A 72089-nucleotide genomic window follows, 5' to 3' on the forward strand; every position below is an offset into this window, starting at 1 on the left:
TTTTGTTTAAAGCCATTATAGTCAGTTTTTTTGTTTAAAGCCATATAGCAGCATCTCATTTTAATGCACATTTTCCTAATGACTAATTTTTTTGAGCAAGGGTTTATTAGTCCATGATCTTTTTGATGAAATGTCTGTGCAGATCTGTTGCCCACTCTATTAGCTTTTTATTGCTGCCATAACAAATTACCCCAAATGTGGCTGCTTAAAGTAATACACTTTTATTATCTCAGTTTCTGTGGGTGAGAAGTGCAGTTGGGCTCAGCTGGGTTTTCTGCTTAGGGTTTCACAAGACTGAAATTAAGGTATCAGCAAGACAGGTTTCTTCCTGGATGCTCTGGGAAAGAAGACTCTTTCAAACTCACTCAAGTGTTTGGCTAAATTCAGGTCCTTGTGGTTGTAGGACCAAGGTCTCTGTTTCCTTGCTAGCTGTCACTCAAGCACTATACTAGTCTTTGCTTCTAAATGTTACCTGAATCCCTTTTCTTTCTAAGAGTATGTGGCCCCCTCCAGCAAGAGGGAGTTGCTTCCTTCTCACACTTCAAATCTCTTTATTTTCTTTTTCTATCTCATCTCTTTGATTAGCTTTTAAGGGGTAGTGTGATTAGATTGGGACCACTCAGATACTCTAGGATAATATTCCTATATTAAAATCTGTTGTCTTAATTACATCAGCAAAATCCCTTATGCCACATAGCACAACATATTCACAGATTAAGGGGATTAGGGCATGTGTGGGTAGGTGGGTGGGGGTATGTTGCCTAAAAAACACATTTTTAAGCAGATCTTGTTTTCTTATTACTGAGTTATGTAAGTGCTTTATATATTGCTTTATATATTCTGAATACAAGTCCTCTAGCAGAGGTTAGCAAACTTTTTTTGCAAATGAACAGATAAATATTTTATGTTTTGGGGGTCTCATAGAATCTCTTTTGCATTTCTTCCTTTTTAAACAACCCTTTAAAAATATAAAAGCCATTCTTAGCTCATGAATCTTACAAAATAGGCCACAGGCCATAGTTGCTGACCCCTTGAAACATGTGACTTGTAGATATTTCCTCCAAGTTGGTGGCTTGCTTTTTATATTTTCTTGCTGATGTCTTTGGAAGAGAGTGATGGACAGAATGTAAGATCACTCTCATAACCCCTGCCTCCTAGTATTGGTACCTTGATTATGATGGGATCTTTCACTTGCTTTTAACCAATGGGATGTGGCCAAGTTCATTCCATGTACACAGTTAAAGAGCATAGCACCCTCCTTGGTAGACTCTCTATCTCTTGCTAGAATCTTTCTCTTTCTCCTTCCTGGCTTTGAAGAAGCAAGCTGCCATGAATCCTATAAACCCCAGGTACCAAATATTGTCAACAGCCCTGCAAGTGGGAAATGGGTCTTCTTTAGTTGAATCTCACAGAGACCTCAACCCTGGCAGATATGTTGATTGCAGCCTCATAAAACCCTAATCTGACAACTCAACTGAGCTATGCCCTGATTTCTGGCTCACAGAAATTGTGGAATAAAATGTATGTGCTGTTTTAAGTCACTAATTGCTATGCAGCGTGGAAAAGCAATACAAAGAGCAAACGTCTCTAAGTACATTTTATTGCTCTTTTTCTTTTGATATCACACGGAAGAAATCTCTGCCTAACTTAAAGTCACAGAGATTTTCTTCAGTGTTTTCTCCCAGATGTTCTACAATTTTAGTTTCTACATTTAGATGTATCATTATTTTGAGTTCATCTCATATTGTGTGAGATAAAGGTCTAAGTTCATTTTTTTTGTTTTTAACATATGTATATCTAACTGTCCCAGCATCATTTGTTGGAAAGACTGTCCTTTTCCCCCATAGGACTGCTTTGGCACCTTTGCTGAAAATCAATTGACCATAAATGTAAGGGTTTATTCCTGGAGTCTACATTCTGTTTCATTGATCCATGTGTCTATCCTTGCCTAAATACTCCACTCTTTTGAGTACCATAGATTTATAGTAAATTTTATCATTGGGTATTCCAAGTCCTCCAGATTTGTTCTTCTTTTTCAAAATTACATTGGCTAGTCTAGGTTCTTTGCATTTCCATATAATTTTAGGAGCAGCTTGTCAACTTCTACAAAACAACAACAACAACAACAACAATAATAATAATAATAATAATAATAATAATAATAATAAAGCCTCCTGGGATAGAGATTATACTGAATTTACAGAGAATTGCCACCTTAACAATATTGAATCTTTCAGGCTAGAACATAAAATGTCTCTCCATTTGTTTCAATCTTAATTTTTCTCAGCTGTGTTTTGTAGTTTTCTGTGAATAAGACTTATATTCCTTCTGTTACATTTATTCTCAGTATTTCATTTTTTTCGATGCTATCAGGAATGAAATTTCATTTTCTGATTGTTCATTGCTAGAATATTAAAAAATAATTTAGTTTTACATAGTTATCTTGTATCCTGTGACCTTGAACTCATTTATTAGGTCTAGTATTTTTAAAGATTTCTTAGGAGTTTCTATACTTAGGATCATGTTGTCTTTAAAAAAGGCAGTTTTACGTCTTCCTTTTCGATCTCTATGCTTTTAATTGCTTCATCTGGTCTTCTTGTACTGGTCAGAGTCTCCAGTCCAATGATGAACAGATGGTGATAGTGGATATCTTTGCTTTATTCTTGACCTTAGGGACAAAGCACTAAGTCTTTCACAATTAAGTATAATGATAGCTGTAGATTTCTGTAGATGGCCTTTATCGCACTAAGAAAGTTCTCTGCTATTCCCAATTTGTTGAGAGTTTTTATCATTCATGGGTACTGAATGTTTTTTCAAATGTTTTTGTTCTTGTGTCTCTTGAGATGATCACATGGTTTTAATATTTTTTCTATTAATATGGTATATTAGATTGATTTATTTTCAGAAGTTAAAATAAGCTTGCATTTTTGTGATGAATCCCACTTGGTCATGGTGTACCTTTTATATATGTTGCTGGATTTCATTTGCTCGTTTTTTTTAGGACTTTTGCATCTATATTAAAAAGGGAGAGACTGATCTGTAGTTGTTTCCTCCACCCCCACCCCAGGCTTTGGCAACCATTAGCTTAATCGGGTTCTTTCTTGTTTTGTTTGCAGTTTTCTTTTCTTGAGATAACTTTATGTGTCTTTGGTGTCAGGATATTACTAGGTTCATACCATTGGGAAGTATCTTCTTTTCCTCTATTTTCTGGCAAAATTTGTGAAAGGTTGGCATTATTTCTTACTTAAATGTTTGATAGAATTCACTAGTGAAGATATCTGGGCCTGGGCTTTTCTTTGTGGATTTTTAATTATTAATTTAATTTCTTTACTTGTTGCTCTATCAAGATTTTCTATTCTGAGTAAGTTTCAGTAGTTTTTGACATTCTGGGAAATTGTCTGCTTCATCTAAGCTTTCTATTTTTTTTTACATAGTATTGTTGATAATATTTTCTTATACTTCTTTTAATTTCTTAGAGTTGGTAGTGATGTCCCCTCTTTTATTCTTCAATTTACTCATTTGCATTTTCTCTCTTTTTTCTTGGTCATATCAGATCAAGTCAACATAGTATGTATAGCTTAGTGGTCAGCCAGTTGTTTTACTCAAACATCTGAAGTCAGTAAACATCCTGCAAATAGATCTGTTTGTTGGTTGGGAGCACATCCAAATTTCAGGCAGTTTGACTCCTTGACCCTGCTTTCTACTCTTTCATGCTCTTTCAGGTCTCCTCTGTGTAGGCCCAACAAAATCAATTTTTATTTACATCTGTATGTACATACATGTGGACTCCCTGAGTCAGCCAGTGATGCGTGAAGACCTGAGTTAGCTCTTTTATGACTCATTTTTTGGGAATCTACCTGCTAAATTTCTGGTTAGTCTACAGGTCTGCCATTCACCCCAACCAGGATTACCTCAGGCGCGCATCACAGGGCTATGGATTTCACTACTCTTTTCCTACTAAGATTGCTACTATTTCAGGCAATACTTCTGGGTGTGGGGGGTGTTTTTGGTCACCACTCCAAATCAAGTCAGTCCCGTTAACAGCAAAGCTGATGGCTTCAAGGCTAGCCTCACCTTGTACAAACACCAAGCCTTTTGAGCTCAAGGACTGGATGGGAACAGCCCCAAGCAAGAATGGCACAGACTTCCACTGTTCTTACTTAAAATTCAGCAATGCTTTTTTTTTCTTTTTTAAGTAATACATGCTTTTCAATTTGCTGTTTGCCTCTGTTTGATTTCCAGAGCCCTGAAGAAAAGAATTTTTTTTAATATGTCAAGTTTTATACTTACTTTTACAGGGAGAGGATTTGCCAAACTTTTCACTTTGCCATAGTTGGAAATCCTTGCTTAGGCCACCTGGCTCCTCAGATACCTGTCTGTTTTAATTTACTTAGTTTTCCCTTATATTTATTGCTAAATGTCCCCACCCATGCCAATAGTCCAAGTAAGTTTTCACCAGAAAGAAATCTCTCTCTTTCTATGTTTTGTTTTTGGAGTCTTAACCTCCTGAGAACTTCTATCCTGCTTTTATCTAAAGTAGAAATTAATTGCACCATTGTCTTAGGATATCACTTCCTAATTATCCTAGGAATTCCTTTCCCCTATCTCCTGATTTAGATTATCTGTCTCTTGAATCTCAAAACTTTCACTTTTTTGGTTTATTCCTTTATTTTGGTGGAGCACAGTCTGCAGCAGAGCTTTCCATTATTTTTTTTTTCATGTTAAAGATAGTGCTATTTCAGAGAGAATGTGATGGTAATCCTCAACATGATTGCTTCTGTAGTTACACTGCTCTGATCTATGCGTCCCTCAAAGTGGATGGTTGTGTAGAGTTTCATTGTTTTGTGAGGCATACAATGAAATTTGAAATAACCTAATTGCTATGGAAAATAGAGAGAGGAAAGAGAAGTAAAACACCCAGAAATACAGTTTTCTTTGTCAATGATTTTAAAATTAGATTTACTTCTTTTGGATAGGACAAGTGACTGTTTCTGGCCTCAATATCGTTTCAAAGCCAAAGTAAAGAGTACCCTCTCATTACAGAAATATGAGGATTATAAGTCTGATGCAAAAGTTAACAATTGTCCATCCTCACAACACATCAGTACAGATCTTTGCCTAAAAAAGGAGATTCAATGTGCAAAGACTAAAATTTTAACAAAACTTGGATTGGAGTTCTAACACACAACCTTAGTCAAATACATCTTCCAGATTTGCTTATCTCAAATCCAATCAAAAGCAAAGAAGATTTTCACAGCTATGGGGACCATGGTAGAGCCCTGTGCCCTGGTAATGATGGGACTGGCTGTGTGTTGCAGAAGAGAGAAAAAAATGAGGCAGTGCCTTTGGCAAATGATTTTATCCACTCCATAATTTCGAACTTAATGTTTTGAAACAGGATATGGATGAATTGACCATTATTCTGTTTATATTCAAGAAGCAATTTTGTCCTTACATCTCTCTTCAGCCAGCTCCTGGCTTTTATCCAGCATATTCACACAGATGTCACCCAAGAAAATTTCTATTTATGAACACGTTTTGAAAACTCTAAAGGCTACCAGGACCTTTGAAATGGTAAAAAAAAAAAAAAGAAAAAAAAAAGAAAAGAAAAGACAAGGAAAAGAAAAAAATGGTAAAAAAAATCTTTATTTGCTGAGCAAAACTTTAATTCAACAAAACATCTGGGTACCTCAGGTACAGATGGAGTGCCTGCAGTGATTAGCCATGCATTTAGTTTTGCTTCTATGGTGAAGATGGAAGCTGCACACATAGTACTGAGGCTTGTTATGTTCTCCACTGAACTACTCTGGCACAAAGAAACTGTCCTACATCCTATATGAATATTGTCTTCTGCAGTGAAAGTTATATTATCAATGCCTGGGATAAATTTATTACCTTTTCAAGAAGTTGTATCAAGAACTGAAGGTATAATATTAAGTTCTGAATTACATTAAAGTCCATTAGATTTCAGAAAATCTTAAAATGCTTTTTGGAAGGCTGGAAAAATTTTTTGTTGTTGATGATAGAATATATATTTGCCTATGTTTACATTAAAGCAAAGAACATTCTCAGACCCATTTAAAAGGGAGATTTATTTTGGCCTGGTTCACTTGGAAGATAACTTGGGTCCATATAAACAAAGTAAATAATTCCCTTTAAGGTAACGGTCAAGAGTGTGCAACCATGAAGTCTTAGCCAATCTACAAAGTCACCCATGCCCATAACTCCCCATACAAAGAACTGGGCCAAGCAATAAACGGACAACAAAGAAGCCAAGGCCTGCTCGGCCTCCATGTTTAAGTCAAGTTTTTCCCCTCTTATTCAATCTTATAATACTATGTGCTTTTTCCTCAGAATACTTTCCATGATTGTAATTTTATATTTGTAATGGTCTTTTTGATGTGTCAACTTGGCTACAATCCCCATTATTCATTCAAACACTAACCTAGGTGTTGCTATAAAGATATTTTGTAGATACAATTCAAGTCCATAATCAGTTGAATTTAAATCAGGGAAATTCTCCTACATAGATAATCTGGGTTGCACCTGATTCATTTAGTTGAAATGCTTTAGAAGCCAAGCTGAGGTTTCTCTAAAGAAGAAGAAATGTTTGTGTGTAGACAGCAGCTTCAGCATGTCTGAGATTTTAGCCACAAGGCTCTGACAGTCTGCCCTACAAATTTCAGACTTGCCTAGCTAGCCACCATAATTGAGTAAGTTAGCTCCTTGCAATAAAGTTCTGAATGTATATCTTCTGCTTGTTCTACTTCTTTGGGTGAACTCTGACTTTTATAAATATTGCTGTGTGATTCTTGGGTAAATGTGTTTTTTACCCTCACACAAACTTCATGAAGGTAGAGATTGTACCATTTTTATTTATGTATTTATTTAGATACATGGTACCTAGATACATTATTTAAATACACCATGGTATTCTATGGTGTATCTAGTGCCTAGCTTATAAAACTTACTCAAAATATCCTTGCTGAATGAGTAATTAAAGACCTCTGTATTTTTAACTGAAAAATAACCCCTAAATAGAATTGTCTTGGAAGTCCAATGGAAGTCTGGAACAAGAAGTCAAAAAGGCTCCTTTCCACCTTGACTGTGGTTATATCATTATTCTTATACACAAGACTAGATTCTGATCAAGTAAGGACAATAACTAAAAATAGTAATTATTTACCGAGTACTTGTTCTGTGCCAGACGCCATGCTAAATACTATACATACATCATCTCTTTAATCCTTAAGACAACCTCGTATGGTAAGGATTATTATTCCCACTTATAACCAGAAAATTGAGAGACACAGAAATTAGGAAATGTGTCCAAGATCACAGATACAGTAAATGATAAACTAGGATGTGAACCAGGCGTGTACCTCCAAAGCCAATGTTTTGCTATATCACCTTCTTCTTAAAATCCTTTTACTATGACAGTTGGATATATCCAAATGAATATATCTGAAATTTTTATACATAAATAATGTCATTTATATACAAAGCAGCTCAAATTGTTATTATTAAATGCATAAAATAGTCAAAATTTCAACTTTTGCTTTTTTGTGGATTTCTGATACATTTTGGAAAAAAAAAACCAACTTGAAATCAATTAACACAGTGAAAGACTTAAATCTGGAAAGCCAGGGTCTTTGAGAGCCCATTAATAAAAACTTGGATGGTGTTCATTCTTAATATTCCCCATTAATCCATTAAATAAATGCCCCTAGTATACACCTGTTTTCTTCTGAAATTGTTAATGCCATTTCTTTTCTCTATCAGAAGTGTTCTACTTTGGATGTTAAATAATATGGTCCCACTACATACAGAAGACTGTGTTGTGTGTGTGTAAGCAGGAACTGAGGCAAGCCTCGTCTCTGCCATGATTCCATAGGGCCCAAGATTGCAGCAGTACAAAACCAGCATCTCTGTTCTTCTCCTCCCTTGTTAGATTGAGTCTGCACAGCCACATCTCCAGGGAACCAACACATTCATGTGCATGTGTAAAGGGGGAAAATGGAATTTTCCAAACACAATTCCAATAACTAGAATATGGGGCCTTGACCTTTGACCTCTGAAATTATCTCACTGAATTCCACTACCTAAACATCATCATCCTGAATGAATGATTCCTTCAGACCCAACTTCCTGTGAAGACCTAATCCTGCCAGTCCTGGATGCATTTCAGAGCAACTTTCTCCAAGCCAAGCAGGAAAAGCATGAGTTTTCTCTCCCAGGAAACACAGCAGATGCCTGAAAAAGGGGCAGCCCCTCAAAATGACCAAGATTATCTAATGTTTTGGGGATTTGAGGTCAAGTATGCTTACTTTACAGTGAATTTCACAAGCCAGTACATGGTGCTTTAAGATTATTAAAATTAACTCAGAGAAGAAAAAAGACATGGAAATAAAATAAAACTTGTAAAACATTCAGTGGTCACACAGAAAAAAATGTTGTGGGGTACCAAAGCAAAAATAATGATATTTTAATTGATTATTTGTAGATTACCTGTTTATTCTTAAAATACATGTAAATTAAAGGCCCTCTTCTTATGAACGTATCAAGCAAAACCTAAGATTGAAAAGATGTAAACACTGATAACCTACTTTTAAATCTTGGTTATTATATAATACCTTTCTCTGTAAATGAACAATGGCTTAAGAAAAATTATTTATTATATTAATAGTAAATGTTTTCACAACTTTATGTATGTTCTGAGTAGCCTTAATTAAATTCAGATCTTCAAACATAGTCCTGTTCTTTTGATACCAATGAAAGAAACAATCTGGAGGATATATAACAGTAATGTTTTTTGGTCTTTCCTACCAGGAAAACCACATTTTTTTCTGGTCTTAAAAGAAGCTTATGACTGGTTTTCTTATAAGGGTCAAAAAAAAATTCCACAAAATATCAGCCTAAACAGAAAACACATTTCTCTCCCTGACATAGCCTGGAGCAGTAACACAGGTCAGCATGCGTGTGTGTGTGTGTATATATGGTACATGTGTTATGTTGCTGCTTTTGCTAGAAGGTTTTTTTTGTTCCTCTCTAGCTACACTGTTTTATTTCTCTAAATATTAATAAAATTTGGGAACTAATCCTCAACATGTACCTTAAGCACAAGGAAAGGCTCATAATGATATTAAGTTGCAATCTAATAAGCAATTAGAGACTAAAGACTAATACTATGGTCAAGTCACAAAAGAGATGCTATAATAAATAAACTTAAACTTACTACTGTGGCATATTGCTTTTATTCTTTTTGCTATTTATGTACTCATATTGGGTTGGAATAAATATTAACATTTCTTTAGGAAAATGGTCTTAATAAAAAATTAAGGATTATGACTATACTCTTGCTAAGTGGGAACTCAGGGTTTACCTTTATGTCTTTGCATCCATAAGAGAAGAAAAACTATATATGATGTTATTTGAAATCTTCCGTTCTTATTAATAGCTTCTTTCTGAAGTATGTAAATATTTCTTTTTATTAATACTAGGAAAATTTTTCATAGCTTTTCCTAAATCTTACCTCAAAATGTTTTGGAACATGAGGCAGAAGGGAATATGAAATAACTAACAAACCACTGAATAGCTAAGCATTGATTGTAAACCTCCATAATAGTTAGCATTATACAATACCAACAGCCCAGCATATGACACTGGCCCTGCCGTCTAGGGCTAAGGTGGGCAAACGAGTGCCCACAGACCAAATGCAGCCTGGGGTCTGCTATTGTACAGCTCTCTACTTAAATGGCTTTTACATTTTTAAAAAGTAAACAAGTCAAAAGATAATATGCAACAGAGACAGTATGTGGCCTGCAAAGCCTAACATATTTACAATGTGGCCTTCTACAGAATTTTGCCAACCTCTCATCTAGGAGGTCACAATAATGTTAGGGACAGGAGATTTGTGTATGATCGATATTAATTGATGAGAGAGACACAGGACTATATAGTCAGGTTCTATAGCGTATTGAATGGACTGAAGGTAAAGTAGGGTTTCAGAGAAAAGAGGCACTAATCATTGTGAGCCAAAATTATTAGGGAAAGTCCCCGCAGAGGACTGCCTCTGGAATGTTCCTGTGCCCACGAATGAACTGGGGATCTTGTAACCGTGCAGGTTCTGATTCAGCACATCTAGGACAGGCTCCAGGTTCTGCATTTCTAACAAGTGCCCAGGCGATCGATACCAAGGTTGTCCTCCACACGCGACACCTTGAATAGCAAGGACTTAGAGGACAGGGAGGATTTGAAAATGTGATGAGTAGTAAAGGGTCTGCCTTTGATGCACGTATAAGCCATGGTAACAAGCTTAGGAAAATAGTTCAACAGCAGAATAAAGATACCTGTGTTTTTCATGTTTCTTGCCAATGAGATGACAACTCCCAGGGCCCAGTTTTTCCCAACACTGTTACCCAGATTATTGATACCAGACCAAAGCCAAAAGAGTTCTTTACCTTTATATGAAATACACCAATCATTTTTTCCAATAGTCTGAAAGACATGAAAAACCCTGTTGAAAGGAAAATATTCTTATGCTAGGAACTAAATTAATATGAGCAGAGTTAGTTTCGTAATATAGATTTTACAATTTCCCTCCTATACATTTTTTACATTCAAATTGATCTAAAATGTTATTTAAAACTTTAATATGTTTTAAATGCTGTAATTTCATTCCTAAACAATCAAAAGCCATTTTCAGCTCTGGCCAGAGTAGTCTGTATGAATAACCACTCACCAAAAGAGCCATTTGTATCTAGGACACTTCAAGCATCCCTAAGCATGCGTTTGGCTAAGCTAACCTAAATACAATTAACAGTTGTAAAAATTTTAAGACTCTATTTTACTGCAAAATAAAGAAATTTTTGATAGCCTCAGGTACAGTGGAGCAGTGCTTTAAGTTAAAATTGTGGTGACCTAAAAGTAAATGATACGGATATGGCTGCTTGAAGAAGGGTGAAGGGTAATCTTTAAAAACAGTCCATCTTCCTGGCATTCATAAAAGCAAAAACACACAGATGATGACTAGATTCCATTACAGCCAGTGAAAAGAAAGTTCTTAACCCTAAATCATACATTTTGGGGCTGCTCAGAGATTTTTTCCCCCAAAGTTCCATTTAAAGCAGTAGAGAAAAATGTCTTTGCAAATTACTTTCATGACACCCACAGCCATTATTTCTGGGTAGATATAGGCCTAATAGAGGTTGATACATGAAATAATTAGTGGAGTTGAATTCAATTAATGGTACTGCTAAGTGGTACCTGCAAAAAGCACAGTGTGCCAAAAACCTGCCCCACTTCAGAATTGAGTTAATCTGCTTTTCTTCCCTCTTCCTACCAACATCTGCTCAAATCATCTACAATTAAGTATGACTTTGCCAAAATTTACAATACTCATCCTTAAAAATGGCTTTGGCATCATGCTTTGTAAACAGCACTTAAAATAAAAGCATTTTGCAGCTGACTTTCTCTGTTCCCAATTTGTGGCTTCCAATAAAAACTGAGAAACAATTAGACGATAATCATATATGGTGATGGAAGGAGAACTAGCTCTGGGTGGTGAGCACACAATGTGATATATAGATGATGTATTATAGAAATGCACACTTGAAGCCTATGTAATTTTATTAACCATTGTCACCCCAATAAATTTAATTAAAATATATATAATTCTTGATTTGTTTTAGTTCAGCTTTTGTGGATATAAGGAATACAGACTAACTGGCATTAGCCAGCACAAGGAAAGGAAGTTGCCTGCAAAGGGTTTGCGTTGAACAAGAAAAGGAAATGACTGGAATTAAGTAGAACCTGGCCTTAGGGGCTGGGAGCTGAATGGCTGTTCAGGTATGTGGAATCTATAGATGTTCATTCCAATGGTCCTGTCAGTGTAGCACTGCTGCCTCTTTCTATTTCACTATAAGCAGGCTTCCTCATAGTTTCTGGCCCCTCATGGTTTTGCACGTGGTCCTCTAACAAAGTCTTACTTCAGCTCTCCAAGAGGAAATATGATTGTCTCTATGTCTCTTTTTGTGAGTCAGAGGTAGACAGTCAGCCTATAGAGTGGTTCCCAAAGCCAGATGTACTCCTCTAGTCCATTCAGTTTTATCTGCTTAGGGTCACCTGGTAGGACCCAAATCAGTCAGGCAGCAGAGGTTCTTGATGAAGGTCCCTCAGAAGAGGCATAGGCATGGTAGGTGATTTTAATTACAATTACTAGTAGGTCAGAACTGAGGAAAAATGGGCCCAGTACTTACCTGGGTACATTTTGGGATATATTTTAGAAACATAGTAACAAGATTATAAAAAAAAAAAAAAGATCTACTCATTTTGTTGCCTGTTCAGATTCTACCAATTGTATCTTCATAGACTTAGAGCTGGAGCAGGGCGCTGTACACATACTGTGCTACATAATAACACATTATTATTTTTGTTTTTTGTTTTTTTTTTCATGAAACAGAGACTTCTCACAATTAGCCATAGATCCAGCAGATAGTATCATTGTAATGTAAGTGGCAAGGCAATCACGCCACAAAAAAATGTTACTTAACAACAAACTCTCAATGTCTCAATTTTTTGTTTAATAAACACTGTCAAGTTTATGGATAATTTCTGCAACTAAAAAAGTAAGAGTTTAGAGGAGATCCAAAATGGCGGAGTAGATAAACACTGTGCTTGCTTCATCCCATGAACACATCAAGATTACAACTAAACTATAGAACAATCAGCCTGGAGAACCATCTGAAGTCTACCTGAACAGAAGTTTTATAACTATGAAGAAGTCACATCAACACTGCTAGGAGGGGCAGAGATGCAAAACGGGGCTGATTCCACACCCATGTTTGGCGGTTCAAAATTGGAAGAGATATCTTGGCCACAGAGGTTCCCCACAAAGGAGCGAGGGACCCCAGGCCACCACACCAGGCACCCCAGCAGATTACTGACACAGGAAAGAGGCGCCCCCACTGGGTGGGAAAGAAGGCCGCAGGAAACCCAGATATCCTCTTAAAGGGCCTGTGCAGGTATTCACTCTGGGCTCTGGCGACGGGATGGTGACTCTGAGGGCGTCAGAGACATGGGGAGAGACTGAATTGTGTAACTTTGGGACAAGGACTGGAGAGACAGTCCCCATTTTCCCTGAATGAGGCCCTCCTCTTATGCAGCCAGCAGGAGGGCACCATCTTTCCCCACTTGAGCCCGCCCCCACAGACCAAATCTGAATCTGATTGACCTGATTAGCTCTGCTGCTTCACGCTGCTGACTCACTGAGACCCTGCCTCCCCCAATTTGCATACATCATGAGGCTTTATCAGTGGCTGAAACTTACCAGAGCCAGCAGGTGGCAACAGGCCTTGGAGTGTCCTGGCTTTTTGCAGAGCTGCCCCAGACCCAGTACTGGTGGCAGCTGTCTTCGATTCACAGCATGGCCTCTCCCACATGCCTCCAGGTACAGCACAGGCAATAAACAACAGACAATCATTTTGTCGTTCCTACCAGGTACTCCCCGGCTAGTCAGAGGCACTGGGTGACCTGGGCCTGCCCCGGAACCCCTCCCAAGAGGCCCCAGAAACAACACACTTGGAGATTTGCTACAGCAGAGTACAGCCCAATTAGCCTCACAAGCAGCACATGCAAAGGGCGGTCCCAACAAGCGGCAGAGCCTGCTAGGGCAAATACCAGTCAGTGGGGTAAGGCCACAGTACAGCAGCCTGTAAGCTGTGGATGTAGCCAAACTCCACGGCCAGTCAGCATGAAGGTCAATACCACACACTGGCATGCCAATAGCAACCAAGGCTCAACTATAACAGGAGAGCACACAAGGGACCCTCCTGGAGCACCTGGTGCAGGTGAACAGGGGGACTGTGCCACTGGGCCCCACAGGACACCTACTACATAAGGCCACCCTGCCAAGACTGGGAGACATAGCAGATCTACCTAATACATAAAAACAGAGAGGCAGCCAAAATGAGGAAACAAAGAAATACAACCCAAATGAAAGAACAGGAGAAAACAAAAAAAAGAAGTAAAGAAAATGGAGGCAAGCAACTAGCCAGATAGAGTTCAAAACAATGGTTATAAGGATGCTCAAGGGACTTAGCTAGAATTTCAACAAAGAGATAGCAAGCATTAAAAAGGACATAGAAACCATAAAAAAGAACCAGTCAGAAGTAAAGAATACTATTATTGAAATGAAGAATGCACTAGAAGGAATTACCAGCATCCATATGTTCATTGCAGCATTATTTACAATGGCCAAGGTGTGGAGGCAGCGTGGGTGTCTGTCGATGGAAGAATGGATCAAGAGGAGGTGGTAAATATAAAAACTGGAATATTGCTCAGCCATGGAAGGGGATGGGTTCTTGCCATCTATAGAGACATGGATGGACCTGGAGGGTATTGTGCTGAGGGAAGTGTCAGAGAACGACAGATGCAATGTGATTTTTGCTTATACAGTAATGCCTTGATCTGCAAGCATGATTCATTCTGGAAACAAACTACTTATATTGCAAGACATCGTTCATTTACCAAGTTAAAATGTGTTAGAAATGTTTGCTGGTCTTGAGGAACACTCGCAAAACAAGTTACTTGCAATCCAAGGTTTTTCTGTATGTGGAATCTATAGAATCAAATTAACAAACAAAACAGAAATAGACTCATAGATACAGAAAACATTTTGATGGTTGCCAAATTAGGGGAGAGGGGAGTTGATGGGGTTGGTGAAAAAGGGGAAGGGATTAAGAAGTACAAATTGGTTGTTACAAAATAGTCATAGGGATGTAGGGTATAGCATAAGGATTATGTCAATAATACTGTAATGACTATGTATGGTGCCAGGTAGGTACTTAGACTAGTCAGGGGGAATTACTTCTTAAACTATATAAATGTCCAACTATATGCTGTACACCTGAAAATAATATAAAATAATATTGAATGTCAACTGTAACTGAAAAGTTAAAAAGGGGAGGCAAAGGTGATGGGCAATAAGTGGTCCAAATTTCCAGGTATAAAACAAATGTCATGGCGATATAACGTACAGCATAGGGAATATAGTCAATAATATTGTGATAGCATAGTATGGTGTCAGATGGTTGCCAGACTTATCATGGTGATCATTTCTTTAGGTATATAAATGTTTAATAACTATTATGTACACCTGAAACTAATATAATATTGCATGCTAACTATAGGTTTAATAAAAATCTTTTAAAGAAGAAGAGTTTAACTTTGGTTTATTAAAAAGATTTCATTGTATTAAATCTTACTTATGCATATATATATATATATATATATATTATTCAAATGCCTAGAAATTCTAAGTTTGGGCAATTTTAATCATATTGCATTTAAATGTCTATAAGACTTGTTTATTAAGAACATTTTTATCAAGGAGTTTTTTGTACTGTACTTATTCAGGAGTTATATTCAGGAAGTACATTTAATTTGAATTACATTAGAGCTATAACAGATTGTTTGAATTAAGCAACATTTAAGCTAAAACCTATGACAGTTTCCTATTACATAATGATTACAATTATAGCCACCCTGGGTAGGCAGGCTGATGTAAAAATGCACGTCTGTTCTTTAGGCTCGAGTTGTTCCTTTTTACAATGGTTACTTGAGTACTACAGAATTTGGACAGTTATGGGAAATTATTTACTGTTATTTCATTTGCAGTATTAATATGATTTAAAGGATTACCACATGGTTGTTACTTCTATAGGAAATAGGAAATTCTTCAAACTTCTTTATTTTCTAAGTGTGAGTTGGGTATTTTTCAGGGCAAATTAAGTCTTTTAGACAACCATGATACCATCTATTTAATAAAACATTGTAGTGGACATTTGATATATTTTTTTCTGCTTCTGAGATTCTTGGTCAGTTGAGAGGTAGGAGAAATCCCCAAGAGAAAAAACAGTACCTATTAATTTACATTAATTAGGCAACTAGAAATTCAAGTAATTTGAATTTTAACAGATGTAATTTCCCCAGCAGTCATATCTTGTTATAAATATATAAAGCTAGAATAATGGCTTAAAAATATGTAAAAATAATCATGGAAAGGGAAATAGTAGAAAGTCAAGGACTGGAAAAAGAATGACATTATTTGGTCACGATGGTTGGCATAATTGTTAGAACTGAACCTCAAGTTTAGTTCTAGGGTTCCTGGTAGCCAAACTGAAGAATGAAAACAATAAATTACAAAGAAGAAATACATGTCAGTTCCTCATGGAAACAAAGATTTTGCCTTACATTAAAATTTTAACACATTTTTATTTATAAATATATATACAGAAAAGTACACAAAACAACATGTTAAGCTCAATGGATTATCTCAAAATCCAAAACGAAAACAAAACAATGAACAAAATGAACACATTAGATACTTCCTCTCCCTCGTCTTCTAATGATGGTCCATTCTCCCCTTTGCAAAGTAACCTGGCTGTTATGGTAACCACTTCCTGGACTGTTCTTTATAATTTTATCACTTAAGCTTACATTCTTATACAATATAACTTAATTTTGCCTGTTGAAACTTATATAAATGGAATTATATAGTATTCTGGGGGAGGAAGTGGTGGAGTCTGGTCTTTTGCTCAACTTTATGAGATTTTTCCACATTGTTGTAAAGAGCTGTAGTTTTTCATTTTCATTACTATGTAGCATTTTGTTGAGCAAATACAGTTCAGTATATTTACCAACTACACTGTTGAAGGGCCTTTGGTTTGCTTCCAGTTTGGGGCAATTTTGAATTTTACTGCGAAAAGCATTTTTATAAAAATGTATCTTGATGCACACGTCCATAGATTTTTTCCATTGTTTATATTTCTAGAGGTGGAATTGATGCACACGTCCATAGATTTTTTTCCATTGTTTATATTTCTAGAGGTGGAATTGATGCACACGTCCATAGATTTTTTTCCATTGTTTATATTTCTAGAGGTGGAATTGCTAGATCAAAAAGTGTTTTCCAAAGTGGCTGTACCAAGATATACTCTCACCAGCAGTATGTCACGATTTCCATGGTTGGGTCCTCTGGTTCTGGGTCCCCCACAGGCTTCAATCAAGGCTGAAGCTGTGCTCTCCTGTTTGGTTTACTTCTTTGATACCCCTATTGTCAGTCTTGTTAATTTTAGTTATTCTGACGGGTGCAGAGAAGTATCACATTGTGGTTTTAAATTCATTCTTTTCATCACAAATGTGGTTGAGCACCTTTCTACAAGTTTGTTGATTATTTAGATTTTCTTTTGGAGAGCCTGCTAAAGCATCTGACCCATTCTTCTTATTGGTGGTCATTTTCTTAATAACTTATATCAGTTCTTCACTTATTTTACATATGGGCCCTTAATTTTATCTCTTGTAGATACCTTTTCTCAATCTGTACTTTGCTTTTCATTTATTTTCTTTAATGCTGTCTTTGGATAGACAGCAGATCTCAAGTTATTCTAATGTAGTCAAATTTATAATTATCTTCTTTATAGCTGGAGACCTTTTTGTTCAATTTAAAATTCATTATGTCATGAAAACAGTTTATATCAACTTCTAGAATGTTAATTATCTTACCATTTACAATTAAACATATAATCAATTGGCACTTGATTTTTGGATATGGTATGAGGTATTGGTTAAGTTTCTTTCTATGTGAATATCAAATTTACCAAGCCCTGTTTATTATCAAAAAGTCCATTCCCACTGAGCATGAGGGTTGTCTTGATTTCAAATCAAGTGTCCGTTTACTTAAAGGTCTATTTCTAAGCTTTCTATTGTTTCTTTCATCTGTTTGTCTATCCTTTCACCATTGTTACACTGTCTTAATTACTTTATAAGTCTTGATAACTGGTAGATATCCAACTTCACTATCCTTCAAGAGTTTACTGGATATTTAGCCCTTTGCATTTCCATTTCCATTTTAAAATAAACTTGTCATATCTCACACACACACACACCCACACACCCACACACACACACACACACCTACTGCAATTTTGCATGGATTTCTATCGAATCTATAGATCAATTTGAGAACTGACATTGTAACAATATGGAGTCTTGCAACCTTGAATATTATTATCCTCCTTCATTTAAGTGTTCAATTTCTTTCAGAAATAGTTCATAATTCTCTATGTAGGGGTGTTGCAATCTTTCCTAGTTATCTGATATCTTGTATGCTATTATAAATTGTATTTTTTAAAAGAAGTCAATATTGTTACAAATAAATTGAAACGCTACTGATCTTTGAATATTAAGTTTGTATCAGCCACTCTGTTAATTGGATTTAATAATGTTTCCTATATTTTTGGATTTTTCTATGCACATATCATCTATGAAAAAATTTTTTTCTTCCTTCCTAAATTTATACCTTTTATTTCGTTTGTAGTAAAACTCACAATAATCTGAACAAATAATGTGTAATTCTAGTTGCAAATGCAATGAAAAGATGCCAATGGAGTCAATCTTTTTTTCACCTCTCATGCTCTCACTCTGTTACTACGGACTCACCTCTACCCCTCATGCTCCTTTTTCAATGCTAATTAATCTGAGCAGAGCTCAGCAAACTCGGAGGCGCGGCGGAAGCGCGCGCCTTCAGCTCGCTGACCGCACCGCCCCTCGCCTGGACGCAGCCAATCAGCGGCCGTCTCTTACCAGCGCGCCATCGGCAAAAATGGCGGCGGCCGTTAACGCGGGGTCTCGCTTCTAACTTCATTGCTCTGCTTCTCCCATGCAAAATGTGAAAGGAGAAACGGCTGGTGGAGGGGGTCCTAGGCAATGAATCGGCGAAGAAAACATGGGGACAGCCCTTGCCTGATGAACACGCCGCGCAAAGCGGCGGCGCCTGACGAATGCACCTCGGTGGTCGAGCCAGGGAAGAGGCGGCTTAGGTCGGCCCGCAGATCGGGGCTCCGCGGAGCCGGAGCGGGGTCTCCCCGACCCATGCCGCAGCAAGAGCAGCCTCCAGCAGCCGCTTGGTGCAGTAAAAGTAACCCCGAGGGTGAGACGTGGGCAGCGCGGCCTCTCTGGGCTTCGGCACTGCAGCCCCGGAAACCTGGGGTGGAAGTGGGGGTGGAGTCTGAAGGATTTCTTTCTGTGGGCTTCTCCCCTCGCGAGTCCAAAAATAACCTGACGCACTTATCACGGCTTTAGCCCCCGAATTTGAGCACTGCCCCTTTAGGTCTGACCACTCACTTGTCGCCCCTGCCACAGGGAGGGCGGCTGATTTGTAGGCTGCTCCTCCATTCAGCTGCAGTGGCAGAGTAAGGAGAAGTATGTGATAGACCTGTTGCCTCCCGCTTATCCTTTAGGGGGGTTATTCCTCCTTAAACTTGTTGCCCTGACTTGCTTCAGAGAAGGGACCCTTTGAAAAGCTACAGCTGTATCCGAGAAGTCTCAACTCATTATGAATAAACCGGAAGTTCCTATGTATAAGGTCCCGCAAAGTAGGAAACTTAAGGGCTCCAGGATATTTCATTCTGATCAATTTTTGGGGTTCTGTTATCAATTCTCGGTAGGAACTGAAACTCTTGCTTAAAGCTCCTGACTAGAGCGTGCTCTTAAAATACTGCTTTTGTTACCTTACTTGGCTTTTACTTCACTTCCATCAAACAACCCCGGAATGAACAAAAACAAACGTCTGTGGAAATTTAAAAGTGATACTACACAACTTTCTAAGCAATGGACCACTAAAGCTTTTTGAAGTATTTGGTGCAAGTTAGATAAAGTTGGTGAAAGCGGACTAAACAGACTTTTACTGAAGTTTCTGTAGGGATGCTTTCGATTTTTGAAACGTATCAATAAATTACAGGTGGTTTCCAAAGCCTCCTAAGGTCCAGTGATAATGAACCGACTGACTACGGTATACAGTATTATACATTCATAGAGCTACTAGAGTATCTTAAAATACTTGCTATTTACAATGTTAAATTTATGAAATATTACAAGGATGTTTATGTGAAACATTTCAGTTGTGGCAGTAATATCTCTGGGAGAAAAATTTATAATTGAACTATAAAACGTAATCTTGTCTAAGCTATTATTTGACATTGAGGTATTATGAAGTGATGCTTTAAAATGCAACAATTGTTATTTTAATCTTATGTAGAAAAGTATGAAACACCAACGAGAGTGCTGAAAATGGATTTATTGTCATCTACCTTCAGCTCTCCTAATGATCCAGATGGACAGAATGATATCTTTTGGGATCAAAATTCTCCAATGACAAAACAGTTAGGTAAATTGTTACTAACATTTTTTTATCTGGATAACTATTTCATAAATGATTAGGATTTAACTATAGAATTTTAGCCTGGTAACAACATCAGAATTTTTATAATAGATGTTTTTTGAGAATCTTATGTGATTGTATTGCTGTGATATGCATGTGATGTCAGAGTGCATAATGCTCTAAGCCATGCTAGTTGTTTTCTAAGAAGTGACCGCTATTTTTTTTGGGGGGGGGGGGGGGGCCTTGCTAAAGCAAGGCCTCAAAAAATTTCACCACCAATCCTTGAAGTGTTCTCCTCCCTACTGGGAATGTCTGCTTAAAGGCAGAAGATGTTGTGTGTCCCCGAAGTGAGACGAGTCGATGTGACCGCTATTTTTTAAAATCAAGTTTTTTATTTACAATTTATAGAAATGTCTTTGTTTCTTTAGGTAAAGGAAGAAGAAAACAGATTTACATCACAGATAGTGATGAGATCTCACATATTGTTAATCGTATTGCTCCTCAGGTAAATATCATTAGTTTTATAATTTATTTTAAAACAGTGAAAAATATGCCACTAAGTCCTTGTATAGCTAATTTATATGAAAAGTGTTTTGTCTTTTACAATTCTCTTTTCTGAAAATAGAGCAGCAAAGAGTACTTTTACCTTTTCTGCTACTGAGATTTATGTTTTGAAAAAAGAAACAATGTAAAATTTGTGATGTTTCCCTAAATCTAAAATTTTACTTAATTTTTTAGCGATGATTTTTATTAGACCTTTATGTTTATTTTGTTTTTAATATTATTTCACAATATATGACACAATTTTTCAAGTTATTAAAATAATAGAATCAGATAATAAAAATTTAAACTTTTAAGTTTTTGTCATTGGTACTTTTTACTGTCTATAACACATCTTTTCCCCATTGAAACTGCTCTTAATACTATTGACTTACAAGATCATCAAGAAAAATTGTAAAAGTGGAAAAAACACTGGATTTGGAGTTACTTCTTAGTCTACCTGCTATAGTGGGTGACCCTAAACAAGTAACTTAAAATCTCAGAACTTCAGTTCATTCGGCCATAAACTAGAATTAGTTGTCTTGCTCTCTTTATTGGATTATTATGAGGATTAAATTAGATAAAAATTCTTTGTAAACTATAGAGCACTATAAATGTAAGGTTATGTTAATTATGATAAATTATTTGCTGTAATAGAACCATCTGTCTGCAAAAGTTTTTCTTTTATTTCTTGTACTGCTTACGTGAAATAGAAATATAAATTCAAGTGAACCTCTGGTCTGAACCTCTTTCCTCTCTATTTTCCATATTTAACAACATTTAAATTCAGAAAACATCCAGTTTTTGCTTAGTATCTTCTCTGTAGGAAGTGTGGTATTTTTCCTTGACGTTCCCAATATATATATTGATGGTAAACAACAGATGGCACTGTCCCAAACTGTGGTTATGAGGTAGCACCATAATCCAGGTGGAGGAGACAGGAAATAAGGTTTTTCTTAGTAGCTATAAAATATCCGAAATTACAACTAGCACAGTCAAAACAGCTCTGTTGCTACTAGCTCTACATTCCATGTTTGGCATGTCATAGAAATTTATTTTACATATGGTTCATTAGTTAAATAACATTTATGCCATAATACCGCTTACTTCATAAGTTAACAATAGATCTTCATTAATTGTGGGTTTCACATGAAAGAAGCACAATAAAATGTGTTTGGGCTGGCCAGCCTAAATAGTGATAAAAAGATAGTTGAGTAAATTATTGGACTCTTTACCTAAGTGGGCTAGAAATAATAACTCACATAAAGAAATGGCAACAGTATGCAAGTGGTAACTTGTGTATAAGAAAAAATACAGTGAAATTAGTTGCTTTTAAATGATACCCTTTTCAGCTGAGCACTTTTAAAACATAAATCTTTGGTAGTATCAGGGTTTTTTTAAAAGCTTTTAAAAAGTGTTTTCAGAATGACATATTCATGTTGTTTATTTTTAGATACGTTATCTCCTTCAAATAATTATTTAAGTCACCTTGGTATTTTCAGACATGACATTTAAAAAATATGCACTTCCATTTTTATTGGACATCCATTTTACTTTCTTCAAGGATACTTTTTATTTAATGTTTATTTTAAGATGGTATATATTTTTTTTATCGTTTTATATAACTCTGTACAGTGTAGAGCAGGATTAAATATAGTAATGTGTTTAGGTACATTATACATTACCTAAATGTATAAGGTAATGTTGTATAAGGTGCTTTACCTTATACATTACCTTATTACATGTTACATGTAATAATATATTATTGTTAATAATTAACAATTATTGTTAATATATTAATATGTTGCTATAAATTGTATCTATATAATATATATATTAATATATTGTTAATATATTATTAATATATTTCTTCATTGATAATTACACAGTGCAATCCAGGGTTGCATTGTGTAATTATCAATGAAGAATTTTTTAAAATATAACATTTATAGTATGAAAAGCATTCAAAAAACCCATGTCTATATAAAATTGTATATATAAAGTTATACTTTTATTCTCTAAAAATTGAATGAATTTAAAATTACTTGATAAATGGACAAAAGAATCCATAATTAAATCCTCTTTAAGAATGTATTTTCCTCAACTTCAAGGTTGTTGTTGAAACAAAAAGGAAAAAAATATAATGAAAGTGAAATTACTGATTTTTTTTTTTTGAGTATTTTGCAGAGCTAAAATCTAGGTTCAACTGGACATCTAAAAAACTGCTTGTTGATCAATTAAGGACTCTAGTGAATAAACATGAATTGACATCTTTTTTCATCATTTTGCTAGATGCTGAACTATCATAAGAATAGTCTTTGCCTTCAAGTAATTTATAATCTAGTGATAAGATTATTTTTACTTGTGTGATAGTTGTGTTCATTCTAGGTACTATAAAAATATAAAAATGCAGTAGAAAATGGTTAACCTATTTGGTTTGTTGGTTTGGTATGTAACTAATGCATAAATTCATTCTTCAGTATTTTGTGTGATCAAGTGATTGAAAGGCATAGCACAAATATACAGGACTGTAACAACTTTTCCCCTACCTTATTCTTAACATCAAATCTAACCTTGTGCTCATCTCTAACTCAGTATCTACCTCAGTTCTATGTAAGCGTTCTTAATTCAGGTCAGCCTGGATGGCCCAACTTTTAGAGATAAAAATTATAATGGGGATAGGGAAAATTTGGAGAATCAGATGATGTAGAAAGAATTCCATATGTGTCTCTTTTTATTATTCTGTTGTTTTCTGCTATAGTTTGTTTCTGACACTAATATTTATTTTTATGACTGTCTTATAAGTTGATCAGTTTTCTTTTGATAAAAACATGCTTTTATTATTAATATGCATTTGTTAGTCAAATTACTGAAACTACATTTTTTGAAAATAAGCAATTCCCAATTCTGAATGTTTTCATTCCCTGAAATGTAAATGTATCACTTCTTGCAACTTGTCACTACTATCCTCCAGCTTCTTATTGTTTTGGAGATTGCTTAGTAACTATCACCTTACCAGAATTGATTACTTTAGGAAAATAATTCAACGTAGTTCAAGTTTTTGTTTTGTTTTGTTTTTATACTTTACTTTTGCACCCCTTTTCCCCACCTTTTGCCAAGGATGAAAAACCAACAACAGACTCCATGCTGGGTGTATGGATTGGTGCAACTGCTATTCCTTGTACTCCTAATGTAGCAAAGGGAAAATCAAGAGCAAAAAGTTTCACTAAGTAAGTTCATGCTTTTTCGCTTTTCAGACATTCAGTGAAGTAAATATTTTTAGTAATCTGCTTTGGTTTTATGAATATATCAAAAACTTTTCCTTAGTTTTGACATGTAAAATTTTTAATTATAATGCAAGTTTTAAAATTTTCAAGTTTTGTCATATATTAAATAACAACTGAATGTTTACAATGACTTTTAGAATTTTTCTTAGTTATAATTTTTTAAATATTTCTTTAATAGGTTAAGAACACAAAGTCGAGTGGAAGAACTTATGAAATTGGCTAAGCAATTTGATAAAAATATGGAAGAGCTAGATGTGATTCAAGAGCAAAACAAGAGAAATGATGATTTTATCCACATGATTTCAGAAGCAGAGACTTTAAATAGTTGTAAAGATAATGTGCAAATGCAGTCATTACTTGATGTAGTTCCCAAAATAGATAATGCTATAATAAAGAAGCCAATGAAAGAAAACACCAACGTATCTTTGGTAAATGATCAAAATAGCAGTCAGAAGCCATTTGACCCAAGTGCTGAAGTTGCCTTTAATGCCATTTTTGATGGTTCTACTCAGAAATGTAGCGGACAGTTAAGCCAAGATCTGTCAGATGCTTTTTGTAACACCATTAATACTTCCTTTGGAAAGAGAAATGCTTTGAAACAGGAGAAAATCGTTACTAATGAAACTCTGGTCACTGAAAAACTGCCAAATAAACCTTTAGCATCACTTTCTTATCAAGTTGATAGTCCTGGACTGACAAAATCATATGTGACTTCCTGTACTAAGGAACAAGAAGCTTTTAATAAGCACATAGATGTATTTTCTACTGGTGATTTTGAGGATGATTGGGAAAACTTACTAAGGAATGAACCTTTCGTTATGCAAAATGTAGAAATGCGTGAACCCCTCCCTGTTCCTAAAACAGCCCAGGTGGCCCATCAAAAGGGAATTTGTACCTTTAACAGTAAACATGATACAAATAACTCAAGAACAAATATAAGTCTTGATGTTAGGTTAAGAGATTCAAAAATTTTACAAGACCTTTCTTCAAATACACATAACAGTGAATTAATAGATGCTGGAAAATTCAGATTTTCACCAAATTCAAATGATAAACCAAACAAATTATCATCCATTGGAAATAAAATGAAATTTGAGAACTCTTTCAATAAACTTAATCAAAACAAGACTCAAGATTGTGCTGTTGCATCTAATCTGACAAAGGTAAAGGAAGAAATTCATACTAAATTTATTTCTAATGTAAATGCTTCTGGAAAAAAGTCTACTTTGAACACAAGATATTCTAATGAACAAAAAAATAAATCTATTTTTAATCAGTCTTTTAAAACGTCTGTTAATGTAGTTCCTTTTGGCTCTGCTGCTTTGGGCAATGCAAATCAGACTAATGCATCAAAGTTAGATTCTTTCTCTGATGATTGGAATGACCCATTATTTGCCAATGAAATTGTTAAAGCATGTCATCAATTAGAGAATACCTGGGAAGCAGATGATGTAGATGATGATTTATTATACCAAGCTTGTGATGATATTGAAAGACTAACTCAGCAACAAGACATTAGAAAGGACAAGACATCAGAAAGTATACTTGAGATTAATAGTTCCAAACATGGAGCCAAAAACATGTTTACTAAATCTGAAAAAGGAAGTCAGTTGGTACAATCAACACATTTGAATCTGAGCAATATTTCAGCACAAACATCTTCATTGACAAATAGCTCACAAATGAATGAATCAGTGAAGATGCAGAAAGGGAACATTTATGGAAATTCTCCAAGTTTTTTAGGTGCTACGACAAATTTGACTATATACTCTAAGAATTCGAATCGTCTGATCAACAATCTGCCTGTCTCTTGGAATAACACTGATGTTCCGATACAAGTGAATAGTTCCAAATCAATTCTTACAAGAAGTTCAAGTTCGAATATAAATTCAGATTATATGAGTACAGAAATTGCTACTTATAAGAAGAAATTGAGTACTCAGCCTCTGTCCCATACCACCGTAACAGATGAAGATCAGAATAACCCTAACAGAACAGTTAGATTTTTTAAGTATACGTTTACAAAGATGAAAAATTCTCAGATTTTTTCCCAGTTCAATCAAAATGGTGTAACAGGAAGTATCTCTGATACCAAAATTATACCGGGTTTGGAGAAAAACGAAACTCCTGTCAACTCATGTGGGAAGGTTCTTCAACAGCAATCTTTGGTGAAACTTTCTGAGTCTTCAAAACAGCTTTCAAAAGGTATGTATGAAATTGTTTTCTTTGAAAGGTATCATCTTGGAAAGTAGCCAAACAAAAGTGTTTTTTTCATTGAATTTGCATAACATGTAAGGTAAAAACTATGAAGTTTAACTAGAAGTCATAAAGTGATTTTTTGAAATAATTATGCTGTAATATGCAAGAGTAGGTGATTTGTTTACAAAAGACTGCATTGACTGCTTTTCCAACATTTAATACAGTGACTAGCATATAGCAGGCACTCATTAAATATTTTTTGAATGTTTTCTGAATTATTTTCCAGAAAATCATACTTTAGATATATGTATGACTATGTGAGATTGAGTATGTTTAGTAAATAGCTCATTGTTTTAAAATTTGAATAATCTTACTCCTGTATGTTTAATAGACATTGAGGTGAATAATATTTGAATATTTAGAGCATTTTAATTAAACACCTTTGCTGGTATAATATCTGATATAAAACTGTTAATTGTGTAGTTAGAATTATAATTTAGTTACTCAGCACAACCTGTCATCTTTCATTCTTCCAATTCCTCTTTTCCCAAATTCTCTTTTCCATCAACAAATCCTATTGTTTCTACCTCAAAAAATATATCTCAAAACTGTCCATATTCCTCACTGTCTACTGCTACCACCATTTTCCAAGCCAACATTTATTGACTAGACACTATTGTAGTTTTTCTACCTGTCCCCTTTCAATTCTGATCTCCAAACAGAACAATCTTTTACAAACAAAAGGGCAAACATGGCATTCTTATGCTTAATCTCAGCCTTCATTGGCTGCCCATCTATTTCAAAATAAAGTCCAAACTACTCGGTGATCTATTGTACAAGGCCTTAGAGTCTCTCCTTAACCTGCCTGTCCTCTTCTCCCTTACCTGCTAAGCTTCTGTTGCACCAGCTGTCTTTCAGTTCCTCAAATGAAATAGGTTTTTTCCCAGTTCAGGAGCTTTGACTATGCTGTTTCCTACAAAAACTGCTTTCCAACATTTGACACCCCCTACTCTCACCCTTTGGTTCGTACTTTTTTTATCCTTAGGTCTCAGTTTAAATGTTACCTTCTCACAGAGACCTTCCTTGAACACTCTATAAATAAGTCTTTTCCTTGTTATTTTTCCATCATCTCTCATTTCCTTAACTTACATCACAATTTGCAATTAAATATTGATTATTGTCTGTCTTATCAGTGAGTACCTAGGCTTACCACAGCATCTGCCACGTAGAAGATGTTTAATATTTGAATGAAGATCATGCAGTATAATGTGAAAAGTCTGTTATTCACTGATATAATATGTTTTTAAAGGTAGTATGTCAGTCCTAACTAGTAGTGCTTCTTTATGCCCAGTGCTTTCTCACAGACTCACATCTTTGCAGATAGCTATTTCCTGCACCAGGAACATATAGTGCCCCCACATGCATATAACAGGTCTGCCAGGCCATTTTCCATCCGTCCTGTGAAGCACAGTGTGTCTCTGACCACCCAGAATAACTTAGATTCGCTGTCTCTGGGTTTCTCCAATACTCAGTGCCAGCGACTGTCACGGCATTTACTGTACTAGCTTGTAATTACAGATTTTCATAAGTAGTCACCCTTACTTCGGGCTGACATTAGGATTCTAATCTATTATATTATGTAGATCAGTGCTAATACAAGAAAGTTTTTAGTTTCTTTTAACATTAAAGCGTTGTTTTCTGATTACATTCTAGGTGATGCATTTGTTGGTATTAGTGCTACTACTTTCCTATTTAAGTGATCCCTCCCCTTTTTGAAAACAAATTATAACTTGGGGGTGACCAGTTAGCTCAGTTGGTTAGAGCGTGGTGCTGATAACACCAAGGTTACCGGTTCGATCCCTGGATGGGCCACCGTGAGCTGCGCCCTCCTTAAAAGAGTCAACTATGCCATTGTAGCATGAAAACAATGTGTAACCAATGACTATGGCTATTCCCCAATAAAATTAAAAAGAAAACAAAATTATAACAGTAATATGCTGGTTGTTTAAAAAGAAAGAAAGAACAAACAGTATAGATTAATTGGAAGTAAAAAGTTAAGTCTTTTATTTCTCCTTTCCCACAAACATTTCTCAGGGAAAGCCACTGCTAACAGTTTGGAATGTAACATGTTTTTTGTGCATATAAAAACGTGTGTATACCTATAGATTTCTTTAAATAGATGGAATTATATATTATATACCCACTATTTGGCAACTTGATTTGCCTTCATTAATACATTATGCTATCTTTTCCTGTTAGTACATATAGATTTGCTTCAGTCCTTTTAATGACAACATCATATGTCATTATATGAATGGACCATAATTTAACTTGTGTCTCTACTGATGAAAGTTTAGTTTGGTTGCAGTTTTTTGCATTACAGACAATCCTCCAGTGAGGTTTATTTCCTTCTAACAAATTCCTTCATGCTTTTGTGATTGTATATGTTAATTACTGAAAAATTGATGTAGGAGAATGTTTTGAAATTTGATGGATATTACCACATTTTCCCAAAAAGTTACATCAATTTATATTCTTATCAACACTGACAGTGAATATATATCTATGTTATAGCCCAAACTAGATATTTTGAAACTTGAAGGATAATCTATAATAATTTTAAATATTTATATTAAAATAATTATTTGAATTGTGTAATTAATTGACCCATACTTCCAACATGAATATATTTACATATAGTTATAATTCCATTAAAGCCTAAATCTCTCTAGAATATTCAAGTTTTCCGAAAACTTCTATCTACTATCCTATCTGCATTTTTTTGTGGATGAATAATCTGCCTTTCAGTTTACCTTATCAATTCTGCCTTTAAGTTTATTTATAGTATCTAATCTTCTAATCAATATTAACCTTGTTGAAATTTTCTATTGTTTCCACTTCCTTTTACTTTTGTATGTAGTAGACTGCTTTCCAGGGAATATCTTTGAAACAAAACCCATTTAACTACCTCATTATTTTGAGGCAGGGGTTGTGAAACCATGGCCTGTCCAAATCTATACTGGATGGCCTGTTTTTTGTACAACCAACATGCTAAGATGGTTTTCACGTTTTAAATGGTTGAGGAAAATCAAAAGAAGAATAATATTTCATGACTTTTGAAAATTATATGGAATTCCAATTTCATTGTCCATACACAAAGTTTTATTGGAACATATTTGTAGCCACATGATTTGTTTATGTATTGTCCATGGCTGTTTTCATGCTACAGTGACAGAGTTGAGCAATTGCAACAAGAGACCATATGACCCTCAAAGGTTAACATATTTACTTTCTGGCCAGTTACGAAAGAAAACAATTCTTGATCCCTGCTTTAGGTTAAAGATTAAGAATCACCCATGCTTTGTACCTTGCAATAGTTTGAGACTTTGCTATGTATTTGTATTGCAGATTGAGTTAAAGGAAGGGATGATGGATGACTAAATCAAATTTTCATGGTGACTTTATTATATCCTTTGAAATTATTTTCCAGAATATCACCAAGCTGATTGTAAGGCCACTTCTAGGAAGTTATGTCCTTTTCTGCTGTCATGGATTATTAACCTGTTTTTCTTCCAAACTTATGGTCAATTGAATGTAAACTGTGTGAATGTATTCTGAGCTTCTTGTATTTCTCAGCTTTGAGACTAAAATATTAGATAATTAGTAAAGCTAATTTTAAAGTATCTTGTAATATCTTTCTGTAAGGAAAAACAGCTACAATCTGAGATTATTAGTTTAGGAAATAGAAGGCATCAGAATTATTAGGGAGTTTATTCAAAATGTGTATCACGTACCCTGAAGACCGACTCCCGTTTAGATTATACTAAGAAAGGAAGGGAAGACAGGTGATATATTTTGGGCAAATTATTTCCCTTAGTTAACAAGAGAATCGTCTTACAAGTAAATTCAGATTCCTTGTCTAGATGTCAGTGTAAATAATATTTCTCTACTGACAGTGCTACAGATTCTTATTTATTCTGAAAGGAAGATTTTACAACATGAACAGTTTTACCAATATAGTACAAGATCAGTTAAATATGTATTAAAGTGATGGTCTTAATTTTAAAACATCATTTAAATGAGAAAACAGGTTTGCTATTTAAAGTTTGCTTCTTACTACTATTAATATAATCTATTATTTTAGCTCAAAGTGACTTAACTATCAAATTCTGTTCATTTTATTAGATCTCAGTATTTTGGCAGAGGTAGAGTTGGATGTTTTATTAAAATAGAACTTTCTTATTTTCATTTATTTAAAGCATTGTTTATAGTATGTCTAAAGTATACACTAAAATATGCTGCATAAGAATATATCAAAATGCTTCCCATTTTCATATAAAAAAGACATTCAAATGGAAGATTTTATTCAGATATTCTATTAGAAATAATTTTCTAATGTTTATATAAAATGTGCCCTCCAAATAAAAAGATAGTATCGGACATTGAGTTACATGTTTATTGACATGCTGGATTTCACTCTGTCACTCTAAAACATTTTTACTGAATGGCTGAAATGAAAATCTTGGGAGTTATCTATAGAGAAAAAAGTGGGTGTGAATATGAATATAGCTTATAGTAAAAATAAACTAAGGCATTGGTATCTAATTTATGATATTTTGACTACATTTAAATTTTTTATTTTTTTAATTTTTTTTTTTTTAGTTTCAGGTGTACAAAACAACATAATGATTAGACATTTACACACCTCAGAGTGATAACCCCAACAAGTCTGCTACCCACCTGACACTGTACATAGCTGTTACAGTACCATTGACTATATTCTCTGTGCTGTACTTTACATCCCATGACTATATATAGATATAGATATAATTATAGTTGACTTTCAATATTATTTTATATTAGTTTCAGGTGTACAGCACAGTGATTAGGCATTTATATAATCTATGAAGTGATCCTCTCGGTAAGTCTAGTACCCATCTGACACTCTACATAGTCTTTACAACATTATTGATTATATTCCCCATACTGTATTTCACATCCCTGTGACTTATTTTGTGACTACCAATTTGTACTTCCTAATCCTTTCACCTTTCTCACCCATCCCCAATCCCCCTCCCATCTAGTAACCATCAATTTGTTCTCTGCATCTATAAGCCTATTTCTATTTTGTTTGCTTGTTTATTCTGTTCTTTAGATCCCACATATAAGTGAGATAATATGTTATTTGTCTTTCTCAGTCTAACTTATTTCACTTAGCATAATACCCTCTAAGTCCATCCATGTTGTTACAAATGGTAAGATTTCATTCTTTTTTATGACAGAGTAGTATTTCCTTGTATAAATGTACCATAATTTCTTAATCCAGTCGTCTGTTGATGGGCATTTTGGTTTTTGTATCATGGCTATTGTGAATAGTGCTGCAGTAAACATAGGGGTGCATATATTTTTTCGAATTAATGTTTTGGATTTCTTTGGATGAATACCCAGGAGTGGAATTTCTGGGTCATAAGGTAGTTTTATTTTTAATTTTTTGAGGAACTTCGTTTTCCATAATGGCTGCACCAATCTGCAGTCCCACCAACAGTGCACAAGGGTTCCCTTTTCTCCACATCCTAGCCAACACTTGTTGTTTGTTGATTTATTGAGGATGGCCATTCTGACAGGTGTGAGGTGGTATCTTACTGTGGTTTATATTTGCATTTCTCTGATGATTAGTGATGTTGAGCATCTTTTCATATGTCTGTTGGCCATCTGTATGACCTCTTTGGAGAAATGTCTGTTCAGGTCCTCTGCCCATTTTTAAATTGGATTGTTTGTTTTTTTGTGTGCAGTTGTATGAGTTTTTAATAAACTTTGGATATTAACTCCTTATCAGATGTATCATTGGCAAATATCTTCTCCCATTCAGTAGGATGTCTTTTTGTTTTGTTGACGGTTAAAATCCCAGTTTGTTTTTAAAATGTATTAATTTGTTGGTTATATAATTAGATGTCATTGTTCATAAGAATTATTTGCTGGGTAATCAAAATGTACCATTTTTAATCAAATGAATTTTATCACACTGTGTAAAGAGTGCATCAAATAGGAACTGTGATCAAATAGATTGATCAGTGCTTTATTTTGGCCTAAAGCATTATATCTGTACTTGGAATCTTATATTTAGTAGTTTAGTGTGATTTAATAGCCAAGCCAGTATGGCAAGTCTGAGTACTAAAAGAGTAAAAATTAAAACTCATATACAGATGACTTTATAGTCTAAAAAATAATATCTATATTTTGTTTAATTTTTAGAGGAAGAAGAAAAAAATAGAAAGTATTCTCCTGAAGAAATTCAGAGAAAAAGACAAGAAGCGCTGGTTCGAAGAATGGCCAAAGCACAGGCATCATCTGTAAAGGCAGCTCCCACTTAACTTGGATTTTTTAAGTGAAATAATAGTTGGAAGACTTAACAAAGACAGTTAATAACTATCTATGATAGAAAATTCTGTTTCTTGATTTCTCTGTGAGAAATTTAATACTGAGTTATAAAGCATCGAGTTCTTTATTTAATAAATCTATGTTGGCAGTGGTCAGTAATACTTTCCTTGGAGATGTATGTGAAAGTAATTGCCTGTACGTTTAGGAAATTGAGGAAAGCTAACAATTATGTAGTAAAATTAAATAGAGGAAATTCGTTATGTTTTTTAAATACCGTGATTGCAGAGGATCATCAAAAAATAGTTACCTACTTAATTTTTTAATTATAATACGTTTTTCCTAACACAAAGCTTCAACTTTCTAAGTTTATAGAAACTTTTTTTTTTAAATAGTTTCTACTTTTGGTGACTATTCCTTGTCTATATATTTCTGAATTTGAATTAATACTGCCATATTCTTAGCGTGGTTGGTAGGAAATGAAGGATTTCAATTTTTTTGTAAGGAAATCACTGTCTTCAATTCCTCATCTGAAATAGATTTGAATTTTAAAATGTGATATATTTTGGAAACGTCACCATTTTTAGGGAAAATGCTGATTTAAGAAGTTTAGAAAAAAGTGGATTAACTGTACAAGGAATGTGGCATCCTTAACATTTAGAACCATCAGAAGCTTTAGATATCATCTGATCCAGCTTCTTTATTGTGTAGGTGAGAATTGAAAACTTTTTCTGAAAGTCACAAGGCAAGTTAAAGCTGTACTGGGATTAGGATGGTTTCTTTCATTCTAGTGGATACCTAGATGAGTGTACCATTTCCTTCTGAGTATTAATTAGTACATAAAATAACTTGTTTGTTGTATTAATGATAGTATAAAGCTTGAAAAAAAGTAACTAAAAGTACAGTAAGGACTGTTTAAATATAATACTCATTGTTGCACGTATTAAAGAATTAATCATTCCAACATATAAAAATGAGCCTCTTTTCTGTTTTCTTGTAACTATGTAATTTTCCCTAGGTTAATTTACTTTACTAATTTTTTCTTCTCTATTACTCTTTTTTTTTTTCTTTTTCCTGTTTGGAATTTGCTAAGCCAGAAGTAAAATCCAAGCAGAGGGCCTAAAGTCAGCAAGGGTGCTGCCAAATGTCTAGGAGACCTGAGGAAAGTTACAGATGTGAAATACGTATTAGGCCGGTCACTGTTCAGGTGTCTTAGAACTATGATAATATTGAAATAATTAAATGCATTTTAAGGTATTGTTATATAGAGATACAGCATTTTGAAAATTGTGTTTTCATATATACAATACAGTAACACTTTCTAGGTAACCTTTATTATTTGTCTAAGCAAATATAATAAAGAATCTAAATAAATCCAGTCATGCTCCACTTAACAATGGGATACTTCTGAGAAATGTGTCGTTCAGTGATTTTTGTCATTGTGTGAACATCATAGAATGTAATTTACACATAGATGGTATAGCCTACTACATACCTAAGCTATATGGTATAGCCTATTACTCTGAAGGGAGGAAGAATAATTTTCCCTTACCCTTCCTGTTTCTTGGCTGAGACATCTCTGTAACTAAATACAGGTTAACAGGGAAAAACAAACATGTTAAATAACATGTATACCTCCTGTATATGTGGGAGAGACCCCAGAAAACTAAGTAACTTAACAAAATGGTTGAAGCCACCACCTTAAATGCCATCTTCATCTGAAGACAAAAAAGATGTTGGGGGTGGGAGAGTCAATTATGGGAGGCTGTCAGGAAAAGAATGATAATGGTAAGATTGTTATGTAGATTTAAGTGGTTTTCTGCATTGACAAGAGTTTCTAGAGATAAGGTCATCCCCTTCTTCCTGGTAATGGAGGGAGATACCCTTACAAAATGGAGATTTCCCTTAGAAGTGTGTCTTTCAAAAAGGGTAAATTTTACTTGGTTTTCAGTGCTTCCCCATGTCTGTTGTTTCTTAAAATTATCCAGCCTAAAAGAATCCTTATGCCAAAGATACATATTTTGGGGTGACAGATTCTGTTCCCCTGAAGCTCCTGGGCTACAAGGCTGTGTGGCATGTTACTGTACTGAATAGTGTTGGCAGTTGTAACACAGTGATAAGTGTTTGTGTCAAGTGTTGTGCTGCAACACTAAGATGGCTATAGGGCAGTAAGAGCACTAGTCTATAGGAATTTTTCAGGTCCTTTTTAATCTTACGGGACCACCATCATGCCGGTAAGTTTTCTGTGTAAGAAATGAACTGAGAATCTGTCTTTTTAAAGTGGCTTCCCTGTGTTCTTACTATATTTTGGATATCTCCACCTTTGCTTAAGTTCTTGCCTGCCTACCACTTGTTTCCTCTTGAGTGCCGTTCGCCTAATTCTACACAAACAATTCCAGGGAATTGAGGATGGACTATTTTCCAACTTATTCTGTGAGGTGAGTATTATCCAGATACTAAAACCTGGAAAAGACATAAAAAGAAAACTAAAAACCAATATCCCTCATGAACAAAATGAAAATCCTAAACAAAATTTTAGCAAAGCAAATCCAACACTATATAAGAAGAATAGTGCACAGTGATCAATGATATTTATCCCAAGAATGCAGGGTTGATTTTTAACATTTGAAAGTCAATGAAATTCACTATATCATCAACCCTAAAAGAAAAGTCCTATGATTAATAGATTGGAAGGAAACTTCCTCAACCTGATTAAAGACATACACAAAAAAAGTACAGGTAACACGATAATAGTAAAAATCTGTTTCCTCCCTAATATTGGGAACAAGACCGAGATGTCTGCTCTCACCATGTCTATTCCATATTGTACTAGAGGTTCGATAAGGCAAGGAAAAGAAAGAAAAATCATCCTGATGATAAAATAACTTTGCAGACAACATGATCATATATTCAGAAAATGTAACCTATAAAAAACGACTAGAATAAGTTTACCAAAGTTATAGGATACAACATTGATATACGAAAGTAAATTACATTTCTATGTACTAGCAACAAATGAAATTTAAAAGTACTACTTAGGGCTGGCCGAGTGGCACATTGGTTAAGAGCTGGCTTGGGATGCCAGCTCTGAGCAGCAGGGCCCTGGTTCGAATTCCACATATGAGGGTCAGTGATGCTGCCGTCTACAGCTAAGATGGTGAACAACAGCTCGACCTGGAGCTAGGCTGCAGCCCCTGCTGCAGTGGGCTGCCATAAGCTACCGTGAGTGGCTGGCAGCCAGCGTGAGCAGCTGGCAGCCGGTGTGAGCTGCCAAGAGCCACTGTGAGTGGCCGTCCGGTGGCTGGCGACCGATCTGCCTCACCCAGGAAGAGCGCGATGATAATACCAACATGGGCCAGTGAAGCAACGTCCTCCACAACTAGACTGAAGAACAAAACAACAGCAACTTGTCTGTTCCCCTCCCCCAATTCCCCAATAAAATAAATAAATAAATGCTTTTAAAAATATGAAGTACTTAGGGGTAAATCTAACAAAATATGTGGAAGACCTGTACACTGAAAACTATAAAACATTGTTGAAAGAAACTAAATGGAGAGATATACCATGTTCATAGTTCAGAAGACAATATTGTTAACAGTTGTCTCCAAATCTATGTATTTGACACAATCCCAATCATATCAACAGCCAATTTTTCATAGAAATAAACTAATTTTAAAATTAATATGGAAATGTAAAGGACCTAGAACACTAATATTACCTGATTTCAAGACTTGTAAATAAAGCTATAGAAATCAAGACAGGTAGTGGCATGCAGATAGATCAGTGAAACAGAATATGCAGTTCATAAATAGATACACACAAGGACAACTGAATTTTGACAAAAGCTACAAAGGCAACTCAGTAGAGAAAATCTTTTCAATAAATTGTTTTTATAACAGTTTTTGTAATAGTTGCACACTGTATGCAAAAAAATTCCATACCTCATGCTATACAAAAATTAAAAATAGACCTAAATACAAAACTTAAACTGTAAACCTATAAGAAAACAGAAGAAACTGACTGCATTACCCAAAGTTGCCTTAAATATGACACCAAAAGCACAATCCATAAAAGAACAAATTGATGAATAGGAATTCATCAAAATTAAGATGCTCTTGCTCTTCAAAAGACATTAAGCTATTCAGCGAGGGTGTCAAGACACTCCAATGGGGAAATAGTTTTTTCCACAAATGGTGCTAGGACAACAGGATGTTGACATGTAAAAGAATGGAATTCCTACCTCACACCATATAAAAATTTACTCAAAATGGATTATCCGCCTAAATATAAGAACTAAACTTATAAAAAACTCTTTAGAAGAAAACGAGTAAATCTTGAGGCAACCTTCTTAGATATGACACAAAAGTCACATGACAAAAAAATTGAATTGTATCACAAAAATGCTTCAAAGGATACTATCAAAAAAAACCAAAAAACAAAGAAGCAGGAAAGTTTTTTTGCAAATCACCTATTGATTAAGGACTAGTCTCCAGAAAATATAAATTACTCTCAAAGCTCAACTTTAAGACATAAAACAACCCAATAGAAAAAGGGAGAGAGCAAAAGACTTGAACAGCCAGTTCAAGAAGATACATAGATGGCATGTAAGCACATGAAAAGTTCAGCAGCATTAGTCATTAGGGAAATGAAAAGTAAAACTACACTGAGATCACTACACATATTAGAATGACTAAAATTAACAAGGCTATGTCAAGTACTGATAACATTTGGAGGGACTGAAACTCTCATATGCTGCTGATGGCAATATAAAATGGCAAAGAAACGTTTAGAACGGTTTTATGATTTATATAAACTGGAAAATGCAAACAAATGTATTATGGCAGAAAGATCAGCGGCTGCGTGGGGATGAGAGGAGCAGGGCAGGATGGTTGGGAGGGATTCCAAAGTACAGAATTCTGCGGTGGGGGGTGGGGGGATATAGTGACTGTTTGATTTTGATGTTTCCATGGCTGTATACATCAAAACATACAATTGTACACTTCATGTGCAATTTATGGTTATGTCAAATATACCTCAAAACCTTATTAAAAGTAAAGGTAGTTAGTTGTATTTGAACACTCATGTTCATAACATTATTCATAATAGCTAAAACAGGGAAGCAACCAGGTATCCATTGATCACTGAATGGATGAGCAAACTGTGTTATATACAGAGGATGCCAAAAAAATGTATACAGATTCTAAGAAAGGAAAAAACTGTATTAAAATTACACTGATGGTAACCACTTTGAGTGCCTCTTGTAATTGCAGAAGTCAAATGTGACTTGTATTCTTTTGTTATTGGTATATATTTAGTATGACAATTTTAATACAGTTTTTTCCTTTCTTAAAATGTGTATACATTTTTTGGGCACACTCTGTACATAATGGAATATTATTTAACCTCAAAAAAGGAAGGAAATTTGGACATATGCTACACATGAAAGAATCTTGAGGATATTATGCTAAATGAAACCAGCCAGTCACAAAAAGACATACTGTATGATTCCACTTATGTGAACTACTTAGAACAGTCAAAACCATTGAGACAGAAAATAGCGTAGTGGTTGCCAAGATCTAGGGGTAGGAGAGAACGGGGAGTTACTGTTTAATGGGTTTAGAGTTGCAGTTTTACAAGATGAAAAGACTTCTGGAGATGGATGGTGGCTGTGAAGAGAAAGCAGCCATTTCAAGTTGCTTCCTAGGCATTACAGTATGAAAGCCCTGGCCACGCCTGGGGTCTGAACATTTAGATAGGACCTGAGCATAGGATTCCTGCCACAAGTTCCCACTTTGTTTTTGGGGGTGCACCTTTTAAAATACCCATTTAAATAGCTGAGCCCACAAAAAGTTAGTGACCTCTGCCCCAACCACCTCATAGTAGTCTGTGCCTGCTACCTTACTCTCTGTCCTGCTGGCTTGACCTGGGATGGAGGACTGCCCTTTCCCCAGCCCACTGTGTCCTGGCCTCCCCCTACTCCCTGCGTATCTGGGAATCTGTAAGTAATAAATCTTGTGACTTTACTTCTTTTGCGTGAGTGTATTGAAACTGCACCTTCAATGACAACTACCCTGGGGTTTTCACTTTCCCAAAGTGGGAGCTCAGATGCTGAGAAAGCTACTTGCTGACCCCTTGAAAGGTCAGCTTGTGTCTCCTCATTCAGCAGGTCATAATCTGCATATATTACTGACTTACTACACCAGCTATGAGTACCCCCAACACAGTGGTGATGGTTTCACAACATAATGAATGTATTCAATACCACTGAACTTACCACTTAAAATGGTTAAGATGGTAAATCTTGTTATGTGTAATTTACCACACACACGAAAATGTGAAATAAAATAAATGTAGACTCTAGAATCGAATGAATTTTTTTATGCTCTGAATTTTATATTAAAATCAATTGGTCTCTTTTCTTTGAATAGATCTTTTACACATGTGTAAAATATCATTTAATGGTCATTTGGGAAATGACCATCTGTGAAACTCGGGTCACGGCGTTATACACACCTTCCCAGTGCTGGTACCTCATTATACAATCACCTTTCTTTACTATCACCACTAATATCAAGAACTGTCTTCCATGCGTTGAAAAGCTGTCAAGCTCATGGTAGCTGATCCAAGTTTTCCCAGATTCTAAGTTTTGCTTGGAAGTTTGAGTTTTTCCATTGATTAAAAAGAAATGTTCATTGTGCTCCTCAAAGTAACAGGCTAACTTTGTTCTTTTTTGAGATAATGCATGGCAAATACCTAAATGTGAATGACCATACTCTGTCATTCTTCCAAGGAAATGGTATGCCATGTAAAAAAAGCAACACATTAAACTTGCACCATTAGCTCAGGCAATATTACACGTTGATACCCAGCAGAAGGGCTTTTTGTATACTTGCATTTGATCTCACAGAATATTAAAAAGACCTGTACTCAGGAGTTAAAATTTGATAAAATTAAAAAGTATTATTGCTTCATCACAGGCATTAAGTGAAATGTCTTCTTGTTTTGTTTTGTTTTTTAAACTGCAAGTGTGTGGCAGTAATGAATGGAATGACTACTAGTACATATTGTTGCTACTCTCTTGGTTTGTACTACATCGCTAGTAGTTTCGCCCACCATTGCTATTGAACCACGAGCTTCAACGCAGTGAGAAAGGAAATCATGTCTTAGTGCTAGCATGAAAACAATGTTGACCTCACAGACTCTCTGAAAAGGCCTCTTGAGGACTGTGGAGACTGCACTTTGAGAACCACTGCTCTGGAGAGTGCTATGAAACCATTAGAAGCAACAGGTCAGAATTACATTTGGAAATATAAATAGGCATTAATGGTTATAGAAGGTGGGGAGGAGCAGATAAATATCTCTTATATGATACTATATAGGTACATTCAAAATATATGCACATAATGTTTTAAAAAGAACAATTAAAAGATGTATATCAAACACTTTAAAATGGTGATATGGGGTTGGGAAACATTGTTTCTTTTCAACAAAGGCAATTACTAGGTCAATTTTTATGGTTTTTTTTTTTTTAACATATCAAGCCAATTCTAGGTGTTTGCATTCCTGTCTAAGGAGTATGGAAGTATCTAAGGAGTAAGGAATATTTCATCCTAAATATTGATGAAAACCTGGCAATAGAAAAGAACACAAGAACAAAAAGAAGGTCAAGCAGAGGTACAAAACGAGACCTGGGGATATGAGTCAAAATGCAAAATCCTTACTGCATACTTACGTTTTTACACTTGTCTTGAGTACCAATAACGAAATCTAACGGTTTTTATTCTTTTTGTTTGTTGGTGTTACTGTTTTCAAATGTGTGAGCGATCTTTACGCTCTCTTCACTCTTTTTGAGTACAGCCCCTGAGCCTATTGCTCTATAGCACCCACCCAAACTTCCTTTCTGGGGAGAGCGTTGTCTAGTGCCAGCTTATCTGAGCTGTCATTCTTTATCACATAATGGGAGTCTGACTGGGAGAACTCTAGAATGTCTCTCCTTACTTGACACCATAGTTTACATTTGGACCAAACTGTCCTGATCAATGATGTGTGAAAGATTAGTTCTTTTTCTCATTACTGTCTTCAATCTGCATTTAGAGAAAGAGAGCAGTCAGAGATCCTGGAGGTTCCTAACAGCTAATATGAAGCTTTCAAAGACTATGCCCTTTATAACTGTCTAATGGTTGAATACATTCTTACCTCTAATCCTTTCTTTAGTAAAAAGTCTTACTACATAATTTTTTTTTTACCTATAGCTGGTTCCATTTTCTAATATATTTACATCTTTTTTACTTCCCTGGACCCTATTGCAATGTTAAGTCTTTCCAGATGGAGCACCCAGGTGGAGCTTGTGTCAATCACAAATATTTATGTACCAAATACAGAAGGCAGACTTAGTACATTGGCAGGAACAGGGAACATTTTAGTAACTGCTATTTGTCAGATACTTTTGCTATGTGCTTTGCAAATTTAATGTCACTTTATTGTCACTACTGCCCAGTGACATTATTCCCAAGTCAGGGATGAGGAGATGGGCTCAGTTTTACTATTCTGAGCTATATTCAGTTTTAAGACCAGCACAGGTTAACTCCAAATCTCATGCTCTTTCCACAGTAATTATTTTCTACTTCGTATATTCCACAGTCACTGTGATTATTCTTTTTAAATTCATTCATTAGTTTGCTATGATTGGTTTATGGTATTATACAGAGCTTTTTTTTTTTCCAGTACAACTGGACTGTTATAATAAAAAGATGAGAATTCTAAAATAGTTCCTTCTTTGATATGAAGAATTTAGTAGTATCTTCTAAATGCAAATAGAGACAACATCATTTAAGTACCAAAGATATCCTGGGTCATTTAGTATATCTCCAAGTCTGGGAGTACTCGCTGTAAGGCAGAGTGAAACAGATGCAGAAAACTTCTTGACATTATTTAGTAACTTCAGATGTCTTTATGGTTTCATGCAATTTCAACTGTGCAGTCTCCCAAGAGACATAGAAATAGAAAATGCTAAGGGAAATGAACTTTAAAATAATGGATGTTTTCATATGACAAGACATTTTAAGAATATTTTAAAATAAAATTTAGTCTTAAAAACACCAACTGATTACTAACCTGACTGCTTAGTATTGTAATTGTTTTTGTTTTTTTCAATCAAGCAGTATTTAAAATAAATAAAAGAAAAGGAAATAAGGGACCTAGTAAAATAGGTGAAATATTTGAGTAAAGTATGAGGTTGATCAATTATGTTTGCAAACTCATCCTAGAAAAAGTGCTACATACCTCATTGTTGAATATCACTATGGTCACCTTCAAAGTACTCCCTTTGGGAAGCTATGCACCCATGCCAGCACCTAGTCCACCCTTCAAAGCAATTTTGGAACTCTTTCTGGAATGGCCATCAGAACTGTCAGCGTATTACCCTTGATGTCCTGAATGTCATCAAAATGTCTTCCTTTCAATATTTCCTTTATCTTCGGGTAAAGAAAGAAGTCATTGGGGGCCAGATCAGGTGAGTAGGGAGGGTGTTCCAATACAGTTATTTGTTTAATGGCTGAAAACTCCCTCACAGACAGTGTCATGTGAGCTGGTGCCTTGTCGTGATGCAAGAGCCGTGAATTGTTGGCGAAAAGTTCAGGTCGTCTAACTTTTTCATGAAGCCTTTTCAGCTCTTCCAAATAGTAAGCTTGGTTAACTGTTTGTCCAGTTGGTACAAATTTATAATGAATAATCCCTCTGGTATCAAAAAAGTTTAGCAACACCATTGCAACAAGTTCATGAACTTAATTGTCAGATAGCATATATTAAATTTATATTTTAATGTGCATTTTATAGCTTTAAGATATGAAACACGCAAATCATTGTCTCTAGATCTTAATACACAGAGACAGAAATTTAAGCCATGGTCACACTAGTGCTTTAAACTCCTGGGAAGAAAAACTCCCCATCTCTAAGCTATAATTATTGTCCAGACTATTGAAATGGCATTTCTAGAACTTGGCAATGTTTAGAAAGAGAACCACAGGTCTAGGCATTTTATTCAGTCTCAGCACTTGTGAATATGTCCTTTTCTGATAAACTCATTCAAATAATTCATCAAGCTTTAGATTTCAATTGACAATGATATTTTTCCACATGAGTGCTAGCACACTTAAAGATGATAAGATTTATATTAATAACCTACGTCTTTTAGTTGGTTATACCAGTGCAGTTTTTATTATGTTGAAATTTTTATCAGTGATTTTTTTTTTAAAAAGGCATATTTTTGAAGTGTTGGGGTTGAAGATGTATAGCTTACTTTCATTTATAACAAAATGTTTGTAAAGGAAAAGATTACCAGGTAAAGCCACTTAACTAGTTATTTGAATACTTCTAAATATTTTAACAGCAAAGCTAGAGAGATGATAGAAGACTGATAGATACATGATAGCTAAAGTTATTAATTGGTATTTTAATGTCTTAACTTTCTTTTTGTGAATTGTCACCTATACATAAAACAAAATCTTGTTTATTATTTCTCCTTTCATTACAGACTTACTCTCTTTTCTTAGGCATGCCCTTGATATGTTCCTGCCTTAGCATTCTAATATGCACAAATGGAATTATATTTTTCATCCACTTAATTAGTACTTTCCTTTGTACCTCACATTTCAGGGTCATTTAAAAAAATAGCCTATTGCTAACACTTATTGGACACTGGACTAAGCATTTTACATGCATTATTTCATTTAATTCAATCCTCTTATAAATGGAGCATTGCCCCATTTTGTAGATAGGAAATACATAAACATAAACATAAGGAAACATAAAGGGTTTAACTTGTTCAAGATCACATAGCTAATAAATGAAAGAGTCAGAATTCAAACGAATCTGGCAAAACTACTCATTCTCCTAACCATTACTCTATTATTTGTCATAGAAATGGGACATCTACATCATATATATGAAGAAATTTACTCAAATGAGATTAAGTGACTCAATCGAGGCTATATTAAGGCTAGAACCAGTGCTAGAACCCAGACCTTCCCAATCTCATCCGACTTAAGCTGTAGGTATGACCTTCTTTTCTGGGTACAGTTAGGAAATTTAAAAATTGCTTTTATATAAGATTCTTGGATCTTCACCTGCTAAAAAGTCTATTTTTAAATATATTTGATGAAAATATATAATAAATAATATAAATTAATATCAAATAATATTTATAGTACCTAATGGATGACTGCCATTTATAGTAATGGTTTGTACCATTCTTTTGTTAATATAATTTAACTTTTGTGTACATATATTTTCCCACAAAGGACTGATTATAAATCTGTTGTTTATGTTAGAAATAATAGAAATAGTCTTATAATGTATTGCCATGATTTGAGGTAGTAATAACCTATAAACTTGGTTGTACAGGATTATAGGTTTTTGCCAGTAGATAATTTTCATTGAACAAAGTACACATATCACTTAAAGTACACAAAGTACACATATGTATAAAAAAGAACTCAAGAATTTCAAAGCTTAACATTTTTAGTTGTTTACTCAGCTACAAAGAAGTTATACAGATGTTGCTAATCATTTAAAATAAATTCTAAATTAAATTATGACTTGTTTCATTATTGCTTAATTTATTACTATTTGCTTATGCCCTCATTTTCAATTCTATGCTGATGTTACAATTCTTGATGTGAGCAGAGTAGTAATTTATTTATTTCAATGTAATATAATTCCCTCTTTATACAAATTCAGGCCATTTCAATATGTAGATTTTGAATTATCTTGTAGTGGAGACTTTTGATTTTATTCTTGTAGCTCTCAACTACTCTAATATGTTATCATCAAATGTGGCTTCTTAAAAAAATGAGTGAATAAAAAATCCTTTTGATGTCAAGATACTTGTAGCAGGGTATGGTAGCTGTTAAAAACTTTTTTTATGTGTCTGTTGATTTGTTTTGTATAAATTTGTTTGGGTTGTATACATCGTCTTAACACCATGTGCTTAATATTTTTCTCATGAAATATCTAGGAAACACATATGAAAGTTAAAATTCTAAAAATTTAACAGGCAACTTTAAAAGATTTTGTTTCCAAACTTTAAAATTATGCAAACCCACTAATATAAGCAGATTCATCATTCAGTTTTCTACTCAATTTTGTAAAATATGAGTAAAATATATTAAAATATTCAAATAACTCCACAAACACTATTATATAAGAATGATAATGCTAACAAAACAACTGTAGGCTTTCATGAGGTGCATAAGTGTAATTCTAATGAGTGGCATGCAAAAAGAGATATAAGGACTATTGATGTGTGGTATTAAAAATTTTAGGTTTAATACTATGTATATATCCTGCAAAGAGGCTTATTTCCAAAATAGTGGAAAATAGTTTAATAAAACATTTTACCCTATTATTTAATATTTTAAAATTTATAATCCATGTTTTAGGTATAACTTGATCCAAGTGCTCAAATGATACCTTGGGCTCTCTCTCTCTCTCTCTCTCTCTTTCTCTCTCTCTCTCCTTTGTGTCCCTCTTCTGTTGGCTTCATCTTTAGCCACTCTCTCTCCACATAGTGAGAAAAATGGATCCTAACATTTCCACTTTTACATGGTTTTTAATCTCAACCTCTACAAGGAAACAGGCCCCTCTCTCTCCCAGCTTCCATCTCAGTCACTGAACAAGAGCTCCGATTATCCCTGCTTGCTCACATGCAAACTTTGGGGTAGGAAAGTAGCTCCTTCACTGACAACACTACCAGAATCCTGTGACATACAAGAGGGGCAGTTTCCAAAAGAAAGAAATGTGGGGCAGACAAAAAAGTAACATTTTTATTTTCTTGAGTTAGACCTTGTCCCCACCATCAAAAAAAAAAAAAAAGATTATCATTATTCTAGACTTACTTTGTTTTCAGAGATAGCAAGAAATAATATAGTTCCTTTCAACACCAGGCAACTATATAAATTGCCTCTTTTTAAGCTGTTGGAAGCAATCTTTATATTTGAGAGAAGACAGAATACTGCTGATGAAAGGGGCGGATTACCTTAGGAAAGTATTACTGAAATCTCACATAACTCCCCTATTTTTGGTTCCAAGTTGAATATATTCCACATCAAAGTGAGGCAAATACTTTAAGCAAATTATGGGATAAAACATAGGCACAGTTTTACATGTCTGGAAAAAAGCTCTAAAATTGATGAATTAAGCCTAAAATAACAACAAATAATCAATTCAAATGGTGTCATGTGACAGCCAGAAAATATATAAATGTGCCCAGAAACTTCCCAATGAAGGTTCACATACAGAACATCAACATTTCAACTGCCATGCCAACCTCGATTATCCATCTGTAGTTTCATTCGTCTGATGCTGGGCTCTTGATCAAGCTCCTGCTTCTGCACCATGTCTGGAACTACAACTGCATGAGTCACAATACTACTTTGTGAACCAAGTTGAAAAGTCAGTCTAAAAACTTAACCACAGAAACCTTGGATTTGAAACATATCCATCACTTAGTTAAAAGACTACTTGAGAAACTAAATATTGTCCTACTTTTCTTCTTTGGGTAAACATGTTAAAGAGGGAACATGTGAGCAAGAATCTCCAAAGACCTACAGACAAAATTTACCCAGTATTGAAAATAGTTAAACATGATCTAATATTAGAATCTTATATTAGAGTTGTTTATTAATTAAGTGATTTAAAATATAAACTTTTAATTACCTAAGAGAGTAGAAAACTATCTAATTAATTCATGTAATCATGAGAGGTGGTAAAAGTTGTCCATAATTTTTAGGGATGTGTTGTACTAGTAAAACCCAGAGAAACTAAAAATAAAAACAGTAAAACTAAGAAGCCAATAGTAGAGGTAGTTTAACATCATTAAAATATTCCATTAATCCACGTGAAGGCAGGTAAAGGGAAAAAAAAGCAGATGACACAAACAGAATACAATTAGCAAGATGCTTTTATGGAAGCCACCTCTTCCTCCCATTCTCTACCAAACATAAAGCAGTTTGTGTATTCTGTCTCTCCTTAGTGGAACTTGTCATTTTTCAAATTCAGTTCAATAGGGTGTCTTGTAACCTCATCTTTCTGATAGGTTAAAGAAATACTTTTTTGTTTATTCTTTTTTGTTTTATTTTTAGACTATCTAGCTGTATCTCACTTTTAGGATTGGGGAAACTTTCTCTTGTGACTTCCTATATCACAAAGAGAAGTGGTATTCTTCAACAATAGCTTCTGTCTTTGGAATAGCGTGCCCAAGTTATTTGGTATACAGATTTATAACTATTGTATTTTCATTTAAAATTTTACCATCTGGTTTTATAAAGTAAACTCTGTTTCATTTAGTGATTTGGAGCCTGAATTCAATCTTGCCTGATAGTAAGATGGTGACCTCTTTTTGTGAGTTGTGTGTGCCGGGTAAACGTTGCTCATCCTTCTATTTTCCAGTGCGAATCACTTTGTTTCAGGTATGTCTTCCTTATATAGTATGGGGTCTGGCTTCACTTTCTCTTAATGGATGAATTAACTTATTTGTAGTTTTATGATGATAAATATATTTGGTATTCGTTGTCATTTTGTGTTTTGCTTTTTGTTTTTTGCACCTGTTAAAAACCATCAGATTTAGCCTCTTCCTCTCCCATGTGGATGTGTATGTTTACTCGTTTCTTCTCGTAATTGGGAAGTTTATATTTTTGTTCTAATAAATACCTTTATAACCAGAACATCATACACATATAATGCCTTAAACCTGTATTTCCCCATTTCTTTAAACATACCTAAGTTGTTTAATAGCAATGATAAGTTAACTATATATTTTTTTCCTTCTGCATTCCTTCTTCTCTATCATATTATTTTTGTTGATTATGTTATCTTTCATGTTCTTAGCCTCTATATATGTAATTATATCTCTACTAATGGTTTGTTAGCTTTTAGCGATATGCTTTGATCCACAGCTATTAAAGATGAGGGAATTGCAAAACTTGCAGCACTTGTCACTTTCTTTCCCCCCCGCCCTCTTCACTTTTTGTTAGTTGTATTATTTCTGCACTTGTGGCAATGTGACATTTATATTCTTTGGTAACTCTAATCCTACATCTTTTTAAAAGCTTTTCAATGTTAATAGAAGCAATGCTCAACATCCTCTTTTCTGTAGCTTTTCTTATTCTAGTAGATTACTTAGGAAAGACCCATGCATTCTTACAGTTTTAGTATTTCCTGAGTTCTTGTGTATTATTTTATTTTAAATTTTTACATTTTGATTAAGTAAATACTTCTATTTATTTCCAGATTCAATTGCTGCTGAAATGTTTTCTTAAATGTAGGTGATTAATACAAATTAATAATAGCGACACATTAATTAAGGTATAGATCTCAAAATAACTTCATGCAAAATTATAAAAAATACTATTCTCACAGACCTTGAAGTGGTTCCTTGTAATTTTTCCTAATAACCTCTAAATTCTTCATGAATTGCTTCTGCTCCTTCAGTTGTGTGACCTTAGAGTAATTAAGGTGTAAAGAATTTAGGAACTTTTCCTACCTAAGCTAACATTTTCACAAGACTCCCAAGTTCTAGAACCTCCTTTATCAGATCAACATTCTCCTTAAATTGAATTCTTCCCAAATTGGCATTCTTTTCTTAAAATCAATTTTATGAAGTATTGCTTTATTTTTTAAATCATAGTTTGGCTAAGTATAAAATCTTTAGTAACCCCTCCCCCCCCCTTTCTTTTCTTGAGGATATTATAGGATTTCTCTGTAATCTCTAGCTTTGAATTTTTCTGTGGAAAATTCTGAGAGCAGCTTGATCCCTCCTACCCACACCTCACACCTTAAAAGTAACTTTATCTTTTTGCCTGGTCACCTAAATCCTTGTTTCTTTTTCACTGAAATCCTATAAATTGGCTAGGATATGTTTTAGTTTATTATTTTGAATACATATTTTTTTGTGAATCTAAATCTTTCATTTCAGTAAAGTATACTTGGACTATATTGTAAATTATTTGTTCTGTTTTCATTTTTTTTCTCCTGGGACACTATGCAAATCTTGAGTCAATTTGCCTCTATTCCATTTTACCTCTTTATTTCAAGTTTTTTACTTTTCTTATATCTGTGTTCTATGTATTTTATGAAGTTATGTGCATTCTTTTCTCTATTGTGCTTCTTCCTATTTTGCTTCTATTTTTGTGCTAATTTGATTATTTTTCTTTCCCTTTATAGTTAAATTTACATTTTATCTCTTCCTATTGACTCATGATCTCTTCCCTGAGCGCTTAAATACCTTTTACACACTCTTTCTTTAAAAAGGGTATTGTTTGGTTGAGCTTTTAAAATTTCTGGTAAAAAATTTATCTGTTACACTAGACCATTTTTCTGCCTGATAGTCTTTGTAAGATAGCCTTATTTGTTTCCTCTTGTTTGTTTACTTCTTTTCCTTGTAGTGTATTTTTGTGACTTTGAAGATCCTTCCTTTTTTTCATTGTTCATCTTTAAAGCAGATGAGTTTCCCCAGAATCAGTTATTTTCAGGCATTTTGTGTTTAGGAGAGTTTGCAGCTATATTTCAGGTTAGCTGAGACTATCTTGAGGACCCAGAATTCTGTATGAGTGTGTCTCATCTTCAGTTTTCCCAAGTCAACGAGGAGAGGCACAATGGAGGTTTCTCACAATGCCAAAGCTCTACTCTCAGCTTCTGCAAAGAAGACTTCTGGCAAACATAGCTCATCTGCATGATTCTTTTTTTTTAAAGATTTTATTGGGGAATCAGGGGAGGGGAACAGACAAGTTGCTGTCGTTTTGTTCTTCAGTCTAGTTGTGGAGGACGTTGCTTCACTGGCCCATGTTGGTATTATCATTGCGCTCTTCCTGGGTGAGGCAGTCGCTCACCGGCCATTGGACGGCTGCTCACAGCGGATCATGGCAGCTGCCGACCAGCCCCACTGCAGCCTAGCCATCGCTGGCGACTCACGGCAGCCCAGCTCCAGGTGGAGCTGTTGTTCACCATCTTAGCTGTAGAGGGCAGTGTCACTGGCCCTCATGTGGGATCCCAACTGGGGTCCTGCTGCTCAGAGCTGGTGTCCCAAGCCAACTCTTAACTAAGGCGCCACTCGGCCGGCCCTGCATGATTCTTTATTGGTGCCATCCCTTTGATTCTCCAAAGTAAACCAGGTCCAGAGGAGTTCCTGCCACTAGCACATACATTTTCACTGTTACGCACAAGGCAATTGGATTTTGTATCTCAGAGAATGCCCTCTATTTTTAAGTGTGTTTTGCTGATTCCTTCTGAGACCTGCAGCTACAATGTTCTTGTCCCTGTTCCTGTGCATACGTCTGTTGATGAAAAATATCCAGCCTAAGAGAAAACTTATAAGAGTTTATTTGAGCCAAACTGTCAACAATTGCCGGAAAGCAAAATCTCAACAATTGAGAAAATGCTCTGCAAAATGGCAGTTTGCAGTTTATTTTATACATAAAATCAAAGGAGGAAGGTTACATGAAATTCAATGGTGATAGATTAAGGGGGTGGGAGAAAGCAAAGCAGAGAAATCTTTGGGATTGGATAAAAGTACATTGGAGAGACAGGTACTCCTCCCACACAGGTGGGTGCACAATAGCTAACAGTTTGCTCTTTACAGCACATAGAGATGGTAATCAGGAGATAAGCATGATAATGAGGAATTTTGCAGTTTTCAGCCCTGGTCTGGAAAAAGGGTTAAAGATATCTTAGGTACAGAAAGACAACAGGCCCACTGAAAAGGCAGATTAACTTAATGAGGAAGCTAAAGATGTGACTTCCCACCAGGGCCCACTTAGCTAAAAATGTTTATGTTCACACCATCCTCTGTGGTTATTTTCAGTCTCCTGAGTTTTTCAGGTTTAACATGTGGCCCCTTTTCTGTCCACACGTCTCTGCTTAAACTCCATTCTTACAGGAACCCAACACTTATTTTATCGTTTGTTTTAATACCTGTTCTGCAACAAAAGCGTTTGTGTTATTGTATCTCCTTCTCTGTGTTGCTTTGGGTGATTTCAAAAAAGAAAAAAATGGGAGAAATACTGACTTTATAGCATCACCTTCATTTTTGATGCCAGATCATTTGAGACATTATATTCAACACTACAGAGGTGATCTCCATGGGCTTGTTCCTATGTATAGAGATTATTAAAGCATATTTCCGGAAAAACGATTTTCCAACACAACTCCGTTTGAGTTTCTGTTTGTTTGTTTTTGCCTGTTTAAGTAACTCTCGGTTACATCTCTGACTTCTTACTATTTAAGTCACAATTGTTTCTGCTTAGTTTTCTTAACCAAATGATTAGACGTAAAATATGTAATAAATAAATTTAGTTAACATGTTAGCTATGTTTAATTGTAGCAAGTTATATTTCAACTGTTAGGGGAAATCCTCTCAGCAGTGTGCAGACTTAAAGTCTATACTTCCATATATTTAACATCAATATTCCTGGAACCCCATTGCCTGACAGATTTCCATCCATCAGTTGAATGGACAATTAAAGCACTTGCTTTCTGGACCTGTTCGCAGGCTATAGTTTTATTTTGACTGCATTGACATGCTGTGCAGCAATGTTTGAACAATTATGTAAACAATTTATTGCATTTTTGTTCTAGTTTATAAAATTCAGTGGGGAAAAAAGAATGGAATTGCTAAACTGTGATTTTAGAGGAAGTATGTAAAGTCCCTTTTTTAAAAATTAAGCTCTCTATAATTTGCAACCAAAAGAATCTGGCCTAATATGAGAAAAAATTGAGACACAGTTTGACATGAAGCCAAGAGTAAGGTTAGGATACAAAATATATGATGTAAAGTCCTGTTCATTTTCAGCCATGGGGTAGAAATTTGACTTTTAAGCCTTTTAGCTGAGGGAGTGGGGGTGGGGGGTGAGATACTTTGGGTTTCTTTATTATGTGGTGGTAGGGAGATGGTTCTGGATTAGTTCTGTTTTAGTCTACTAATAAGCATTATTATAAGTCTTGTATAATTCTGCATTATTTAATCAATTAATCAGTAACACCAGTGACAACCAGAATTTCTGTTTTGTCTTCAAATGTTTCAATTTTACCTTTCCTCAGTTACTTTTAACAGTCATGTATTTTTAATTGTTAGTCTGATCCCATTTATGCTGGACATGGAGGAGGGTTTCAGAAATACCCTTGAGTGTCAAGATGTTGAGCAAAACTTAGTTCTATCTTGGTCTCCTTCAGTGCCCAGATGCAAATTGTATGTTACAAGATGCTGATTAGGTCTGATTTCGATCCCAAATAAATACTTCATAAAAAAATGTACAGGATATGCACTGCATTTGAGAATCACTGTCCTAAACTTTAGCTTCTGACTTGAATTAGTTGACATTTTCAAAAGCACTTTGGCTAGCACGGAAGCATCCTCTTCTTAAGAGGTAAATGAGCTCACTGCTTGTTTCTTCAAATTAGAGGATGGGAATTAGCGTCACAGAAGAACTAAGGTGAACACCATTAAATAAGCAATTGAACATAGCTCGTTTTTCTAACCAGACAGAAAAGAATCTCTTTTTCTTGTGACATTTTAAGCCACGGTAGCCATGTCTTTGAAAAACTCTTTTTTTTTTTTTTTTTTTGTTCGTATTAGAAGGGTCATTTTTACGTTATCTTTTTCAGGATTGTGGATTGTGGTTGGTGGTGGGAGAGGAAGGGTAGTGGGGAAACTTTGGAAACAGGATGGTAGGGAATTTTAAAACTTCATGGACAATGTAAAAAAGGGGCAGAGATTTAAGGACTTCAAGTGAAATAGACGCTTCCTCTCCTGACAGATCTTAAAAAGCTGGATGGAAAGCAGTCTTCAAATTATACATTTTAATTTTGTCTATGGAAAATAATTTTATGACCTTCAGTTGTAGCCATTTTCAGTTAATTGTGATAATCCTTGGGCAATTTTTTATTAGTTGTATTTTGTGATTTAATTTTTCTATTAAGACGATGTGGTAATTACACATTTTGGAAAAGTAATTAGGCACATTTTTATTCCTGACAGAGTATCAAGTAAAAATCTATATATGTGAATAAAACTAGATTCACTAATGGGGTGATGGATATTTAATCAGTGTTTCAATTCTTTTAATTAAGAGAACTGTATCAAAAATAGCAAATGTTTTGTTCGGTGGCATTGTAAGACAATGAATGAAAAGCCATAATTCAAAATAGGTTCCTCTTAATCTTATGACAGAGGCAGGAAGTATTCTAAGCCACTGACGGCCCAATGGAGCCACCTGGAAAACATTTAAATGAACACCAGTGTCCATCTGGGGCTATCACCTGAGCATTGCTATTTTTTAAAAGCTCCTCAGATGATTTTAATCGGCATCCAGTGTTCAGAACCACTGAACCAGTTTATCTTCAAGTAGACTCACCTTAAATATTTACTAAGCCCAATGTTGCTAAAAATTGAGATAGGAATTATGAAGTATAATGTCTTAGTTACTGCTCTTAAGGAGCATACACGACACTGGGAAGGATTGTTTAAAATAAAACAAATCAAAAACTTTAAAATATGGCAATATTAAGAGCCAAGTATAGTAAAGAACTTGTTCTAAAGGTGCTCTGAGAAGGAATAAATCTTGGAGAAGTGTGATTAAAGAAAGCTTCTAAGAGACGCTGGGACTCAGTGTGGGCCTGTGTGTGTGTTGGCCCTGGTAGCCAGCCTCCAGGGTGACTTCCGGTAACCCCCACTGCTGGTATTTCATCCTCGTCTCCCTCTCTCTCATTAATACCTCTGGAAGAAGCCAGTTGTGAGGAGACTCAGGCAGCTTAGGGAGAGGCCCATGTGGGGAGGAATGGAGACCTTCACTAAGAGACAAAAACCATGCGAGTGAGCTTTTAAGTGGATTCTTTAATGCCAGTCAAGTCTTGAGGTGACTGCAGCATCAGCTGACGGCTTGACTATCTATTCCCTTATGAGAGACTTTGAGCCAGAACAATTCAGGCCAAGAACAGAAGACAAAGCATTGGAAAGAACATAATGAGCAAAGGAATGGAGAGGAACTGAAATGGTATGTTGTGGTATTCAGCTGGACACAAGAGTGTGTTGCCTAGGGGGTGTGTGTGTGTGTGTGTGTGTGTGTGTGTGTGTGTGTGTGTGTGTGTGTGTGTGTGCTGGGGGAAACAGATGATTAAGGATATTAACAGATTTACTAAAGTACTTAATGTGAGAGGGAGTAAGGAACCATTGGGTTTTTGTTTTATTTCTCTTCTCAAAATTTTGGAAATTTATTTTTTAAAAACCATACTAATTCAAATGTAGAGGGGGCAATAGTTTGTCACTTATACATTAGCAATAGGAAAATCAGATCACTGTTCTGGATAAAGGTGAGTACCACTCTTGTAAAAAATGTTTAAATGCACAAAAGTTTTGAAAAGAGTAGATCTGGTATGTGAGTTGAAATTCATCAGTCATTAGTAAACACTGAAACTAACAACAAATTTATGTACCATAGACCAATAGCCTGGTCTTTCATCCAAAGACATCTAAATATGTGTTGGAGAGACAACAAAATCCCTTTATTTACTAAGATTTGATTTCCAAATTGGATCCAATTGACCTCAAATATATTTAACAAAACTGATATTAACAAACATTGAATGCCTTATACATTTTTCACACAGCCACTATTTCCTACAAAGCATATAAATACTACATTGAAAGTCCAAGGGCAGCCGTTTTTAATTTTTTCATGCTGTTGTAATAAGAGCAGGAAAGAATTTTATGAATGAAAATTCACCTAGTTTAAATACAAGCTCACAACCTTCTTTTAGCTGTTGGAATGTTTTCCTAAAGAATTTTGCCTTAGGCAAGTCTCTGCTTTTAGAATAAATCAGGTCAAGTTCAATTTTATCAGTGTTTTACTTTTGGCTTCTTGTTTATTTTGCAAGTAAAACTCAAAATCAACAGTTGGGTTTCGGGTGAACATTAAGGAAATTGTGCCCACACTGCAGGGGAGTTATTTGCTACTTTCCACATTTCTTCAGAACAGCAGATAAAGTATCTTTATTCCTAAATTAAAACATTTTTTTTCCATTTTAAAACAATGCACATTTATTATATACGTTTCTGAAAATCAGAAAAATAGAAGGAATTGTTTTAAACTGTACATTGTAATATCACCAAGCAGACCATATGGCTGTTACATTTTTTTTCTTTTCTTCTGACACTTTTTTCTTTCTATAAATATATTTGGATGGTGTTTTAAAATTATAATGGTTCAATATCCACAATTTTTATCCTGTTTCTCCCTCCACTTGGGGTTCATCAGTTCCTTCCTTCAATAAATACTCATCAAGCAATATAGCATATGTCCTCATTTTATTTTAATTTTTACATATAATTTTTAATGGCTGCATAAAATCCCATAAAGTACATTCACCATAGTTTTTTTAACCAATTTTCTATTATTGGATATTTAGTTTCCTATTACTTTTTGACCTGTGAAGTTTTTTCCTTTTAATTCTCAGTTTCTTTTAACTTGAAAAGTAATTCACACACACACACCATAAATCCGAAAAGCACAATGGGGTTTATATGAAAAATTTTCCCCATCCCAGGCTTCCAGATTCGTTGTCTTCCCCTTATTATGTTTCACAACTCTTCCTTTTGAGGAGATGTAGTCTGTGTATCTATTGTACAAACTTCCTTTCTTCCTATACAAAGAGAAGCATACAACATACAATGTTTTCAATGCTTTATGCAACCCATCCTTGAATAACGTTGTTTTGTTATAATCATAAGAGAAAAAAATAGCGATTCCCAGCTGGGGCCACTATCTATGTGGAGATGGCACGTTCTCCCCAAGTCTGCATGGGTTTTCTCCAGAGACTTTGGTTTCCTCCAACAACCCAAAGACGTGCACAATAGGTGAGCTGGCGAGTCTACATTGTCCCAGTCTGAGTGAGCATGAGTGTGAGTGGCCCTGCGATGGAAGGGCGTCCTGTCCAGGGCTGCTTCACGCCTTGCTCCCTGAGCTGCCGAGATAGGCGCTGGCCATGCGTGACCCTGAACTGGAATAAGTGGCGATGGAAAATCATTCTCTTACTTGTTTCTGATCATCTTTCTTAAATGTATGTATAGTTTACATTTATTTCAATGTTTAATATTAGAAGTGTGTTGTGCCTTTGTTGCAATGTTTGGTGATGCTTTGGGGACCAGAACTATACTATACGAACTTAATTCTTATTTATATCAATTAGCCTATGGTAAAATTGGTTTTATTATACATTATATATTGTTTTGCTGAATGTCAGTTTCCAAGAACCTATCGATGATGACCTTAAATGAGGACTTACTGTATGTACCTTGCTTTTCATTTTTATCTTTACAATATGGAATTAGTCCCTTACCTGTGGATGCCTCTTGGTATTCTACTATATGTGTGTTCTATCATTTATTATACCAGTTCTCTATTGACATTTACCTAGGTTATTTATGATTACTCTAGCTTATTGCATTGGCTAGTTAGTACGGCTTCAATAATGTTAAATAGAGTGTATGTAGTTATCCAACATTAAGCAAGATCCTGACTTTTGGCTTTAGATAGAAAATAATGTTAAGGAAGTATCCATCTGTTTTATGTTAATGAGATAAAAGTCAAGAATGGATGTTGTATTTTTAGTATCTATGGAAATAAATGCATTTTCTCCTTTGATCTACTAATTGGTGGAAGTATATTAATCAATTTCTTCGAATCAACTCATTTCTGTAGTCCTAGGGTGAATTTAGATAATACAGAGTTCTAATCATGCTGTGTACACAATTTGTATCATTTATTTTCATCTTAAATAACATAAAATCTTTTATCATTTTATTTTATATCCTTTATAGATATTATTTTATTTGACTGCATATTTCCCACCTAGCAGATGCGTTATTTGTTTCTTAATCATCATTCTGAACAATGGGGAACAGATTAAACAATTTTTTGATGTATGCAATATAACTCAAATGTATGCCTTAGTCGTCTAGCCTTAAGGGTTTTAACACTTAAATTCTAATAATTTGAGTATCCATCTCACTCTGGTGTGAAATCCAGTATGTATCTTTGATGGACCTCTGGGACTTTTCTTGTAGTTACATCTAGTTCGGATTTTTGGCTTCTGCTGAAATTTGATTTCATTTATCTCTGACCTCTTGTGGAAGCTCCCTTTTCTTTCTTGGACTCAACAGAGATCAGAACCTCCTTTTAAATTCTCCAGAACACAATACAAGCAAGGCAGTTATGAAAGATAGTTATGTCTAATAGACTTATATTGCTGATTTGGTGAGTAGTTACACTGAGTTATAGCACAACAGATAAGATTAATATTAGCCATTCATGTTCTTAACAGTCCTTTGGCTATTTGTGCTACTGAGAATTTCTCCTTTTGTGACTTTTCCTTGAATGTTATCTCCCTCCCCCTTTCATCTCTGGACCTCTCTTACTCATGGCTGTCCCTGAAAATTAAAAATTCTTCCCATTTTATTATGCAGAGCCATTCAATGCCCTCTTTATTTATTCTTATCTCACAACTGGCCATGTCCGAAGGCCTGTCTTTCCACAACTGAAATGACCCTTTGGATTTTTCTGTTTCTAATCAAAAGACACTTCTCTCCTAAGAATTGCCCTGGTGGATTTTAAACTACTGCCCCTGCCCCCATCCCAACCTTCTCCAGGAGCGCTGATTACTGTATAGTCCTAAGTCTTTACCAAGATGAGTCAGATAATGCAGCATTAGTACTTGTGTGGCCTTCCCTCCTGTACTTTTTAAGCCTCCTGATAATGTAGTAATTACCTGCCTTTTCTGTTGATGGAAGAGTTAGATTGTTGGGATCCTAACATGAGCTGTCTGTCAGCAGCATTGATTCATCATCACCGAATGCCAAGGTTCTCTCTGATTTGAAAAATGGGAGGATTAATTGATCAGCGTCTTTCACCTCCTCTCTCTCTCCTGCTTTTGATTCCCTCTGTACTCTTGCCTTATGTTTCCACTGCTTTGTTTATTCTCTCAGAGAGACATCATGGTATAGGGGGTGGAAGTTTGGAGGGTTGGACACAGTATAAAGAATATATTCAACCTCTCCTTTAGGCAATAATCTAACCTCTATTTTGTTTAGAAACCTCCTAAACAGTGTAGAATGGGTTGGGACTTCTTTCCCTGCTTTCGTCTTATAAATCTTCCATCCCTGTGTGGCTTCCACTGGCCTCCTAGGACTATCTCTGGTTAGATTATGTTTGCCCTCTTTATATACATAGGATGGGACTTATATTTAGAGTGTTAGATATAGGGATCGTGGTCCCTGTGTAACGTGTGTTCAATTACAAATATAAAATTGAGCACAGCACAGTGAATGCCCTCTACCTACAAACAGTTCAATATTCAGAACATGCGTGGTGATTTGTCTCTAAGCTCATGAATAGGGCAGATAAGACTTTCCTTAAATGTCTTAAATAGAACTTTGGATCTGGCTTGCCTCCCCTATGGCTAGTAGTCACCATCGACATCATTACCATCAGCATCATTGTCGTCGTCCTTGTCATCATCATGCTTCTCCTCATCTCTCACCACTCTACTCTCCAGCCTTCCCAGCATGTACCTTTTCTCCTCTCTCCCTCTTGCCTAGAGCCAGTGGACAAGAAATGCTGCATTGAGCTCTGTGAGAGTTCAAGGGCAGAAAGGGTGTCAAGGCTGGCCAAGTGGTGAGAATTGAAGCCACAGAAGCAGATGATGTCAGGAGTAAGTGTGAAGAAAAGAGGGATATGGGTCAAGGATGTGTGCATTGGTGAACGGGGAGGGGGAAATCCCCAGGACTATCAAAAGAGGGACAATCCAATTAAGGAGGAGTAATATCATATTTAATAATATACTCAGATTCGTGCCAACAGTGTGCTTCCAACACTAACTAACAACGGGGAAAAAACTGTATCCAGGACACTCATCTGTGAAATCATTCATTTCATATAAATACAATTTATATATAGCTCAAGCTCTTATTTATGTTAGTCAGAGACAAAGAGGTATGAAATTCAAACATAATTCTCAAACTTCATTTTCATTTATAATTCCAGTCCACCTGCACTACCTTTTTTTCCAGCACAAGTAGAAAAGTCAGTTGTCAGTACTTCTCTTTTCTTCCATGTCTTGGGTAAAGATAAAAGTTGCAGTGACCTGATCACCATTTGAGTCAACTTGTGGACAAAAGAGAAGCTAGTAATAAGGATCTTGGCCATTCAAATGTGGAGTGATATGTTCCTGAAGCATGATTATTCAGTGTCCATCGGAAGTAGCCCTGGGTTCAGGGTTCTCGCATTTAAATTCTGGTTCTACCACTTACATACAAGTCCTTGGAATGGAGGAAGCTGACCGCATTGAGCCTTACATTCCTCATCTCTAAGACAAGGATAACAGTAGGACTTATCTCATAGAGATGTTGTAAAGAATAAATGATATAGTACATAGGAAACACATGCTTGATGCACAGTAAGCACTACTGATAAATATAAGCCATTATTGTGACACAGATGGTGATAAAATACAAGCAAGACAACAATATTCTCAGATGCTCAAGCTAAAGACCTGACATGCATCTTTAACCTACACTGTCTCCTCACTCATCAAAATTCTCACAATGTCCTATCTTTCTACTCTCAGTATAAGTCCCAAATCCATGCGCTTCTCCCCATCTCCACTGTGACCACTGGTGCCCAAACCACCATCCTGTCGCCCCTGGCTAACTGCATTCGCCTCTTCACGGGTCCCTTGCTTCCACCCTTGTCTTCTCCAGTCAAACTGTAGCCAGAGTGGAATTATAAAACTACAAATCCTATCAAGTGTGGGCACTTAAAAACTATTTATTAGTTCTCTCTGTTCTGAGAATAAATCCAAACTTGGCCCTGTAGCTCACAATGCCTGACTTAATGCCTGAGTCTTGTCTCTCTTCCTAGCTTCACCCTATGATCATATTTGGGTTCCTTGTCTACTCAAGCCCTTTCTCTAGGGCTTATTCATCCCTGAGCCTGCACTGGTTTTTTCCCTTTCTCTGAATGGTTGGCTCATTCTTATTGTTCAGGTCTCAGTTCAAATGGTGCCTTGCAGAGAAGACTTCTCCATCTGTTCTCTGTGAGGTGGTGGCTGCCCCCAGGAGCTGTTATCTCATCACCTGGCTTATTTTCTCCATGGAATTCATCACCACCTGGAATTACAATCTGCATTTTTTGTTGTCTGTGGAGTCTCTGTACCTCCCATTAGAATGCCAGCCTCGTAAGGGCAGAGATGACTCCTTTCTTTGTGGTATCTCTAGGGCTTGGCACTTGGTAGATTATCAATAAGTATTTGTTAAAATATTGAATCAATAAATAAGTTGTGCTTCTAGGGGCAATGTACGTGTGTCCATACTGTACCCCTTAGAATGTGAGTGTGTATGTACATGAGAGTATGTGTGTGTGAGCAGGTGTGTGTTTGTATGATTATGAGGCTACACAGATGCATTTGATATGCATGAGAGCATGTGAATGTGCGTATATAAGTGCATGTGAGTGTGTGGCTGTGAATATGTGTATGAGTGAGGGTATGTTACCACCTGTGTGTGTGTGTGAGAAGGGATCAGTGTGAGAGTCAGAATATGTGGGTACTTGTGAATCTGAAGAACATTAGAGAAACCTGATTTCTCTGATTTGATTTGGATCAAATACTTCAATTAAATACATAACAATTAAGGTTTAATCAAGTACTTTAATTAAAATAATCCCATGATGACACACTATCCATTATAACAAAAGAATATTTTATAGGCCTTTGTCTTAAGAGATTGACCTCATGAAGCTAATCACTAAAATGGGATATGTTGAGTAAGAACTTGTAGGATTTTTGTTAAATCCCATGGGAACTCAATGCCTTCTCTATTACCTCTTTAAGGAGACAACCCAGTGATCTTGCAGGCATTTCCTGGATAAACACATACCTCTCCTGCCTAACACCCATGCCATTCCTCTTGCCTGACATGTTCTTATCCCACCTGTTTACTTGACTGAGGTCAAGTCATCTCTCAGGTCTTAATTTAAATGTTTGGACCTCAGGGGCTCTTTCCCCAGTCACTCCCCTAACCCCATACTAGGAGAGATTTCTAATTATTTGTTCCCAGAAACACTGGTACTTTTCCTTGGTTGCATGCACACAATTGATTACTCTTGTGATAGTTAGGGATTCACTATGTCTCCTCCTCCAAGTTCCAGGAGGGCAGACGCCACCCCTTTCTTGTTCATGGCCACATCCCAGCATCTAACATAACATCTGGCATAAGTAAGTACTCAATAAATGCTCATGGAGTACATAAAAAGGAAAGCTATTCTTTAAAAAATATATATTTTAAAACATATTAAAAAAATATTTACCACATATGTACGTCTAAGAAATGATGACTTTTTCCAAAGGCAACCCCTGCTTGGTGTGGAACACACATAGATGCTCAATAAACAGAGAACCTTGCACTCATACTATCCTACAGCTATGAACGATGACAGTCTGAACTCAGACCACCTTATTGTAATCCAAGTTCTGTCACTTATTAGCTATATGACCTTGCAAAATTTACATGACCTCTCTGAGGCTCAGTTTCCTGCTGTTCAACCATATTTTTTTATTCAGGAAAAATTCTATATAATAATTACTTTATCCATTTGAAGTTTTCATAGTATTTTTTTTATAACTCTACCATATTTTATTTAACCAAACTTCACTGATAAACATTAAGGTTACTTTCAATATTTCTGTATTATTTCATTATCATAACATTCCTACATGTGTACAATCTTTGTGTACTTGTCCAATTATTTCATTGGACTATATTCCTAGGAGTGGAATTGCTGATATGAAATACATACATGTAATATTTTTATTTGCCTTATTAAATTGCCCTCTAGAAATGTACCATTTTAAAATCTCATCCCTCATCTAATAGAGTTCATCATTTCTCCCATACTCTACTCAGTTCAGATTACTAACAATTTATTTTTATGAGAGGCAAAACATTATTTCATTATTTCATTTTGCATTGTTTTGATTATTAGTAGTTAGACATTTGTTTTACCTCTATCACTTGTCCAGTTTCTCCCACAATTATCAGTCCTTTCTTTTTGATTTACAAGAGCTTCTATCTATTAAGATAGTTTTTATATTAAGATAATAACTTTTTTGTATAAGTTTAAACTATATTTTAACATTTTGTCACTTTTCTCGCAACTCTGTTAATAGTGCCTTTAGTTATACAGAAGTTTAAAAATTTTAGGAAATAGATTATGTATAACTCCCATTAAGGCTTCTGGGTATAATATTGTTAGAAAAAAAAAAGCCTTCCTAACTCCAAGAATACTACCGTCACATTCCCGTTAATGTTACCTTACTTGCAATTACAGAATGGCGAGGCTTAAGGGCATTCAAGTTACATTTAGTTATTTTCTAGGTAAATTCTGGGCTTTCTAGAGAGTTCTTTTTAATAGCATCCAAATCTGCCTCTTGAATGCCAAGGCTAGAGTAGAAATATTTTGAAGAGATGTCCTGATCAACATTTTCTGTCAAATGAGTATTTACTTCAGCTATTGTTCATCTTTATTCTGGGTTTATAAAGTTTGAGCATTTCTTTTCTGTCTATTCTTCTTAACTAAATGCTGAAATCACTGTGATCCAAATGCAAACGACTTGAATGACAGAAGGAGCAGACACTTGAGGACTCTCACACAGGTCTAATCTCCAAGCATAATTTGGGACTAATTCTGAGAGTCATAAAATGTGGCATGTGATAGCTGAAATGTGGTATCTGAATAGCAGCTATAACAAACTATGTAGGTTTTGTCATCTCTTGTAATATTTTAATCTCAAATATAAACAAAGGAAAAAATCCTTGCCTGATATTAAAACGTACTTGGAGACAAAATCTACTTAAAGCCTGAATTCACATTACCAGTTCCAGACAATATATGAGGTGTTATCAAACCATATGGTGAATGTTTAAATTAAAAAAAAAAAAGCACTACAGTAAAAGACACATTGTCATGAATCCCCCTCAAAATACCCCTCCTCGCTTCGAAAACACTTATCCCACCATTCTTGCCACTTTCTGAAGCAGTTCTGGAAGTCCTCTTTCATGAGTGTCTTTAGTCGCACTGTTGTGGCTGCCTCGATGTCCTGAATCGACTCAAAACGTTTACCTTTCCTGGTCATTTTGACTTTGGGGAAGAGCCAGAAGTTCCACGGTGCCAGATCTGGTGAATAAGGTGGATGAAGACACACCGTAATGTTTTTATTTGACAGAAATTGCCGTACACCAGAAGCAATGTGTGACACTGTGTGTTGTCATGATGGAGGATGATTTATGGCACACTTTAACACACACCTTTCAACCATAGCTCACACCTGACTGACTGCACCGAGCAAGGTGAAACTTGTCACACACTGTTACTAGGTTTGACGCACCGCTTCCTGTATTGAAGATCCCTGCCTTTCCGTTGGATGGCACTTGGCAGCAGCACTCACCATATTTTTTTGGCCACAGTGGATGGGCTCCGTGTTACACATCACTTCTGGTATAGCAATTTCTGTCAAATAAAACATTATGGTGTGTCTTCATCCACCTTATTCACCGGATCTGGTGCCTTGCAACTTCTGGCTCTTCCCTAAAGTCAAAATGATTCAGGACATCAAGGCAGTCATGACAGCACAACTAAAGACACTCATGAAAGAGGACTTCCAGAACAGCTTCAGAGAGTGGCAAGAATGATGGGATAAGTGTTTTTGAAGTGAGGGGGAATATTCTGAGGGGGATTAATGGCAATGTGTCTTTTACTTTAATCATTTTTAAAAATTTAAACATTCATCATATTTTGTGATCACCTTGTAGAGTTATTTTTTTCTTCTTAAGTAAAGTGTTCATTCAGGTTCAGCAAAAGTTCACATAAAGCAAAATTTAAAAAGATGTGCCTTTGTGATAGTTTATTTTTCTCCCTCTGAATTCTTAAGCAAGTCCATTTTTGGATGGTTGCATTCAACTTAATCACTTTTCAGAAGGCTTTTTTTCCAACAGTAACTAATATCAGAGGATGGATGAGAGATATCAATTAAATTTTGCTCATATTTGCCTCTCTTGGGGATTACATGCTTCCCTTTTTAGTTGTTATAAAATGCAGCTCTCTTCCAGGTATCCACCCTCGAACACCTGTCACCCTTGCTTCCCTCAATGAGGTCATCTCAGGCACACCTAGTTTTTGGGCTCTTTCTCTATAATTTTCTTGAGTCACTGAATAACTCTACCTACCTTCTCATTTTCTCTGATATCCTTATTTGCAATAAGTCAACCAGAATTGAGCACAACATGGCTTTTCCCTTCAATGGTGCTGAAATAATTCCTTCTGACTCATGCTCGGTGCCCTGGCGGTTATCGAGGCTGCCTGTGATTGCTTGTTTAAGCACTTGTACATTCGATTATTTAACTGCTGGTTTAATTGTACCTCACTGAGAGTTCTGCTCTCCATTAAACTTTGTTATCATTTGAGCACTATTCACCAAATACATCTTTCTTTTCATCTAAGTGACTCAAGTCAAATATTTACCTTATTTCCTTGATGTTAAAATGCACTACTCTCCCACACATTTTCACATTTTTGCAACCAGAATATGTCCTACATTCATCATGCACATTTAATGTAGTGTTTCCCTCAAAAAGACAGTTACTAAATTGTTCCTTTGTCTTACAATGAATGGCTTCTTAGAATCCTGAGATACGCTGAGTCAAAGGTACACTAAAATTTGCTATGGTTTGAGACAGTAATGAATTACTGTAACTCCTTTTTTGATTTTACTCCTCAGATATCGAGGGAAAAGAAAAAAAAAGAGTTTTGCCTTTTGTGGGTTTAAGTCTGAGCTCCCGTAGTTTGGTATTTTTTACTCTTTCCTCTTTGCCATCCCCTTTCACTGAGTCAGTATTAGAAAGAAAGTAATCCTGGAGACTCTCTCTGTCTCCATCTTTCATCTCCTTTCCACTTACGTGGACATGCTGTCTTTTAAACTCCTGGCCATTTGGTTTTTTTCTTAAATTCTTTGCCCTTGAGTATATTGACTAGTCTTATATATTGCACTTTATCAAGAGCTTTGTTGAGGTCAAGGGTAGATTATGTAAAACACTATTTTCCTTGTCTTGGCTCCTCCTCATACGTTTTCATGGAATTTTAATTGCTGAGTCCCTTTAGCTCCAAGAGAGAGAGGTTTGAACACTAAGTTTCTCTGTTTATTCAACTTTCAAAAATCTAAAGCCATCTTTATTAGCTACAATTAAAAAAAATTTTTTAATCAAACTGTAAACTGGTTGCAGACATATTTCCAGATAGAAAATGGAAGTATGATAGGTAGATTGAAAAATAGATATAAGTATACATTTTTATCTATAAAGATGTGTGAGCACTTTTGCTTAAAATCTAAATAATTTCAATAGACATATGAGTGTACACAATTGGATATGTGATTATGGATTACACAAAATTGACCTATATGGTTGCATCTATGTATATAAACATGTGTAGATTTAGGCATATGTTTATAAACATACATAATCCATTTAGTGGGGTATAATAGAAATGGGATTAAAATTCTAGTCCTGCCATTTTCTACTTTGTGAAACTAAATCATTTAAATATTCTGACCCTTAGTTTCCACATGTATAAAATGAATATAAAACAATAATGCCTGCCTTATATACTACAGATAGCTGTAGAGAGAATCATTCAAAAAAATTTTAAGACTACAAAATACTTTATAAATATTGATAATACTTGATGATATTTATATAAACACTCCTTTCCTTACAAAAAAATCCCACCTTCTTCAAATAGTATATTTTTTCAATCATTTAGCATTTTTTTCATTTGCATCCAATATGTAACACAAAAGAATTGAAACTTTCTCTTGTAAAAATCAACAAATCAACACATTTTTAAAAAGTCAACAAATTTTTAGATATATTGTATATCAATATATTATATATACATATAATTCATTATATGTATATATTTATTGTATTATATCTAGTTGCATATGGGTTTAGAGACCACAAATATATTGTATACATTTATAACATGTCAACTTATTTTCAATACTTTAGTCCAGAAAACCCACAAGAGAAGACAAAATCTACTTTGAAAAGTTTTATTCATTTCCCAGTTACTTAGGTTTAGTACACCCAAATGTGATTTGTTAGAAACGGCAGGTATAAGTAAATGTAACAAATGGAATAAGAGAAACCTCATACAAATATCTGTGGCCAAAGTTAAATTGAATAATCATATAGCTGCAAAGACCTGAAATGTCTGATAGACTTTTGTAAAATTTATCTACAATCAGCATGGTCTGTAAGACATTGTTATACTGGAGTTTTTGGACAAAAAATCCACCTTAGAAATGTCCCAGCAGAAGGCCTTCGGTATCACTAAGTCAAACATTTAGAACAAAACCCTATTAGACACTCTTGCGGACACTTGCATTTATATTGTCTTTGTTATGGCTTTTCAATGTAAAGATTCATGACAGCCGTGCCCAAGAATCTTTAGGGACTTAACCTCAAAATCAACTAGGTGGAGTCAATTTGGATGAATTCTTTATCCCAGAGACTTCAGTCTCTTGTTAAAAATACATTTTTTTCCCCCTTGGAGGGTAAAGACCCTGTAGTTGGTGTCGGCTGCTCTCAGGTGGAATGAGTAGACAGAGACAGCCAACAACCAATGAAGTACAACTAGGTTTACATTTCCCAAGGAAATATCAGAAAGTAAACTACTGCATCTCTCTTCGTCCCAATCCCACACTCACTAATGTGCCTATACCCAGCTCCTAAATTTACCACTCCTCCAGTAAAAAGTGGAGTATAATTCCCCTCTCCTTCAATCTGAAGAAGACTTGAGAATTGGTCTGTAACCAATAGAATGTGTCAGAAGTGACACTGCATGACTTCTGAGGCTAGGTAATAAAAGACTTAGCTTGTACCGTGTGCACTGGGACTACCCTCTAGGGCTCTGAGCTACTGTGGAAGAAATTCAATTATTCTCTCATGCTCTGAGAGAGCCTAACCCACCTGGGGAAGCCACGTGCTAAGTGGTCCAGCCAACAGCTCCAGCTGCAGTTCGAGTTGACAACCAACATCACTGTCTAGCATAAATAAAGATCCCTTTGGATGATTCCAGCCCCTAGCCCTTGCACCTTACCAACTGAGGCTTCAGATATCATGGAGCAGAGGCAAACCAACCCTACTGTACCCTGGCTGAATTCCTGACCCAAAGAAATTGTAAGGATAATAAAATGATTATTTTAGGTCATTATATTTTGGGGTAGTTTGTTTCACAGCAATAGTAACTGGAACACCTCCCCTTTGAATCAAGCTGGCCTCTTGACTTGCTTTAGTCAATGAACAGAAAGTGACAGTGTGCCAGTTCTGAGGTTAGGACTTTAGGGGACTTACTTGTCTGTTTCCGCTTATGTGCTGTGCCTCAGCCATTATGATGAGAACATGCCTAGGCTAGACTGCTGGAGGATGAGAGACATATGAAACATACTTGCGTCATCCCAGCTGAGGCCAGCCTACATCAGCCAACAGCCAGTCAAAACCCAGACATGATGCAAAGCCACCTACCTAACCACTCCAGACAGACGAACAAAAAATGTGTTGTCGAATGCCACTAAGGTTTTATGGTTGTTGCTAAGCAGCATTATTGTGGCAAGAGATAACCAATACACCACTTTAAAAATCAAAGAACAAATAATGCACCCTCCTTTGATGTCATATTCCTCTTCGTTAACTGCCTTGTATCAATACTTTGCTTTGCAGCAAAACTTCTCAAATTAGTTACCTACTGACTCTATTTCCACTTCCTCACCTCCTAGTCTCTCCTCAACCTAATCCTTCTGACTCCTGCCCCCACCCTTACACTGAAACCACTCCTTTCAAAGTCAGCAATTACTCTCATGATGCTAAACCTGGTGCACATGTTCCTTTATCATCCTTCTGGACCCTTCAGCAGCATTCAATACATTTGACCGCACTGCATTTTTATTTATTTATTTATTTTTAGCTGAGCCATCCTGCCACCTTTTGGCAGCTCAGCGATTGCTCAGCTCGGGTGGGACTCGAACCGCTGTTGCTCAGAGCTCGCACTCTTGAGCAAGCTCTTAACCACACTGCATTTTTAAACAGTTTTCTTTTAGCTTCTGAGATACTGCCAGGTTTTCCTCTTACTTCTTTGGCTGCTCCCTCTTATTTCCATTGTTGCTTCATTCATTCATTCATTCATTCATTCATTCATTCAAAAACATTTATTGAGTCCCTACCATGTGTCAAGCATTTTGGGGGGGATGTTGTGGCCACAACAATGAAACAAAACAAAATTGTTGCCCTTGTAGGGCTTATGTTCTAGTGAGAGGAGACAAGTAAGTAAGCAAATAAACAAGTAAATATGCACACACACACATATATCTCACATGGTAATAATAGAGAACAGTAAAGCACAGGAAGGGTGATAGACAGTGATAGGGATGGGATTGAAGTTACTATTTTAAATAAGGTGGTCAGCGAAGTCCTCACTGAATGGATGACATTTACTTAGACACTAGAAGCACATGAGGGATTGACCCATATGGCGTTTTGAGGGCGAAGCGTCCCAGACCAAAGCTAACAACTGCAAATGTCCTGATTCAGGAGTATGGTTAGCATGCCCCTTGGCCTCGTTTTTTGTTTGTTTGTTTCTATCCTTTTATTACACTCAAATCAATGGCTTAGCCTTTTATATTGAAATTTTAATTAAAAAAACAACAACAATGAAGCAATCCTTTGAAAACAAAATTCTCAAGTCAGCACAGTTTATTAGGGTATAAGACAAGAAATGCCGTTTACGTCTTATCTTGGATCATTTGGCCAAGTCATCTGGAGCGTGGTCTCGGACCCCATACAAAGGCTTCTACTTACTGCCTATCTGTTAAATGTTGATTTTGCAGAGTTTAATTTCAGCCCCTTGCTCTCTATACATAGGCCTTGGGTAAGCTCATCTACTTCCATAGCTTTAAACACGCTTTATATGCTGACAATGCTCAAGTTGACATGTTTAATCAAGACCTCACTTCTGTGCTTCAGATTCAAATATTCAGCTGTACCCTTGATATCTCCACTTGAGCATCTCAACTTATCACGTCCAAAGAGAACTCTTTATTATACCAACACTGCCCCAAACTCAACCCCATCTCCCAAATATTTTTCATCTTAGGAAATAACCATCTACTCAATTTCTCGAGTTATAAGTCTAGTATCCTCCTTGATTCCTCCACTTTCAATATATCCCAAGTTCAACTCACTAGTCTTTTTGACTTTACCCCCTGAACATCTCTCAAATCTCTCCACCTTTTTCTATTTTTACTTCTCCCAAGTTGTGCCAAGGCACCAGCATTGAATACCATTTTCATGGTATCCATCACATTCATAGCAGCTACATAATATAAGAGAGCAGAGGTGGATCTACACTACACCATCACACAAACCTATTTAACTAAATTTACTTTAAAATCAAGCAAACCTCCTAAAAGGCTGACTGTACATATATGAATACGATGGCAAGTATGATTTTTTAAACTACTAGTATGGTATTTAGCTTATGGAACTGTTTTAATTATGATACTGGATATATTCCTATATGAGTCTTAAAGTAAAAGAGGCAAATTTTAGGTTGAGAAAATATTCAGAAGAGTGGAAACATCTCACTCAGTGTTTCTTTCAAAGTCACTTTAATGTCTATGATTTTGTCATTTTTATGTGTTCTAAGATGAGGTTGAGAATTCTGGCCCATTCTTACTCTAGACTCGTTTATTAAATTATTGGGTTCCTGGTTTTTACAGTGTGAATAGAGACTTTTTATGAACATGAATAACTATTATTTTAATAATAACTTGTACTAAAATTTGGCATTTAAATTTACAAATAAGATCACAGCTGCTGACCTCTTTGAGTGAAGAAAAGAACAAAAGGAGTTAGCAACTCATTCTGAGAGTCCACCTAAATCAATTAGGATGTTAAATCCATGCATAAAATAATGTTTAATAAAAATGCTTTAAAGGGAAAATTGTCTCACTTTAAATTGAATGAATACAAAGGATGACACAAGGTTCCCGGATTACTGCTATGAGGCTCTAAAACACCAGACTCAGGCATTGTCCACAGTAATTGGAATATTAATAGAATGTGTCATTCTGATTATAGAGAATATGCATCAGAGTATTTTACGTCACTCTTCTGGATTGATTGGAGAGTGCCTGAGAATAATCTGATTGTCGCTTCTCTCAGTTTAAGAGCCCCATTTCAGGATGCTTACTTGCAGACTCTATTTGAGGACATATTGAAAATAAAAATCGATGTATTTATAACCTAATTAGCTGGTCTCTATTGATTCATGTTCCAGATATTCAGTTTTCATAGCATTACTGTTTTCAATAACTACCTGTAAATACATGCTAGATGGCATATTGGGTCAATGCATGAATCTTTCTCCCCAAGGGAACTGAACTAGCAACTACTGTAAGCCATTGCTGAAGTACTATGTTTTCCAGTTTTCTACTAGTCAATGCATGTTAATAAGACTTCAAACTTTTATTTACCACTTAATCTCCACCTGGGCTCTGTACATAATATTAGATTAGAAATGGTTCTTGAGTAATGGGTTGACTGTCTAAACGTAAAAGGAGCCTTGACCTTTGAACAGCTGGCTGTCTCCACTCCTGGGTGTAAGTGAGGGGTTAAGGGTTCACTGGAACCATGTGGTACAAGTGTAACCCCTTCAGGGGTGTGGACCCAGTCACCTGCTCTCATTATGCCTGGCTTGAGAAAGGGCAGGTGGCCTTCCAACTTTGGTTGCCACACATTTACCCAAAAGTTGTCATAGCAAAAGAAAAAAAGAAGTCAAGCCATATGTGATTTCAGCATTCTCTGGTGTTAAAAAAAATATGTGGAGTCCATGTGATGTGTTCAAGAATGGTCATACCTCTGTAATTACGTCTAGTGAACTTTGCTCTCAAAACATGCAAACATTCCTTCCACCGCGGAAAAATGGCAAAGCTCAACTCTGGGGCCCTGATGCAAACAGAGGCTCAAAGATGTCGGAGGCTGTGGCTCTCGGGCTTGCTTAGGATGTCATTGATTTACTCCTCCCACAGAGGAGCAGCGAGAGGACCAGGGGAGATAGGTTTAATTAATCTTAAATATCTCTGCAATTTAAGAATTGTAGGCCTGGAACAGTTCCTGTACTAACATGATTAGCAAATATTGACTTTTGAATACAATAATAATGTGTCATCTGAAACCCTTGATAAGTAACTTAAGTACTTCCTTAGCTTGCATCTTATTAAATTAGATGAGGTATGGTTGAGGCCTATTACACAAAGACATTGAAATGAAAAATCAGACCTAAGGGTTTTAACATTGATTTTAAGAGAGCTAAAAGTCACAAAGAAAACATATATGCTTCATTTCTGTAACCTATGAATGTAAGCTGTCTATTTTCTCTAGATGGATTCTTTAAAAGTATGTAATAATTTTCATGGTGCAACTGGAGTAAACAGTCACAATTTGTGACCTTTTTGACAGCTGTAATCAATCATCAGATTATGTATGATGACCATATAATTTTAGTTTTATGGAAGGTTAACTTACACAGATTATGAGCTTTTGATGTTAAAATATGGAAGAAAGGGCCATGTCACACTAGTGTGCTTGTGAATATGGTCAGGGTGATCTACCCAAGTCCCTTCATAAGGTTTAACTTAAAAATGCGTACAACAAGTTAGTCCAGAAAAGAGTTTAAAGATGTGATACCAGTCAGCTGCAACCTGACAAATCTTACCGTATTGATTAGTTTTCAAAGGCTGTTCGGCGCATGTACTGTACTTACAATAGAATTGGAATGAGAGGAAGAAAGCCTCCCAAATGTCATCAAAGCAAATGGTCTGTGAATGTTGCTTCAAAGCTCATCATTAGTTGCCAGAGTATTTGGCCACAAAGCTTGTAAAGAGGTTTCTCTGGAGAGGAAGTTATGACAAAATACACTTCTTGGCAAGAAGACTTCTGCTCAAATAGCAGGACACATTAATTCTTGCTGGATACATCAAATTAATTAAAGGATTAACGTCCCTTATGAAATTTTGCCCACTTTTTATCCTTCTCTTTAAAAAAAAACAAAAAAACAAAAAAACCAAGATTAGACCCCAGGCCTTTTCTGTGCTCTCATGAAATTGCAAATTGACTTGTGTTCAAATGGTGCTCGAGTAAAATGAACAATTAAAAATGGATTGCTAACTATGAGATGTATCAGGCCTTTAAGGATTAATGAGTTACAAGAATGATCTTTCTCATAGAACACCAAGGAGAATAGAACCGTGATGGGTGGACT

General features: G+C 35.5%; 1 protein-coding gene across 3 annotated transcripts; it reads left to right on the forward strand.

Moving 5' to 3' along the window:
* The first annotated feature begins 18643 nt into the window (after nucleotides 1-18643).
* On the forward strand, nucleotides 18644-34012 carry ETAA1 (ETAA1 activator of ATR kinase). Of its 3 annotated transcripts, none has more exons than XM_019635601.1 (6): nucleotides 18644-18988; nucleotides 20096-20224; nucleotides 20647-20723; nucleotides 23879-23988; nucleotides 24224-26250; nucleotides 32497-34012. In XM_019635601.1, the coding sequence occupies exons 1-6, from the start codon at nucleotides 18766-18768 to the stop codon at nucleotides 32613-32615; spliced, it is 2685 nt and encodes an 894-aa protein (XP_019491146.1). In that variant the 5' UTR covers nucleotides 18644-18765; the 3' UTR covers nucleotides 32616-34012. The 3 variants fall into 3 exon arrangements, with proteins under 3 accessions (XP_019491146.1, XP_019491150.1, XP_019491156.1); XM_019635605.1 differs by lacking the exon at nucleotides 32497-34012 and adding an exon at nucleotides 31108-31145; XM_019635611.1 differs by lacking the exon at nucleotides 32497-34012 and adding an exon at nucleotides 29653-30244.
* Nucleotides 34013-72089: the final 38077 nt, after the last annotated feature.

Source organism: Hipposideros armiger, unplaced genomic scaffold (assembly GCF_001890085.2).
Source record: "Hipposideros armiger isolate ML-2016 unplaced genomic scaffold, ASM189008v1 scaffold_2, whole genome shotgun sequence".
NCBI lineage: Eukaryota > Metazoa > Chordata > Mammalia > Chiroptera > Hipposideridae > Hipposideros > Hipposideros armiger.

Excerpts from the sequence above, each read along its gene's own strand:
- ETAA1 (XM_019635601.1), top strand. The coding sequence starts at position 18,766 with ATGAATCGGCGAAGAAAACATGGGGACAGCCCTTGCCTGATGAACACG. Across the intron at positions 20,724-23,878 it reads TTAATCGTATTGCTCCTCAG|GATGAAAAACCAACAACAGA; the intron begins GTAAATATCATT and ends CCTTTTGCCAAG. Across the intron at positions 23,989-24,223 it reads AGAGCAAAAAGTTTCACTAA|GTTAAGAACACAAAGTCGAG; the intron begins GTAAGTTCATGC and ends TTTCTTTAATAG.